Source organism: Martes martes (assembly GCF_963455335.1).
Source record: "Martes martes genome assembly, chromosome: X".
Taxonomy (NCBI): domain Eukaryota; kingdom Metazoa; phylum Chordata; class Mammalia; order Carnivora; family Mustelidae; genus Martes; species Martes martes.
Genome location: NC_137897.1, coordinates 40499050 through 40568869, shown reverse-complemented (window position 1 = coordinate 40568869; position 69820 = coordinate 40499050). Strand labels below are relative to the sequence as shown.

The following is a 69820-nucleotide window of genomic DNA, read 5'->3' as shown; positions in this document are numbered from 1 at the left end:
GCCATCTGACATTCCCCGGTCTGTTGTGGTGACCCCCTGGAGGGTCTAGAAGAAAGGCGTGGGCTTGGGATTGAGATGGGAGCAAAGGAAGGTCCTGACTCCACGCCTAAGGGACTTTTCATGGGGGAAGCTGGCAGGGCTGGGGGACTGACACTGGAAAAGCAGAAAGGGAAAGTGTGCGGGTACGTAGGCTTCTCTGATAGATTCGGATGGGCAGGTGGGGAACCAGAACTAGTGGCTTAGGCAGGGATGCCTTCCTAGCCCAGGGGTGCAGCACCTCCTGGCCTGGCCTCCCTGCTGCTTCCCCAGCCTTGACCTTGGGGGCAGAGCGTAAGGACTCAGAGATGACAGAGGGGTAGGATGGTAGTCCAGTCCTGGGGAGCGCCTGCCTGTTCACTGTCCGTGGCTACTCTTTCAGGCTAAATTCTTCCCTGGGCCTGGGCTGCAGACAGGCAAGCTATTTGGCAGTGAAGAATACTGAGGTTCAGAAAGGGCAGGTGGCTTACCCTAGGCTCCAGGGGCCGTGGAACCCTTACCTGCTTCCTAAGTGTAAGCTGCTTCTTCGAGGGACTGAAAGACAGCTCCCCCCACCTGCCAATCCTCCTTCATCCCTGGGCCCCTCCTAGGCCCGGGCACTTGGTTTCCAAGCCACCCGAGAGCCAGGAGCAGCTTCCTGACCAAACAAATAATGCCATTCCACTCCCAGGCCGTTGCCTGACTGTTTCCCGTGCTTTGACTTCTCTCTCCCTACTCCCAACCCTGAGCATCCAGGCCCTCCCCATTGCCATGGGCCCTGCTTTTCCTGCACCTTCCTACCCCACCCTCTAGGAAGCCTTATCTGAGTCTCTTTTCCCTGCTCTGAGCGGCTTCCTGGTGCTTCTCTTTCCTACCTGGTGGCTTATAAGCATTGCCCATCTTTCCCGGAGTCTGGAGTCTGGCCACCTTGTCTCTGGGTTGCCACAGAGCCCAGCATAGCGCTCGACTTGGGAGCATGGGGCGGAATGAAGGAAGGGGCATTTTCCAAGCTCCAAGTTTTTTTGTATTTGTTTTTTAAAGATTTTATTTATTTGACAGAGAGAGAGAGAGAGTGAGAGAGCGAGCGCACAAGCAGGGGGAGACACAGGCAGAGGAAGAGGGAGAAGCAGGCTCCCCACCACGTGCGCTCCATCCCAGGACCCTGGGCTCATGACCTGAGCCAAAGGCAGATGCTTAACAGACTGAGCCACCCAGGCGCCCCCAAGTGACCAGGTTTAGGAAAAGCAAAATGATGCTGAAGTTCACTCCCCTGGCTCCACCAAAACCTGGATTCTCATAGGAAGCACATTCCTTGGTTTCCCTTACAATCCCCGCCAGGTGTAGGCAGAAGTGAAGCTGCAGACCCACCCCCCCACATGGTCACGTGTGGATGCACAGACGGCATACATGGGCCCACAGATAGCGCACTCCAAGCCATAGGCACATCGGAACACGTGAGCGTACCCATACACGGGCCCCTAGGGATCCACATACACACATGCCCCCAGCCAAGCCTATGGCTGCACCTGGAACCTTGCACACAAACACACACACACACACATATGCACATTTATACAGGGTCCATGTACACAACACCCCAGGCCCAGGCCCATGGACAAATACACACCCATGCACACACGTGTTTATGGGCACCCAGGGGTACACATACACAGATGCCCAGGCCTGAGCCCATGGACACACCTGCACTCGTGCACGCACCTATTCACAGGTGCCCAGAAGCACTTGTATACAGACATCACGGTCCAGGCTCCTAGACACTTATGGTATCCTTGCACATACGTGTGCACTGATGAGCACCAAAGGATACATGAGCACAGACACCCAGACCTGGGCCAGCAAAAGTACATGCAGTGGCACCACGCACATACCGATGCACAGGCTTCCAGGGGTCTGTGTGTATCGACCTCCACTCCCATCCCGGTGTGCGCATCTGTTCACTCAACTTGCACACGCTTGGGCACCCAGGGTGTATATGTGCACAGAGCCTCGACACATAAGCCTGGGCCAGTGGGCTCTCCCGCACCTCTGTGCTCACACACAGCCATGCACAGGCACCCTGGGCTGCATGCGTACACACCCAGACAGAAACACTCAGACTTGTGACTGTGGCCACGGGGGTCTGAGCTGGAATCTCACGCATGAGCACACCCTCATGAGTCTGCACGGTTACTTTTCACAGACACCCTCGCCGGGCTGCAGGCCCCTTTGCGCCTGCTGGGCTCCCCTGCACCCGAGCATGTCCAGGAGAATGCACAATTGGACTTGTATAGCACACGTACACCTCCACATCCAACCTAGCAAAGCTGGACCACGCACACGTACCACATATGCTTGCACGTAGGAATGCATCGTAAATATGCACACGCAGGCAAAATCACAGCACATAACTTTATACACACTGAGATGCACACGCATGCACACCCATGGCCACGCAGGCATGCACACACCCAATTACCCTTTGAGCCTCTCATCCACCACCCCTGCCTGGCTGGTAATTGCTCCCAGATCCTGCATCTGGCAGAAGTTTCACACGAGATGTGGGCTGTGACCCATGAGTCACTCCAGCTTTCCCCAGCCCCTGTCATCATCTAGAGAGACACAGACATCCGTTCCTTCCCCAGAGCTGCCACCAGGCCTGGGATTACACCATTACAGCTCCTCCCCTGAAGCAAAGCATAGACGGCCTGAAAACGGCATATGTGTTCCGTGGGGGAACAGTCTGGCATGAACCAGGCGTGGGTGGGGCTTTCAAGGCAGACTTGGGGCAGTTCTGAAATCTCCCAAACAATTCTTACTCATATTGTGGTGTGGACACAGCTCCCGGAAGCTGACTGCTGGGATTGTGGTGGACTGCACCACGGGGGTGGGGGGTGGGATTCCCCGGGGCTGCACGGCCCCTCTCTGAGCTGCAGTGCACCTTCACCTGGACAAGGAGGATGCGCCAAATTTTTCTTCTTTCGCTGACCCCCTGCTGCCTTCACCTGTGGCCAAGATGAGCCTCCTGAAGTCGGATCTGAAACTGACAAGTAATGCGTTGGTTTCCTTGGGCTGCCATCACAACAGACGTTTATAACCTCACAGTCTGGAGGCTGAAAGTCCAAGATCAAGGTGCCATAGGGGTTGGTGTCTGATAAAGTTCTCTTCGTGGCTCACAGATGGGCACCTTCTTGCTTTGGGCCATCTTGGCCTTTCCCCTGTCCACGCGTGGGCAGAAAATGCGCTGGTATCTCTCCCACTTCCTTCATAGGGACACCTGTCCTATAAGATGAGGGCCTACCCTGATGACCTCATTTAATCTTTATTACCACTTTAAAGGGCTTATCTCTTTTATTTGGGTCCCAACATATGATTTTTTTTTTGATAGAGGGGACACAATTCAGGTCCTAATAGTCAACAAAACACTACCTAGTCTGACCACGGCCCCTCCTTTTCTTCAAGTGCATTCCTGACACAGGTCTGTGCAGAAACCACATGGACAGGAGGCATAACAAGAGGAACGATCACTGCCCTCCTTTTTTGAAGAAGTTTTTATTTTATTATTTTTTTTAAGATTTATTTATTTACTCGAGAGAGAGAGAGGCAGGGAGAGCGAGCAGAGGGAGATGGAGATAGTCGGGAGTCCAACACAGGGCTCAATCCCAGGACCTTAGATTATGACTGGAGCCAAAATCTAGAGTCAGACACTTAACGGACTGAGCCACCCAGGCATCCAAATAAAATCTTTTCTTTTTTTTATAAAGAAAGAAAGCTATTTGAGTTGTTTCAGTTTGGAGTGATTACAGCTAAAGCTCCTATTAATATCAGTGTACGGTCTTTTGTGTGGTCAGACGTTTTCATTTCTCTTGGATAAATGACATCTAGGAGTGGGATTGCTGGATCATGTGGCAAATGTATGTTTTGCTTTTTGAGAAACTGCCAAGCTGTTTTGCGAAGCGACTCTACCATTGAACATTCGCAGCAGCATTGTTAGAAGACTTCTGTCCTTCCCTAACACTTAATATGGTCAATCTTTTTCAGTTTAGTCAAATAAGTGTACGACGGTATCTCACTATGGTTTTATTTTTTAACTTTTTATTTTTTTAAAAAAGATTTTATTTATTTGAGAGAGAGAGAGAGAGAGAGAAGAGAGAGCACAAGCAGGGGGGAGAGGGAGAAACAGGCTCCCCACTGAGCAGGGAGCTCGATGTGGGGCTCGATCCCAGGACCCTGGGCTCATGACCTGAGCCGAAGGCAGACGCTTAACCAACTGAGCCACCTAGGTGTCCCTCATTGTGGTTTTATTTCACATTTCCCTAATGGCTAATGATGTAGGGCATCTTTTCACATGTTAATGCCATCTGTATTTCCTCTCTGGTTTCAGGGCCTGGTCAAATCTTCGGACATTTGAAAAATTGGGTTGTTGGTTTTCTTATTGAATGGTGGCAATTCCTTTTTTTATTATATATATTTTAAATTGAAGTAGAGTTGACACACAGTGAGACATTAATTTCAGGTGGACAGCGAAGTGATAGTGTTATCCCATGCTCACCACCAGTGAGCTACCGTCTATCACCGTACGCTGCTATTATAATGCCATTGTCTATATTCCCGATGCTGTTTCTCTCATCCCTGTAACTTATTCATTCTATAACTGAAAGCCTGTACCTCCCATTCCGCTTCACCCATTTTGCCCATCCTCCCACCGCTACCCTTGGGGCAACCAACCAGTTTGTTTTCTGCTTCTGCTTTCCGTTTGTTTGTTCATTTGTTTTAAGTTTCCATATGTAAGTGAAATCATGTGGTATTTGTCTTTCTCTGTCTGACTTATTTCACTTAGCACAATACCCTCTAGGTCCAGCCATATTGTTACAGATAGCAAGCTCTCATTCTTCTCTTGGCTGCCTAATAGTCCATATGTACTACATCTTCTTTATCCATTCATCTATGGAGGGACATGTGGGTTGCTTCCCTGTCTTGGCTATTGTAAATAATGCTGTGGTAAACACAGGGAGTGCATATATCTTTTCTTTTTTTTTAATTTTTTAAAAAGATTTTTATTTATTTATTTGACAGAGAGAGAGATCACAAGTAGGCAGAGAGGCAGGCAGGGTGGGGGGAGAAGCAGGCTCCCTGCTGAGCAGAGAGCCCGATGTAGGGCTCGATCCCAGGACCCTGAGATCATGACCCGAGCCGAAGGCAGAGGCTTTAACCCACTGAGCCACCCAGGCGCCCCTGCATGTATCTTTTCAAAGTTGGGTTTTTGTTTTCTTTGGGGAATTACTAGAGTGTATGGTATTTCTAGTTTTAATTTTTTTTAATATTTCATTTATTTATTTGACAGAGAGAAAGAGACAGCAAGAGAGGGAATAGAAGCAGGGGGATTGGGAGAGGGAGAAGCAGGCTTCCCGTGGAGCAGGGAGCCTAACGCAGGGCTGGGTCCCAGGATGCTGGGATCATGACCTGAGCCGAAGGCTGATGCTTAATGACTGAGCCACCCAGGTGCCCCTCTAGCTTTAATTTCTTTTTTTAAATTTTATTTATTTATTTGAGAGAGAGAGAGAGAGAGAGTGAGAGAGAGCATGAGAAGGGAGAAGGTCAGAAAGAGAAGCAGACTCCCCATGGAGCTGGGAGCGAGATGCGGGACTCGATCCTAAGACTCTGGGATCATGACCTGAGCCGGAGGCAGACACTTAACCAACTGAGCCACCCAGGCGCCCTCTAGCTTTAATTTTTTGAGGAAACTCCATACTGTTTTCCACAGTGGTTGCACTGATTTACAGAATTGTGGGAATTCTTTATACATTCTGAATACTGATCCTTTGTCAAATAATTCATTTTTAAAAAGATTTTATTTATTTATTTGACAGACAGAGATCACAGTAGGCAGAGAGGCAGACAGAGAGAAAGGAAGGGAAGCAGGCTCCCCCCGAGCAGAGAGCCCAATGCGGGGCTCTATTCCAGGACCCTGGGATCATGACCCAAACCATAGGCAGAGGCTTTAACCCACTGAGCCACCCAGGCGCCCCAAAATAATGCATTTTGAAATTCTCCCCATCTGTAGTTTATCCTTTCACCTTTTTTTTTTTGAAGATTTTATTTATTTATTTGAGAAGAGTGCATGCACAATCAGAGGGAACGGCAGAGGGAGAGGGAGTGGAGAGGGAGAAGCAGGCTCCCTGCTCAATGTGGGGCTTGATCCCAGGACTCTGGGATCATGACCTGAGCCGAAGGCAGACACCCAACCAACTGAGCTATTCAAGCACCCCTCCTTTCACTTTTTAAAAAAAAAGATTTATTTATTTATTAGAGAGAAAGAGAGAGAGAGAAAGAGAACACCATCAGGGGGAGGGGCAGAGGGAGAGAAACAGACTCTCTGTTTCAGACTCTCTGCTGAGTGCGGACCCCCAACACAGGGCTCCTCTCACAACCCTGAGATCATGACCTGAGCTGAAATCAAGAGTCAGACATGAGGTGCCTGGGTGGCTCAAGTCTGTTAAGTGTATGCCTTTGGCTTGGGTCCTGATCTCAGGGTCCTGGGATTTAGCCCAGCATTGGGCTCCTTACTTAGCAGGAGCCCTGCTTCTCCCTCTCCCTCTGCCTTCTGCTCCCCCTGCTTGTGCTGTCTCTCACTCTGTCAAATAAATAAATAAAATCTTAAAAAAAAAAAAAACAACCCACAAGAGTCAGATGCTTAACTGACTGAGCCACCCAGGCACTCCTATCCTTTCACTTTTGCATTATACTTTTATATCTATTATTTTTTTTAATTTTTTTAAAAGATTTTATTTATTTATTTGACAGACAGAGATCACAAGTAGGCAGAGAGGCAGGCAGAGAAAGAGGGGAAAGCAGGCTCCCCGCTGAGCAGAGAGCCCGATGTGGGGCTCGATCCTAGGACCGTGAGACCATGACCTGAGCCGAAGGCAGAGGCTTTAACCCACTGAGCCACCCAGGCGCCCCTATATCTATTATTTTATGTCATTTATTCTTTCATTAAATATTTACTGAGAACCTCCTATGTGCCAGGAACTGCTCTGGGTACTAAAAACACGGGAGGAAGCACAACGGACACAGACACCTGCTTCCGGGAACCTCTCACACTCAGTATTGTTCAATAGACAGTGGAAAACACTAAATTAATGTGTGGGATATTCCATGTGCCCTGCAGTCCATTCGCCCTCCTTCCCTGACCGGCTCTGTGTCCAGAAGGTTGACTGTGTGAAGGTCATCAGCTGGACTCGGCCACATCTGGCTTCTGGCCGAGCTGGCCTACAAGAAGCCCTCCGAGGCACCTGGGCAGTGTGAGGACAGAGAACGCCAGGTGTTTAGTGGCCAGGGCTGGGCTCCACCTTCCCCTGGGTTTCAGGAACCCTGTTTCCTTTCCTGCCCTTTCAAGCCTAGGAATGGGGACAGCAACCCCCCCACCCCGACGCTAGTCCTGGAGTAGCTCAGAAGTGTTCTCGGTTTACTGAACCCTCCCTGTGTCTCTGTAATGGTCCCTTCATTAAGGTCTCTCCAAAATTCCACCTGCGTGTGCCCTGTGTACCTTGCCTGCCTGGCGGCCCCGCTCAGAGCTGACTCAACAAAGAAACGTATTATTAGGAAGTGCAAAATGCTACGAGGGAAACAAGGCAGGATGCAGGGGTAGAGAGGGAGGGGTGCTGTTTTGGGTAGTCAGGGAAGGCTGCTTGAGATGATGGTTAAGCAGAGAAAAGAAGAAAGTGAAGAGGGCAGCTATGTAACCATGAACTTCATATTTATCTTGGAAAGAGTGTTCAAGCAGGGGCGGCAACAACAGATGCAAAGGTCCTGAGGTGGAATAATGCTTGGTGCATTTGAGGAACATCAAGGTGGCTGGTGTGGTTGGAGAGAATTGGCAAGTAGAGACCCTGGAAAGAGAGGCAGGGCAGGGATTATCATACTCATTGGCCAAAGGGGGAAACCTGGGACCCACGGAAAGGCAGAGTTGGCCTAAGGTCCCACACTGAGGGCATCTTCACTCAATCCCCATGGTTTCCTAACCCCACTACGTACCCCAGAGAAAGAGCACAGTCTCTTGGGGGAACCTGTCCAGTGATTATGGTATTGACCCCTGGGGCCACTGCCCCCCACAGATCAGCCTCATCTCTAATCAGATTCAAGGGCCTCGGTCTGTTCTCACAGCAGCAGCCAGAGGATTCTGTCACAATCCAAGTCAGCGCTCGGCCTTCCTCTGCTCCGATCTCTGCTGTGGTTCCATCTCTCAGAGAAAAAGCCAAAGTCCTTCTTGTGGCCTGCAAAGCCCTACCAGACCAGGCCCTTGTCACCTCTCTGACTTCACCTCCTGCCAAAGGCCCCCCTGCTCATTCTACTCCCACCACACTGGTCTCCTCACTGTCCCACCTCAGGGCCTTCTCACTGGCTTTTCCCTTTGTCTGGATCACTCTTCCTCCAGCCATAACTCCTTCTGGGGTCACACTGATTTGTATATGGATCCTCCCAGGGTCACACAGTCTGGGGTGTGGACCCTCCTGGGACCAAACAGTTGGGGGTGTAGACACTCAAGAAGTCATTAGATTTGGGTGGAAGTAATCCCGAGGATTTACTGATTGGGGGTGGGCCTTCGAGGATCCCAGAGATGAGTTTTGGACATCTCTGGGGTCACACAGTAGGATGTGGAGTTTTTAGGGCTCATGCAGACTGGGGTGTGGACATGGTTGAGGTCACATGGAAGGAGGTGTGGCCAGTCTGAAGTATCATGGACTGACATGCGTTCTTTTAGAGTCCTTTGGATGGTATGTGGACACTTCTGGTGTCACACAGGCTGGTGTATAGACAACACTGGGGTCACACAGACTGGAGTTTGGACACTTCTTGGATCACCTCGTCTGGGATATGGACACTCCTGGGGCCCCACGGACTGTGACCTGGTACCTTCTGGTTTTACACAGGCTCCACTTTGGACAGCCTCAGTCACAAATTCTGGGGTCTGGACATGCCTGGGGTCACAGACTAGGCCAAGACCATCGCTGAAGATGCACAGGGAAGTAGATGCTGGTCAAATGGCTGTGGCACGGATACTCCTGAATCATCACTGGCCCCCCCATGGACACCCGCATGGTCGAGCAGCTTGTGGTGTGGACTCTGCTGGGATCACACCAACCAGAGCAGAGATGCCTCTCGAGACACAGAGATGTGGAGGGTGGGCGGCCCCGTGTTCACCCTCCTCTGGTCACACTGAATGGGATCCCCCCAGATACTGGGGTGTGGAGGTTTCTTTGGTCACACAGACTGAGCCGTTGTCACTTGCGGACTCACGCTGACTGTGGGGACGCTCCTGGGGTCCCGTGGGCTGGGCCGTGGAGGTTTCCTGTAGTCAGACACTGGGATGTGGACGCAGCCAGGACACAGAGATGTGGAGGGTGGGCGGCCCCGTGTTCACCCTCCTCTGGTCACACTGAATGGGATCCCCCGCAGATACTGGGGTGTGGAGGTTTCTTTGGTCACACAGACTGAGCCGTTGTCACTTGTGGACTCATGCTGACTGTGGGGACGCTCCTGGGGTCCCGTGGGCTGGGCCGTGGAGGTTTCCTGTAGTCGGACACTGGGATGTGGACGCAGCCAGGACTCATCTGCGGCCTAGAGACAAGGAAGAGAATGTGTTTGTACTGGAGTGTAGACACTCCCTTGCTCACATTGTCGGGGGTGTAGACACTCCCGGAATCCTACAGACTGGAGTTTGGCTACCCCTAGGGTCACACAGACTGGGAAATGGACCCTCCCATGGCCACACAGGCAATAGAGTGAATAAACGTGAGGCCACAGAGACTGAGGTGTGGAAAGTCCTTGAGAGTTGCAGACCGGGCAGTGACTCCCCAGTGGTCAGAGCTCAGGGCATGGAGACTTCTTTGCTCATACAGCCTAGGGTGTAAAAACCCTGGGAATCACACAGCTAAGGGCATGCCACCCTGGGGACACGAAGACTGGGTGGTGGCTTCTCTTGTGGTCACACAGAAAGTTGATCATCCTGGGATTGCACAAACGGGCTATTGTGTGGAGACTTCTGGAGAAACAGGCTGGCTGTGGGCCCTCCTGGGGTTACACAGACTGGGGTGTGGACACTTCCGGCATTTCAAGGTCTGAGGAATGATCACTCCTAGGGGACACTGACTGGGGGAGGTGGAAAGCCAATGGTGACAGACTGGGGCGTGAACAATTCTGCACTAACACAGATGAGGGGTGTGCTCCTGAGGACAGACACGGGAGGTCTGGAGATTCCTGGGGTCACACAGAGTGGGGGGACACTCCTGTGGTGACAAAGGCTGACACGTGGCCATTGGTGAGGCCGCCGGAGTGTGGGCACTGCCTCAGGCTAACATACTCGGTGGTGGGCACTTCCTGTGGTCAAACAGACTAGAGTTTTCACGACTCTGTGGTGACAAGCTTAGCAGTCTAGACACTTAGAGGCTCACAGAGACTGTTTTTGAACACTCCAGGTGTCACACAGACTGGAGTGCGTATACTCCTGTGGTGACATGAACTGTGTTGTAGACACCCCCTGGGGTGACCAGGACTGAGGTGTGGTAACCCCTGAGATCACACAGACTGGTGAAGGGACACCCATTATTGTCACGCAGTCTAAGGAACTGACAAACCAGTGGTCAAATTGAAAGGGGCGTGTATGCTTTGGGGACAACACAGCCTGGGTTATGGAAAAGCCTAGGGTCACAGCCTGGAAAATAAACTGCCATCACAGACTGGTGTGGAAGTGTCAGACTAAGGTAAATGTTTGGCTGGGGACACATGGTTCGGGGTATGCATGCCTCTGTGGACACACTGACTTTGGTGTGGAAAATTCTGGGGTCATCTAGAGGGGTATGGATGCTCCTGGAGTTGCAAGACTAGGGTATCCACGCTTGGAGCCAGACAGGGTGCTCCCGACATCGGAGACTGAGCCTGGGTTAGGCTGGTCCTTCCTGGGCCACACATTTGGGGGTGTGGACATCACTGGGTCACACGGTCTGGGGATTGGGCACCTACCTGCTCCCCTCACAGGGACTTGTGTGTATGTCGGATATCATACACACCCTACTGATGAGGGTAGGCACAGTTAGGGACACGAAGCCTGAGACGTGGATTCTTGCTGGGTCCCAAAGCCTGGTGTGTTTATACTCCTGGGAAATTAGGTGGCTATTCCTAGGGCCTCAGACTATAGTGTGGACTGCTTGAATTCGCATGGTGATGGGTGTGGCTACCCTCGTGGTCACATAGGCCTTTGTGGGGATCCTCCCATCATACATTTCTGAGGTTGCACTGTTTGGGCGAGAAGACTCCTGGTTTAACATTCTGTACTGTGCAACCCCCAGCATCGGGCATCATAGACCCAGTATGGACACTTCTAGGTTCACAGGGTTAGATGCAGAAACATCTAGGGTCACCAGCTGGGATGTGGGTGGTCCTGAGGTCACTGAACGGAGGTGTAGACAGAGAATGTGTCTCTAAAGATACAGGAGGGACGCCTGGGTGGCTTAGTCGGTTAAGTGGCTGTCTGCCTTTGGCTCAGGTCATGATCCCAGGGTCCTGGGATCAAGCCCTGCATTGGGCTCCCTGCTCAGCATGGAGCCTGCTTCTCCACCTGCTGCTCCCCCTGCTTGTGCTCTCTCTCAAAGTGAATAAATAAAATCTTTAATTAAAAAAAGGTACAAATGTCGAGTTATAAATAAATTCAGGGCTGTAATGTACTGCATAGTGACTATGATGATCAATATTGTGTATTTGAAAGGTTCTAAGAGAGTAGATCTTGGGGCGCCTAGGTGGCTCAGTCAGTTGGGTGTCTGTCTTCGGCTTGGGTCATGGTCTCTGGGTCTCAGGACTGAGCCCTGCATCGGGCTCCCAGCTCAGCAGGGAGTCTGCTTCTTCCTCTGCCCCTCCCCACACCCCTAACCCCCTACTCTTGCTCTCTCAAATGGATAAAATCTTAAAAAAAGAGAGTAGATCTTAAAAGTTCCCATAACAGGGGCACCTGGGTGGCTCAGTGGGTTAAAGCCTCTGCCTTCGGCTCAGGTCATGATCTCAGGGTCCTGGGATCGAGCCCCACATCGGGCTCTGCTTGGCAGGGAGCCTGCTTCCCCCTTTTTCTCTGCCTGCCTCTCTGCCTACTTGTGATCTCTCTCTCTGTCAAATAAATAAAATCTTAAAAAAAAGTTCCCCTAACAAGAAAAAAGTTATAACTGAGGTGATATATGTTAAGTAAACTTACTATAATCATTCTGCAATAGGTATATATTGAATTAGGTCGTATACTTTAAAATTTATATAAAGTTGAAGGTCTTATGTTAGTGACAAATATTACTATATATATTAAAGTGAACCAACACTGGGATACAGTAATATATGGACTTCTTTATTAGTACATCCAATTATAAGGTCTTCCATAATTCAAAGTAGTGACAAATGTGAACAGCATTTCAAGATCGGTGGGAGGCTAATGGGCACTGCTTTTACTACTGAGGTTTGTTGCCAGCATTCGTATTGGGGGGTAATGCTAAATTTCAGTTCTACCAGTGAAACTTCAGTTCTCTTAGTGAAAATAAAGATGTAATATTTCCCTCCATCAGGTTCACAGATACCCCTGATTTCTATCCAGGTTAAGAACTCCTGTTTTGGGGGTAAACTCTGGACATAATCAGGACACCTCTGGAAAGACAGAGAGAGGAGGCAAGGCCTCGCTCAAGAATCCCCTCTCGCAGTGTAGACAGGCATTCTGTGCTGTTGCTTTCCTTGCCGTGCTCCTGGTGGTTGCTGCACCACTCGGGGCCTGGGTGTTCAGGACCCGTTGATGAGACAGCTGAAAATCAGTTCACCAATGCAGGTTCTCATTTTCCTGACAGCAAACAGCTTCTGAGATATATGACTGCCAGCTACCTAAAATCAAGGACAAGGAAGGTTTTTAATTTTTATTCTATTTTTAAAAATTTTTAAAAAGACTTTATTTGACAGACAGAGATCACAAGTAAGCAGAGGGGCAGGCAGAGAGAGACGGGGACAAGCAGGCTCCCCGCTGAGCAGAGAACCCGATGCGGGGTTCGATCCCAGGACCCTGAGATCATGACCTGAGCCAAAGGCAGAGGCTTTAACCCACTGAGCCACCCAGGCACCCCAGGAAGGTTTTTTAAAAAAACATTTTCCCACTTTCTTCTACTGTGATCACTGTTTGCTCAGGTACTGACATTTAAAAAAATATATTTTATTTATTTCAGAGAGAGAGAGAGAGCGAGCGCGCGCGAGCACAAGCAGGGGGAGTAGCAGAGGCAGAGAAAGAAGCAGGCTCCCCGGAGCCTGATGTGGGGCTCCATCCCAGGACCCCGGGATCATGACCAGAGCCAAAGGCAGGCGCTTAACCGAATGAGCCACCCACGTGCCCCAGTACTAACACTTTTGTGACTTTTCTCCCCTACTTCTATTGTGAACTGTAACATACAGAAAAACACACAACACTTACATGTTTTATTTATGTTAAGGAGTGACAAGGTGTTATTTTTTTAACAACTGTAGGATGTTCATTCTCGTTGCTGTGTAATTCTCCACTGTGAATATACCAGGATTTAATGATCCATTCTGCAGTGAACTGATGTGTGGGCTCTATCCAGTGTGGGGTACAAACAGTGCCGAGGAGGAATTCTAGTACATATTTCTTAGGAGCGGAACTGGCATGCATACAGCTTTACACAATGCCTACCGATCTCCCACAGTGGCCACACCAGTTTCTGTAGCCATCAGTGTACAGTAGGGTACCTATTGCTGTACACCCTTCCGGACACATATATTGCCCATCATCTTAGTGTCAGCCTGCATTTCCCTGAGAAGCAGCTTTTCATGTGCCTGGTAGCCATTCTCTTATTTTCTTTTCCCTATTGATTTATAGGAGCTTTTTAATATCAAGGATACTATATATAGGGACTGCAAATAATCTTTCCCCACCGTGATTCACCATTTCATTTTTTAAAGAGGTATCGTTTTTACTTCTTTTTTTTAAATGGAGGACTTGGTCTAAAAACCCTGGTAAGCCATAGTCAGAAAGGGACCACCTTCTCTGACGTGACTTCCTGAGGATGAAAAGTCCTTCAGCACAGACAGGCTGAGTCCGCTCTGCTCTAGGCAAACTGGCCCCTCACGGCCCCCTCACACACCAGGCACGGTTCTGCCTCAGGGGCTTTGCATTTGCTATTCCCTCTGCATGGAATGCTCTTCCCCTAGATGAACACACGCATGTCCTCCCTCATCTCCTTCATGTCTTTGCTCAAACATTACCTCAGTAAGCCCTTCCTTGAGAACCCTTTTGAAAACTGCAACCTGCCGCCTCTGGAATTCCTGATTCTCTTTACCCTATTTTTAAAAAAGATTTTATTATTTATTTATTTGGCAGAGAGCGAGCGAGTGAGAGAGAACAAGCAGGGGGAGCAGCAGGCAGAGGGAGAGAGAGAAGCAGGCTCCCAGCTGAGCAAGGAGCCCGATGTGGGACTCGATCCCAGGACCCTGGGATCATGACCTGAGCCGAAGGCAGCAGCTTAACCAACTGAGCCACCCAGGCGTCCCTCTCTTTACCCTATTTTATTAAAAAAATGTTCATATCCCTTATTACCTTTATATATATATACATCTATCTATCTATCTATCTATCTATATCTGTATATACACACAATGTGTTATAATCCAAGCTATGCATGGTGAAATGCAAGCTATAAATGTGTGTGTGTGTGTGTGTGTGTGTGTGGTCTATCTGTGGATGCTGTGTGTAGAAACTCCTGCATTCATAAGCTGTTTGTTTCTTACCTCTTTCTCAGCCTAGAAAGGGCCAGGATATTTGCCTGCTTTGTTCCCTGCTCTATCTCCCAACCTAGAACAATGCCCAGCACACAGCACATGCTTAATAAATGTTTACTGAGGGGCGCCTGGGTGGCTCAGTGAGTTAAAGCCTCTGCCTTCGGCTCAGGTCATGATCCTAGGGTCCTAGGATCGGGTCCCATATCAGGCTCTCTGCTCAGTGGGAAGCCTGCTTCCTCCTCTCTCTCTCTGCCTGCCTCTCTGCTTACTTGTGATCTCTCATTGTCAAATAAATAAAATCTTAAAAAAATGTTTATTACTGAGTGCCTCAATACGTAAAATGCTTCAAGCAGGTCCTGGCACATGACATCAGGTACTTAGTATTGGTTGGCTGACTGAAATCCTATCAGTTGATGTAAAAATTTCAAAGGTGGAATTTTTCTGAGCTTTTCCTTAAAGGTGCTCTTTACTCAAACTGTTAGATAAAAAGGCAATTTACCTGAACGTATTAAGGTGAACAATTCATTTCATTGTCTTCCACCTACCCAAGAAAAAGAAAAATGACTCAGATACTTGCCGAAGTTTTTCCATTCATTATACTTGGTCTTACCCATTGATTTTTATAGCTACTGGGAGGCAGAAAGGAGTGTCTGGGCCCCAGAAACCCTGTGCTTTGGGGGCAGAAAGAGGTGCACTGAGAGGGGTTCAGGTGGGCTCCGAGAGAGGGCACCATGGGCCCTGGGCCACACGTTTCCAGACCTCAGAGGCCAGCAGGGTATGGCGCTGTGGAAGAGCCAGGGGCTGGGACAACGTGTCCATTGTGCTGATGGGGCAGTCCTGGGGACGGATCTCCTTGGCCAGCCGCCCTTTCTTCTTCAAGGTGCAGGCCTCCTGGTATGGTGGCGAGATGGGGGGCTGCGTGGGTGGAGTATACTTGTACTCTGAGCCGTCCTCTAGCTGCAGGGACACATGGTGGGGTGACAGTGAAGACCTGGGAACCCAAAACAGCCCCCCCATCTACCTACTGTTGGCTGGGCACTCACGTCCAGTGGGTAACTGCGGTCTGAATCATAGGCGCTCAGGTCCCCACAGGTCACAAATGGCACAATGATGCGAGTGGGACCATCCAATTGGTTGAAATCTGGATCTGACCAGCAGGGAGAAATTAGACAGGACAGGGTGGGATGCCTGGGACCAGTCAGGACTCCTTCTACAGCAAGGGTACGGAGTCTTCCCTATGTATCTACCAGCTCCTCCACTGAAATCCTTCATTTGGTGCAGGTCATCTCCTGCGGGAGGCCCTCCATGACCATCTGTTCTAGAACATTCCACTCCCCTGCTTTTCTCACACGGTGCCTTATGCTCACCTGTCATTCTACCATATGCTGCCTGAACCCTGTCTCACTTAAGTGTGCTCACCTTAAGAGCAGGCTCTGCGCCTTTTCCCACGAAGGACAAGGCTAAAGACTCTCTCGGGGCAAAATTCCCACGTAGGGGTGGAGTATCCACCTGGGGGCATGACTGAGTCTTTCTAGGCTAGAATCTTCGGTGGAATCTCCCCAGCGGCTGGACTCAGGATTCGAGAGTAAACATTAGAGGACCTAATGGACCGGGATGAAGCTCTTCCTGGGAGGAAACATCCATTCCGGCCGGAATCTCCACCAGAGGGCAGGGCTAAGGATCATTTTGGGAAGAGAAGTGCCATAAAGGGTAAGTTTCTACCAGGGGGGGGGCGCGAGGGCCCTCTGGAGACATACATTCCAGAAGGGTGCAAAGCCTCCCAGGGGAGGGGCTCAGGGCCCTGGCTCTCACCGTAAGAGTGGTCCAGCAGGGGTTTGGTCAGGTCCGGAAGGAAGCCTTCAGGGGGGTCATAACCCTGACAGACAGCAAAGGCCTCTGTGGGGGGAAGGTGGAGTGAGGGGCGACTACTATCTCGGCCCGGCATAGGATGCGTCCGCGAGATTCGCACTCGCCAGCCTGGCCCTTCTGCCCCACTGACCTATGCTGGAGTTGCGGCTGCTCCTGGGCTTGGCACAGAGCACGCTGGAGAAGAAGACACGCAGCTGGCTATAGATCAGGGTGACATCCCGGCCCCGGAAGATCTGTAGGGCGAGGAGACAGATGAAAGCAGGTGAGCGGCCCTGGAGGACCCTTCTTTACCCCTTGCCAAGTTTTCCAAGGCTTACCTTGGCTACAAAGCAGCCTCCTGGCTTCAAGACGTGTGTAGCGATGTTGAGAGCCTGTGGGCAGGACAAATGGCTAAGGCTGAGGTGGAGACAGGCACGAGGGGTCCAAACTGAGGCAGGGTCAGCCAAGGTTACTCACGGCTAGGAGGAGCTGGGCCTGCATATACTCATCAACATCATGGAGGCCAGTTACTGCGGCAAGAGGAACAGCGTTAGGGGGGCCATCTGGGGCTGGCTATCTCCTTGTCCCAGACAGGTCGGGATGCTACAAACATTTCCTGGGCTCTCTGACTACTAAGGTTCTGCATGCAAATTACTATCCACCAGCTGGAGGCATGTTCTAGGCTCCTAATCCTCAGGCACTCAGTTTATTTAATTTTCAAAACAACCTTACACACAAGCATCGTTATCATCATTTCCTACCTCCAGCCCAGACTGCTCCTCCGAGCACCTGACTCACAGATCAGACCCTGACATCTCAGACTCAGTGTGTTCAAAGACCAGACTCCTGACCCTCCTGCTCAAACCTCTCTCCTTACACCATCTTCCCAGCCCATCTGATCCTTCCAGCTGTTCCAGCCAAAAATCTTCGTACTGTTGACACGCTCCATCCTCTCCTCACATTCACGTTCAAGCATTATTAAATCCTGTCTTTGCAAAAGATCTCCTGGATCAATCCTCTCTCCTCATCTTTGCCACTGCCACCCCAGACATCACTTGCCCGGGCTACTGCTATGGGCTCCTCTCCCTGCCCCTCATGCCTCACACAGCTCACAGCAGCCAGAGGGGTCCAGTCACAAGCTGAGTCAGGCATGGCCCTCCTCTGCTCACAGAGAGCTCAGAGAAAACCATGAGAGGACCCACACAAGGATCGGAACCCACCCCCTCCCCCCCGGCCAGCTTTCTGACCTCCCCTCTACCACTCTCCCCCTCATTCACTCTGCTCTAACCACACCAATATCCTCGCGGTTCCTCACACATGCTGAACACCCTCCCACCTCAGGCCTTTGCACTGGGCGGTCCCTTGACCTGGACTCTGTTCTCCAGATATGTCCCTGGCCTACTCCCTCACCTCTTTCAGGTCTTTATGCTAAACTCATGGGGGCCTTCCTGTCCACTTTACTTAAAATTCCAACAGGTACTCCCCGTCTCCTTCTCCTTTCCACTGATTTCCTCATCTATCATCTCTTCACATACTATGTGACTCCATCGTTTGTTTCTTTTCCCTCTGCTTCTACTAGAACGTCAGGTCTATGAGGTCAGATTAGTAGAATTTTATTCACAAGTGTTTTCCCAACATGTAGAACAGTGCCCGACACACAACAGGTGCTCAATAAATGTGCTCCGAGTGAACAGCTAACTGAAAAATATGAGCAGCACTATAGAGACGGACAGTTGCAGATGAGAGATGAGCAATGGGAAGGGCAGATAACAGCCAAAACCAAAATGGTAGGCTATGGAGATGGAGGAGACAGAGGCAGAGACCAGGAAGCGGGGGTAGAAAGAAATTGCTATATGTGGGGGGACAGCTGAGAACAGAGGGAGGCAGGGAGTAGCTGAAGTGGTGAAAGAAGCCAACAGAGGGTGCCTGGGTGGCGAAGTTGGTTCAGTGGCCGACTCTTGATTTCGGCTCAGGTCATGATCTCAGAGTCATGAGATCGGGCTCCATGTCCCTCGCTGGGCGTGGAGCCTGCTTAAGATTCTCCCTTTCCCTCTGCCCCCACCTCTCTAAAAAGAAAGAAGGAAAGAAAGATGCCAACAGATGTGGGAGCCACAGAGAAGGACACACATAGGGCTCCTGCCTGGCCTCCCAACCCCTGCTGTTTACCATCAGGAGCCCCGTCGCACACCACTAGATCCGCTGGGCAGCCCTCAAAGTGCTGGATGATCTCCTTGGCAGTGGACAACTACGGAAGAGAGGGAAGACGAGTGGTCCCGGGCCCCCCGTCTGTAGCCCTCTAACCCCACCTGCCCACGGCCCTAGCCAGCAACCCTGGGTCAGCCAAACCCTCAGGCTCTGCCGCTCTCAGACCAGGCTCCATCTCTGGGGACCCAGTCCCACCATTGCTGGCTGTCTCTGAGATGAGGACCAGCTGGCTCTGCTTCTCCACTGTTACACTCTCTCAGGTTCTCTAGGTTACTCTCTCTTTCTCCCTCTGTCTTTTCTCTTCCACTCTCTGTAGCTGCCAGCTTTGGAGGGGCTCTCGCCCAGGATACACCCCAATAACCCCAGCCATGCTCTTACCTGGGTGATGTCCCCTTGGATCTGTAACACACCTGGTAATGGAGCCATAGCCTGAAGGTCCACAGCCACCACATGGCCGGAACCCTGGCCCCTGTGGACAACATGGCCCATGTCAGCCCAGTGGTCACTCCTGGCTCATCCCTGACCTGGCCTGCCCTCCTGGCTGCCCCATGTGGGAACCCACACTCACCCGATTTTTTGGCTCAGCACCTGGCTCCAGCTGCCCGGGGCTGCACACAGGTCAACTGCCCGTGTCACGCCTGAGCACACACAGGAAGGTGTAGTGGTCAGTTGCACCCACCTCCCAACCCTGAGCCCTGCAAAGTTCACCCCTCTCCTGTCGGGGGAGCACCCACATCTATCTGTGTCTGACTCCTTTCAAGTTACCTGCCCCTTTTCCACCTGGCCCCTGCCCCACAGACCCTCCAAGTCGGCCCACCTACCACAGGAAGCTCTGCCAACATGGCCCATTTGTCTCTTCCCTTTGCCCACCCCATGCCCCAGGGACTCGCCCACCAGGTGGGGACCTTGGAAAAGGTGGAATTCCTCGTCAAGTTGCAGCAGCTTGAAGGCACTGCGGGCACGCCAGCCATTCTCCTTGGCCAGGCGGTAGTAGACATCCCGCTTGTCCTTTGATGTCCGTCCCATCTCACACGCTGTTTGCCCAGGGACCTGCCAACAGGAAGCTGATGCTGCCGTGTATCAGTAACTGGGTGAGTGGGACTACCACCTACGACCGCAGGGCGGTGAGAACCACACAAACCCCCCAGGACGCCCATGACAGCTCACTCAGCATATGGGGAAAGTAGAGCCCAGTCCCTGACCCCACTGACTTCACAAGGCTGGAGGGACTCCGTCACTGAGCTCTGAGGCTTCATTGCTCACCCCACAGATCCCCAATGCCAACACTTACAGAGGACTCATTACTGCCCCTGTGGACCTCCCACTGCTGCCACCCATAAAGTCCCATGACACTCACTTTGAATGCTTCTTCACCCACCTCACCCCCATTAACCTCTCACTGACCATCTCCCCAGCTGTCTTCACAGCCCCTAAATTCATACACCCCTATCAGCCTTGCTCTAACCCCCATTATCCTAATGCTACCTCATGGTACTCCTCATCCCCTTAATCTCTCCCCTCTCCATTCCCCATTAATAAATGATTAGGCCCCCAGTTACTCCTTTCTTACTACATCCTTACCAACCCCCATCAATGTGTAGAGGATCATGGCTTATTAGCTCCCCATTAAGCTCTCAATTACTGTGATTTATCAGCTCCCATTAACTCAGCCCTCCAACTGACTCCTTACTGATCTCACCATTAGCCCCCTGTAACCCCTTTGTTACCATGCGTTAATCCCTGATGATCACACATCAGTTCCCCATTCTCCCTCAGTGCCCACCTTGCCCCCTCAGTAATCACCTGATGATCACACCCTCGTAGCTTACATTACCCTCTCTTTGCTCACTCTGTTCCCATTAATTCCTCAATTATCATGCCATGATCCCCCAAACCCTATGACTACAACACACCTACCTCTCATTCACTCTTCTTTGATTACTTCTCCCCTTAGTTCCTTTGATTATGACTCCCACTGGCCTCGATTACTCCCTCCACAGCTTCACCATCATCCTTTCAATTACTGTTGTCCTGCTGCTCTTCGTTTACTTGTTTAATATCATACCTCAGCAGTCCCCCAAGGATCACACCCCCCCACCCGCCTCTCATTACCTTCTTCTTTCTAGTTGCCCACCCTACCACCCCTTCATTCATCAATGAACACACCCCTGGCCCCCAGGAACATGTTGACTAAAACACTCCTATTAGCCTCCATCGATTCCCCAATGCCCGGGTAATCGGGCATATCGGGCGTTCCCCGATAGAACGCCCATCAGATCTCCAGTACTTTCATGCGACCCACCCCCTGTCCCATTAACAGCCCCCTGGCCACGCTCCTGGTCTCGCATCATTACCTCAAAGCCCCTGTCCCCACTGGGACCACCAGGCCCCATTCAAGGAGGCTCCATCGATATCTGGACCCCTGCACCGCTCCCCCAACCAGTCCACCCCGCACAGCGGTTCCCTTCCACACAAACCTTGGGTCTGGAGCCCAAACTGCACCAGACGCCCAGAAAGCGAGGCTGCAGCACGGAAGGTGAACTTCCCTCCTTCCCTCGCCGGCGGGACAGCGCAAGGCGTGCCTCAACCGTCTCGGCCTAGACCCGCGTCCTCCGCGCCCCAGAGCCTACCTCAGCTTTTGGAATGGGGAGAAGGGGCACGAAGAGACCGGTCCGTGAGCAGCCCGAGACTCGGCGAGAGCGCAGACCTGCCAGAAACTGTAAGGCTTCAGTGTGTGTTCTCAGTCGGTCCGAAAGCCTGTCGCGCATGCCTACGGGCTCCCGCGGCGTGGTGAGCCTGTCATCGTGGAGCACTAAGTCTCCGGCACCGCGCGGACCCGACCTGAACGTACAACGTGAGTCGCCGTCATCTTGTGTCGACGCAGCTCGTCTCGCGGACTGCCGTTCCCAGCATGCAACGGGGCCGACCGGAGCTGCCGAAGTCGCGCCCTGTGAGGCTGAAACGTCGCGAGGCGTCAGAACCCACACTTCTTTTGTTCCAAGGCGTGGGCCGGCGTGTTCACTGGGGACTACATTTCCCAAGACGCAACGGGCACAGCCGAACCCATTCATTTTAGGCGTGCGGCGAAGTCAAATTACAGCTAGGGTCGGAAACGTGAGAGTTAGGAAAGTACGTTAATTAAGTGCGCTAGAGCACGGAAGCCGGTCTGTGGCAAGATTCATATCCACTTCAGCCAACTGATAGCGCTGCTTGAGTTGTACCCTTTCAGAACTTCAGATTCTCTCTCTGAAAAATGGGAATTAAAAGTAGTATAGCTTCACGGAGTTACTGAGAGGATTTGAATAGGTGTAGTTCGGTACAGTGTCTGTCCTTTTGTAATTCTGTGTTCTTCAAACATTTTTAACTTCGACCCACTAAATAGACTGCATCGCGACCCGGTGCACAAGTAAATACAGTAATGGAAACATTCATTAAAGCGTTTACCATGCACCAAACACCTGTTCTAAGCGCTCTAGTAAACGGCTAACAACCGGTTCTTTGAGCGGGGCGTGTGGGTAGGAAGCCCTGATTTGTCACATTTGCCAATTTTCAGTAGTTTCTATACCATCATCTTGTCAGAGTTTAAATTACCAACGTGTAGTCACGGAACACAGAGTTAGGAAGAGATTCAGTAGTGCGCCATTATGCACTATTCCTACCATACCATTCAAAGAGGGGTAAATGACCTCAGGAGCATACAGAATAGCGAAATGTAGTAAAATAATCAGGAAGTGACGAGATGTGAGTATCGCCTTTTAAATAATCTAATTTATTTAATTGTAAGTTTATATTATTTCATTTTAAATAATAGCTGTTTAACAGCTGGTTTGCAAAATTCCTGAAAATTGAACAAGCAGTCTGCAAACCTGTGTGAGGCTCCAGTGCACTGCTGGATTCTTTTCTTGAACTCATTTTAATCCTAATAACAGCCATGTGAAGTAGTTATTGCAACTATCCCCAGTTTATAGATATACAGGGAGGCTATACATTACGTTAGGTGTATAAACATGTATGCTGCTTAATATGTATGTGATTATAGAGAAATATAGTGATGTATAATATTCACTAGTGTATAGGTGATATATTAGTAAGAAATGAAATAAATATAAATATAAGAAAAAATATATTTATGCATTTTGTATAGTGTATATATACAATACGCATATCATTTTATGCACATATTTAAATGTATGTACTGATGCATATAAATATACTGATATCTATACACACTTACTTATTAAAATAACTGTACTAAATTAAACGTACCATTATATGTGTAAATATATAATGTTATGTCAGGTGGTGATAAAAGCTATTAAGACTAATAAAGTAGGGTGAAAGGGATGGAGAGTAACAGAGGGATTGAGTTGCTCTTTTACTTTTTTTTAATTTTTAAAAAAGATTTTATTTATTTATTTGAGAGATAGAGCACGCAGCACACGAGCAGGGGGAGGGGAAAGGGGAGTGGGAGAAGCAGACTCCCCCAGGGAACCCTAGGTGGGGCTCAATCCCAGGACCCCGGGATCATGACCCCAGCCGAAGGCAGACGTTTAACCGACTGAGCCACGCAGGTGCCCCTGAGTTGCTCTTTTAGACAGCATATAATCCGGGAAGACTTTTCTGAGGAGGTGGCATTTGAGCTGAGACCTAAAGGGAAACGCATCCTAGGAGTAGAGAGGAGGAAGAGCATTCCAGGCACAGGCAACACCAGGGGCAAAGACCCTGAAGTGAGAACAAGCTTGGTGAGTATTCAAAGAACCAAGGACTTATTCATCATTCCCGAGAAATACCGAGCTTCACTAGGCAGGAATTTTGTTCTGTCTTGTTCGCGGCTGCCTCCCGGCCCTAGAAGAGGGCTGGGCACACAGGTGGCATTCAGCAGACCTTTGCTGAACCTGCCCTTTTGTTGCTTGATTCCTTTATTCTTTCCTCCGTGGTGCATTCTGCATTATGCTGGGGTACTGGATGGTGTAGACAGGAAGAGAAGCACTTCCCCGAGGAGTCCCCTAGAGCTGGGAGGAAGCAAGAGCCGGTCAGCAGCGCCCCAGGGCCTTGTGGGGGCGGTGGGAACACGGCTCCCCCGTGGAGGTGAGCAAGTGTGAGAAAGCAAGGGTTCAAGCCACCTGGCCGCTGCTCCACAGTGAGGAGGGGGTGCCAGGCATTGGGGGGGCCCATGTTCACCCTGTGGGATGCTTCCCACGTCCTGTTTTCTTGCCTCTCACAAAGAGGATGTTTAATTTTTTTGCAAAGCAACTTGCTTCCTCCAGCAGAGCTGGGGGAATTGGGGGAAAGGATCCAGGCTCTGAACTCCCCAGGCTTTTCCCGAAGTAGGGTGTCGGCCTGCAGCTCCCACCCGGCACCCCACTGAGTGTAAAGGTGTCCTCCCCTCAGCCTCCTAAAGAGGTCAAGGAGCAGGGAGCTGCCAGGCCAGCTCTGTACCGCAGAGGGCATCTTACTGGGGGAGGGAAAGACGGGGGTGGTCCAGATGCAGGGGACCAGACGCAGACTCAAAAAGCCTTGCTGCCCAGGGGCTGCTTTGAGGGACGGAAGAGTCTCTCAGTGGGGAGCCTGCATGAAAGGAGAGATTAGAATCCTAAATGCAGCCCAGTGGGGGGTTGCTTTCGCAGGCGGAGAAGAATCCATCAATTCCTTTCCCAAGTCTGTTATTGAGCAATTACGGTGGGTCAGGCATTGTTCTAAGTGCTTTACCTGTATTCTTTCGTTCAGTCTTCCTAGGGGCCCTAAGAGTTCGATGTTATTCTGCCCCGGGGTGGGGCAGGGCATGGGGGAAGCGTAGACCCCGAGGTTTCAGAACTTGCTCCAGGCCACACAGCTCGGAAGTGGTAGAGCCGGGAAAGCTCACGCTGTTAACTGCTTTGCTCTGTGGCTCCCTCCCCTGAAGGCGGCTGAGCAGTGACCTGTTTTAATGAAAAGCAGGGATCTGCTTCTAAGAACCGACGGGAACCCAACCTGACTTCTAATAGACTCGATCGGAATCCCAAATGTCACACAAGGGTCTGCTTTACCGAACCCACGAAAGCCTCAAATGACCCCGCGAAAGAACCTTACTTCGATGAACTAACAAAGCATTCTTATCCCTGGCACAGACTCAAGGCCTCGGTCAAGCTTAAAGACATCTGTTCCTTCTAAAGCAAGCTGCCCTCCCTCCGCCGCCAGATTTCACTTTCCCTTTATTTTCCCTCTTACCAGCGTCTGTTGAACACTTGCCATTTGCCCTGAAACTTAGGGAAGCTATGGGGCGCAGGGCTGGATGAAGGTTCGTCCCTCCCCTGAAAGAGGTCACTTGGCAGAAATAAAAAGAAAAATGATGATAATATGACACCGGATAAGGGGCATTTATTGAGCACCTGCTGTGTGCCTGGTGGCCTGGCCCTGGGGAATGTTGCAGGGCCTAAGAAGGCCCTGGGAGGGCAGGCGGCTGAATGATCGGAGCAGGAAGCTGCTGCTGGGATGGGGTGGGTGGGGGCATCTGTTTTCTTGTCCAAGGTACACTAGATCTTTGGACAGGACGCTTTGACTTTTCTTGAAATCTAAACACCTGCTTAGCCACCTCTCCCCCTCGCCACCGCCTCCCCCACTCCCAACCCACATTCCATAGCCATGAAGGCCAAGGCCTCTGCGGACAGGTGCCTCTTTCCCTCGCTGGCCTGGGTCACAGATGTGTAATGGCTCTGGGGGAGGAGGAATATGAGAGGAGAGAGACATCAGAACAGGTCAGGATAGACAAGGGAAGTGTGTGTGCGTGTGTGTGTATGTGTGTGTGTGTGTGTGTGTGTGCACGCGTGCGCGCTTGCGCGCCCATGCCTGCACACGCCCTATGGGTGTTTCTCTTGGGGCCACTGCATGGTCCTATCATGGTTCCTTTGAGATGTATTTTCTGGATATTTTCTTTGTCACAATAGTTAAACGTCCTCTCTGCACCCCTGCTTTTCCTGTCCATGCACCTGCATTAATGGTGTGTTTAGGACATGCTCCCTACACGTTTCTTCTGACTTGATTGGCCCATGGCTCTGTGTATTTACGGCTGCGTGTGGCTGCGTGTATGGATGAGATGGCGTGTGTGTCTGTGACTGCAGCTTCTCTGGACAGTCATGTCTGCCCGTGAATGTCCCTCTTTGTGACGGGAGAGCCCTATGTGGTCACATGGGGACACAAGTTCACACATGAGTTCGCAGGAACAGAGGTACCATTATGGAGCCTGAATCTGGACATGGCCTTCAGGATTGTCTGAAGCGGGAACCATCTGTACAAGAGACCCTGCCCCCCATCCCTGCCACCCCACTCCTCCGGCGGATGTTGCCAGCTGTATGAAAGCCTATCTGTGCGCTCCGTGTGCGTGACGTGCCTGTTGGCTCCCCGGGGTAGGGCCGTTGAGTCCATGAGTCTGGAGTGGCTGGATCGGTGTGGGCCTGTCCTGCGTCTTTCCGTGTTCTCTGGCTGTGAGGCTCAGGCTGTGGGCGATGATATCTTGTCGTGGGAGGTCATTTGGTGCAGCTGTGAGTATGGGACCCATATACACCAAGGCCTGGGCCCTCCAGGTGCAGTCTCTGTCCGGCCGTATTCTCTAGTTTGTGGCTGTGGGTCTGGATGCGGGTCCGTACTTCTGCCCGTGGCGGTGAGTGGGCCTCCGGATTCTGAGCCCTGGATGGGGTTGTGGTCCCTGAGCCGGGAGGCTCTCTCTCCTGCTGTGGGGAAGTTAACGCCCCGTCCCTTACCCTCCTCCGACAGACTGCGGGTAGGGTGGGGGCATCTAGGCTAGCTTTGAAGCCCCAGCCAGCCCCTGGCCTTTCCGGGAATTCTCTGCTCCCTGTGGGGGGTGGGCAGGAGGGTGAAGAGGCCCCGACAGAGAGGCCTCTTGCCCTCCAGGACCTCCAGCAGCCTGGTTGAAGTTGGGGCTGGACCCCAAGTCCAATCTGCCTGACTTTGCAGGAGACACATGGCTTGCCTGGGACAGACATGCCTGTCACATGCTTGGATGGGAGTGAACAGACGGACCCACATATAAGGCAGACACACAGACAGTGGGGCTCCTCAGTTAGGGTGTGGACACGCCCCACCCAATGCCTGGGCTGGGGTCCAGGACTTTAGGGCGTGCCCTGTTTGCGACACACTACCCACCCAACCACAGATCCCCCCCCCCGCCGCTCTCTGGGGACCCCCCCCCAAGATCTAGGGTCCATTTTTTTGGCTAGGTTAGGCTATCTTTCCATCTGTCTGAGGTCCGTCTATAGTGGCCTGGCTGTGTCTATCCCTGTACCCGTCCCCTGCTGCTCCTGGGCCTGTCCAACCATCTGCCTGAATCAGCCTCTCTTTCTTTCTCTCTCTCTCTGCCTATTGTCCTCTGTCCCTCTAGGTGTCTCCCTGCCTCAGCCTCTTCCTCTGTCCCCTTGTCTCTCCGGGCTGGTGTGTCTGTTCCCAGCCTCTGGGGATGTGTCTGGCTGTGTCCACCTATCTGCCAGTTGTCTCTTCTGCTTACTACTGGGCCTGACTGCCTGTTGCCTTCCTCCAGATCCTTACATGGACCTACCTCCTGTCTCTGAGTCTGTTCGTACCTCTCTTTCTCCCTACGACTGCCCCTCTGCCTCTCTACTGCTCCTGCACCACATGGCTGTCTTTTCAGTCCTCCTGTCGTCTGTCTTCGTGTTGTTTCTCCTGCCCGCCTATCCCTATTTTGTGATTTTTTTCTCTTCCGATCTCCGTCTCCGCTCTCTGCATCTTTTCCCTCCATCTGTCCCTCCCCGCTGGGTGTCCGATCTCTGCGTCAGCGGCCTCTGCCTGCCTGTCCCTCTCTCTAGGTGTGGATCTATTCCCTCAGTCTTTCTGTCCACCTCTCCCCCCACTCAAGGCCGCCCCCCCACACACACCTGGGTCTCTCTCCACGTGGGTCCAGGTGAAGGAGAGAAGCGCCCGCCTCCCCCACCCCCTTTCCTCCGCCCAGAGCCAGAGGGAGGGAAACTGAATTAAAATTAAAAGTTCTTCCCAGAAAAAAAAAAAATAATCCGCGGGCCAGATGCGGCTCGGGCTGCGCTGATTAGCCACCTAGCAAGCGCGGCGGAGCTGATTGGCTGCAGGGCGGGGCGGGGGCAGGGTCCGCGGCGGGGGAGCCGCGCCGGCCGTGGGGTCCCAGAGCCCTAGTGAGTTACTGCCGCTTCAGGAGCTGAGAGGAGCAGGGAGGTGAGGAGGGGGCGCTGGCCGGGGTGGGGCTCCGGAGACCCCGAGGCACGAGGGGGGATCCCGGGAGAGGTTTCCTGGGGAAACCTCCGGGGGGAGGCGTTCCCTGGAGACCTTTTTAGCCTTAGCGGGGAATTGAATGGGAAGCGGGGGGTCTTTTTGGTGCCTTGCTCCCAGGAAGTGAATTCAGAAGTGGTTGAGAGTCTGCAGAGAGTGCTCGCGACTGAGGATGGGCTCCTTGAGAGGCGTCCCCTTCCCAGGACGGGGATTCGGGGCTTGGGGAGGAGGTTTTCCCCGGAGCAACTTTTAGCTATGATGGGGACCTTGCATGGGGGTTTCTGAGACACTGCACTCCCAGGAAGTGAGCTCTGGACTGGGGGGTTCCTCGGAAACACTCCATGCGGAAGACGGGCTCCAGGCTCGCTCGGGGACTGCGGAGCGCCCCCACCCCCAAGAAACGCATCCGACTTTGGGAGGGGGTTTTGATGAAGGTCTCAGAGACAGCACATCCTCAGAAGGGGAAATTCGGGCTCAGGGCAGGTTCCTGAGACACCCCAAGACCAGGAAGGGTCTCCAGTCTGCAAGTGTCTTTAAGTTACTTCTGCCAGGAGAAGGAGTGTTTGAGACTTGACAGGGGCCCCAGAAAAATACTTCTCTAATTCCTAAACGGGGGATTAAATGGGGGGATCCCTGGGTCACTTGTATCCCTGGAAGGAGGCTCCGTTTGGGGAATTGTCTTTGGCTTCTAGTGAGGATATTTAGAGTTGTGACAGAGAGCAGTTTGCAGCCTGGGGAGGAGGCGGCTAGGGTCTCCAAGCCCGCTCCCCGCCCCCCTCCAGCTCCTTCAACAGGTTGCATCAGCTCCAGGCTCAGGCTGGGGGCCCAGGCTGGGAGGAGGGGGGTAGGGGGCATTAGGAGGGGTGGAGCAGCCAGCCGACACGTGTCCCTGTAAGGAGTGAGAGGCTTGGCCAAGCGGTGAGGGTGGAGGGAGTGTGGGGGTGCGGGGGGGGGGGCAGCAAGGAAAGAGGCAACAAGAGAGACTGAGTGAGTGTGGGGTCTGGGAGGAGAGGCTATCCCAGCTTCAGATGGCCATCTCGTCTGCTGTGGGGTCTCTCTCTCTCTCTCTTTCTCAATCTCTCTCCCCCCTTCCCCTCTATTTGTCTCTAGCTGTCCTCTTTTTCTGCTTGTCTGAGTAACTGTTGGCATCTCTCCCCCTCCGATTCCCTTCTCTGCCTCCCATCTCTTCCTCTGTCGCTCTCACTGTTGTCTTCGCGTCTCTCCATTTACCTCCCTGTCTCTCATCCCTCTGCTCCCGTTCCCCGTGCTTCATCTCCATTTCTCTGGTTCTCTATCTGTCTCTCTCTGATCCTCTACCCTCTTCATCCAGCTCTCCCCACTTTGTAGCCGCCCCCCCTCCATCTCTGATCCCCCGCACCCCTTTCTCTGCCCACAGCATGGAACTGCAGGATCCCAAGATGAACGGAGCCCTCCCTGCAGATGCTCTGGGGTGAGTCCGGGGCCCAAGAGAGACGAGGACAGGGGTCAGGATTACCCTCTCACCAGCCCCGATTTCTCTGCCCTGTCCAGCTACAGGCAGGAACGGGAAGGCTTCCTGCCCAGCCATCCTCCTGCTCCTGGGAGGAAGCCAGTCGAGTTCATGGATGTGAGTGACCTCACACAATCTGCCCCAGCTTCACCTTGCCCAACTCATCTCTTTTCCCTACTGTTCCCTTTTCCTTGGGCTTCCCTGCCTAGCAGTTTCCTGCCCCAGCCGCTCCCCCCCCCCCCCCCCCCCCCCCCCCCGTCCCTAGCTGCTCCCCTCCCTAGCTGTTTTGCCTCTGATGGCTGCTCCGCCCTCCCCTGTTCCTCTCCACTTCCAGCTGCTCCCCTCCGAAGTTTCTCCCAGCTCTTCCTTCCCAGCTCTTGCTTTTCCAGCTTCTCCTTGGCTTCAACTCCTTTTCCTTCCTAGCCTCTGTCCTGTGGTCCTTCCTGGGCTTCTCCCCACCCCAGTCGCTTCTCCCCTGGTCTTTCCTGGGCCTCAGTCCTGGTCTCCTTACCTGGTCTCCCTCCCCACGTGTTCCCCCGGGCCTTGCCCCCTCCCCCACAGTTTGAGGGGAAGACGTCGTTTGGAATGTCAGTGTTCAATCTCAGCAACGCCATCATGGGCAGTGGCATCCTGGGGCTGGCCTATGCCATGGCCCACACCGGGGTCCTCTTCTTCTTGTGAGTCCTGGACAGCCTGTGGGGGTCGGGGCAGGGGTGCTGTGTGGGGCAAGCCGGAGGCCTGGGGGCCAAGTCTGAGCTGTGCGATCTGTCATAGAGCCCTGCTGTTATGCATCGCACTTCTGTCTTCATACTCCATCCATCTCCTGCTGACCTGTGCTGGTGTTGTAGGTAAGGCCTGGAGCTCGACCCGCGGCTTGGACCCCAGACTCTGGACCTACCCCTCTGACCTGAGGCCCTAGACCTCAACCTGAGCCCTAGATTTTGAACATGCCCCCCTGAGCATACTATACCCCTGATCTTGGGCCCAGAACCTCAGACCCCTTCCTCAACTCCCTGGACTCCAGCTCTCAGACAGCACATCGGCCCTCAGAACTTAGCTGGGCTCCCAGATCTCCCCCCTCCCAATCCTTACCCCTCAGTCTGGCACCAGACCTCATTTCTCAGACTCTCCCCACAACCAGATTACTACACTTTGCTTCTAAGCCCCACTCCCCAGTCTCCAGCTCCCCCTAACTGTGGAAGCCAGCCCCACGACCCCAAGATACCCACTACCTACTATCTGTCTCCAGCCCCCAACCTTCTCCCTGGTCACAGAGCCCACCTCCGAGGCTCTACCTCAAGCCCACCCCAAACTGTTTACCCCTTACCTCCAGCTTCCCTCAGTCAGACCCAATTACCCCCAGCACCAATTCCTCAGCTCCCTGAGCCTCGGGCCACCCCCCTCCACACCTCCTCACCCTGGCCTGACCTCCTGGACCCACAACCCATTCCCTCCTGTCTCCCTCCCTACCCCAGGCATCCGAGCCTATGAGCAGCTGGGACAGAGGGCGCTGGGGCCTGCGGGGAAGGTAGTGGTAGCGGCGGTCATCTGTCTGCACAATGTTGGGGGTGAGGACTCTGGGAGGTAGGGGATCAGCTCGGGGGAAGAGGGTGGGGTGGGGTGGGCTTCCTCAGGTTGGGCTGGGGGGATGAGGGGAATCCTTCTGCTTATACCTCCCCCCACCTGCACCAGCCATGTCCAGTTACCTGTTCATCATCAAATCCGAACTCCCCCTGGTTATCGGCACCTTCTTGGACATGGACCCTGAGGGGTGAGTGAGCAACACCCCTTGGCCGGCAGGCCATTGACCCTACCTGTGTGGTCTGGCTGCTGTCTTCACCTCTGTGCCCAGCTGACTCCCAGGGCTTCTGACTCCCAGGGCAGGCCGGTGTGATTCTTCCGTTTTGTGAGGCCAACAGCACGTGTGACCATTGCTCTGACCATCCAGCAGACCACGGGGCGGGGGTGCGGATTTCGGTGACTGTTGATCTGGCTGATTCTGTCTGGTAGCCGACTCCATATGTCTAGTCACCTCCGAGGCTGACCGTGTGACTATCCATATCAAGCAGACCAAAGCTCTGTGGGTTTGGTTCTGAACTGTTGTACTAGCAGATTCTCTACAGCTGTGTCCTGTGTGCTGTGATTCCAACCATGGGTGTCTGACATTCACTTACTCTGACTTTTCCCCTGTCCAGTGGGTTCTGTTGGATTCCGGGTCCCTCAGGCTGGCGAAATCTGTCTGGCTGGAAGTGTGAGCGTGCGGTGTACTGTGGGGCCAAGTCTGTCTATGTGATTGACTCCAACTGTATGCACCAGTAGGCTCCCATCTCTGTTTAATTTAGCAGTCATTTTTTTTTCTGGCAAGTTCCCTCTGGCTCTGTGTGTGTGTGTGTGTGTGTGTGTATGTGTGTCCTCTGGACTATGGTTCCAACCATGTGTTTTTGACCACTGTTCTGAGTACTCATCTAGTTGACGGTATGTTTGATTTTCGATCAATCTGCTGGCTGACTCTGTTGAGCTGTTTGTATATGACGGCTGACTCTGTATCCTCTTAGATCTTCGGTTTCACTCTGAAACTGTTTAGGTAGCTGACAATCTGTGTGACTAGGTGTTTCTGATTATTATAATTAGCTCCCAGGAGCTATATGGCCAAAGGTGCTTTGTTGGTTCATTTCTGTGTCACTGTGTATATGAGATGGTGTGTGAATGCCTGGAACATAGTAGGCAATTCGTACAATTCTTTGTGAACAAATGAGTGGTTTTTCAGCCAGTTCTGTATTAACTGTCTTGCCTAGGCACCCCCCTCCAATATCTGTACAGATCCTACTTTTTCTTTTTCTTTTTTCTTAAGATTTTATTTATGTATTTGACAAAGACACAGTGAGAGAGGGAATACACGCAGGGAGAGTGGAGAGAGGGAGAAGCAGGCTCCCCTGTAGAGCAGGGAGCCCGATGTGGGGCTTGATCGCAGGACTCTTGAGATCATGACCTGAGCTGAAGGCAGACGCTTAACGACTGAGCCACCCAGGTGCCACCCCCACAACTTTTTCTTTGAGCTTGGTTCCAACAAGAGCTGGCTGATTTTGCCTCTGTTTCAGTCTTTGGCTGGGTGGTCAAGTTGGCCCAGCAACTCTTATGGCTCAACACACCTTGAGCTGTTCAAACAACCACCTGTGTGTTTTCCTGACCTTTTGTCTGACTTTGCACCATTGCCGGATCGTCAGACTGTTGTTCGACCCATCAGACGCACCAGGGTCAAGGCTCACTCTGTGTGTGGTGCCGTGTGTTGGACTGCGGGAGTCTCGCTGGTTTAGGGTACCATCTGCCCATCTGGTTCTATGTCCACTCGACGGCACAGTTTTGTCTGGCTGTGTGTGTGTGCGTGTGTGTTCTTAGCTGTGTCCCTTTGACAGGTTTCGACTAAGAGTCTGATTATCTGTCTGGCTGTTTCTGTGGATCCCGTTGTGCTATTTGTCACTGTGACGGCCTGAATGACTTCTCATGGCTGAGGTGTCAGCTCAGCTCCCCTGACTGTGGGCAGAAATCCGTCTGTTCGGCTATCTTCTATGAGTGTCTGCCTTACAGTTTCTTTGGCAGGCAACTAGTCACTGTGTTCACCTGTCTCCCTAGGGGCTGGTTCTTGAAGGGAAACCTCCTCATCATCATTGTCAGTGTGTTAATCATCTTGCCACTGGCCCTCATGAGACACTTGGGTAAGAGGCTTCCTGTGTTGGTCATTGGATAGTGGAGTTAGAGAAGGGGAGTCAGATGGAGAAAAATCCCCATTTTCCAGGGCTGTGAAATACCAGGGGAGAGCTTATGGGAGGTGGGCTTTAACAGATGAATAGGAGTTTGCTATGGAGGGCAGGCTGGTCCAGGTAGAAGTAAAAGCTTGTGTAAAAGGGTGGCCTAATTAGGAGGAATTAGGCCTAATTAGTCTGAAAGGCCAAGCTAGGGCTTGATATTTGCTATGGGGGGGTCCCTTGATTTCTAAGGCTCTGTTTGTTACCCTTTGCAGGCTACCTGGGGTATACCAGTGGTCTCTCTTTGACCTGTATGCTGTTTTTCCTCATTTCGGTGAGTCCAAGGGAGAAGGACATGCAAAAAGTGAAGAAGGAGTTTGGAACGTTGCAACACAGCCTTCCCCATGACCTCGCTTCCCCACCCTCCCCCAGGTCATCTACAAGAAGTTCCAGCTTGGCTGTGCTGTAGGTCTCAATGAAACGGCAGTGGAGAGCAAGAGCCCCCCAGGCCTTCCCATCCAGGGTCTCAACAGGAGCTGTGAGGCCCAGATGTTCACTGTTGACTCCCAGGTGGGGGCGCAGGCCTGTGTATGGAGCTTCTGCCACACCGAGACGCTCTGGTCCTGCCCTCCAGTGCACTCAGCTCAGAATGGGGCCAGGCATTGGCCATCCAGGGCTTCCACGTGTCTGATACAGAGGGCAACGATTGGGCCAGGGGGGTGGGGGGGGGAGAGACCCCTGGAGGTTCTAATCGCTGGTGTGGGCCATTCCCCTAGATGTTCTACACAGTGCCCATCATGGCTTTTGCCTTCGTCTGCCATCCCGAGGTGCTCCCCATCTACACAGAGCTCTGCCGGTGAGTGGGCTGGCAAGTGGGCAGAGGTGGTGCGGTAGTCCTCACGTCCCACAGTCCCTAGGGTAGTCCTGGTGTTGTAGCTTGATCGGGCTAGATCGTGCAGGGGGAAGGGTTTGAGGTAGCCTTGGGGATGGGGTACAGGGCAGTGACTTTCTACTGATGAGGGCTTAAAGATTCTACTTTTAACATCCTGTACAAGCATGAAAGGGCAGAGTGGGGAGGCAGAAATGATCTGATGAAGGGGGTAGCAGGCATGGTTGGTGAAGGGTACATGGGGATCGTCAGAGAGAGTAGGGTATGGGTGGACAAAATGAGGGGCAGGGAGGATATGATGGAGGGACGTGTGGATGATCATTTGGGGGAGCACGGCATGGAGGTCAGATGCGAAGGAGAAACAGAGATGGTCAGAGGGGATAGACAAAGGTGGTTGCATGGGGTGAGATGGATGGACAGAGGGAGGCTTGGCTAGCCACACAGGCGAGGTAGGGACAGGCCTCCCAGTGTGTACCAGCCGAACATCTGCTCTGGAAGAAGGGGACTCTGGAGGGTGTGGGTTTCTTCTGAGGGGCACCAAGTCCAGGGGTCTGGGCATGACCCTTCCATAACCTCTATGACTCAGGCCCTCCAAGCACAGAATGCAGGCGGTGGCCAATGTGTCCATTGGGGCCATGTTCTGCATGTATGGGCTCACGGCGACCTTCGGATACCTCACCTTCTACAGTGAGTGGGGCTGCTACAGGGTGGGGTGAGCTGGAGCAGGGACTGGGTAGACCACTGGGGCAGGAGCCCTGGTGGTTTGCCTCCATGCCCTGGACCCATCAGTTTCCAAAGAGAGGGTGCGTGTCACACATTGTAGATTTCGTTGCCGTACATGTGCGTATGGGGATGTGTGTGCGTGTGGGAGTGTGTGTGTTTCTGGGACGCTGGTCCTGGTGCTCCCACCACATTCTGCATCCCGTGCCCCATGTCCATGGCCCAGATAGCGTGGAGGCGGAGATGCTGCACATGTACAGCCAGCAAGACCTGCTCATCCTCTGTGTGCGCCTGGCGGTACTGCTTGCGGTGACTCTCACTGTGCCGGTCGTGCTGTTCCCTGTACGTGGGGTCAAGGGGCAGGGGTGCATGGAGCGGAGCTATGTGTGTGGATGGGGTGGAGGATGGAGGCATGGATGTTTGGCTGGGGGGCGGAGATGGGAGTGGATGGATGGATGGAGGAGACAGGGGTGGCCAGATAGGGAAGGCAGAGTTGTCGGATGGACAGAGGAGGCAAAAATACATGGTCGGACAGAAAGGGGACATTGGTGGCAGGACAGAGAGAACCAAGGGGGGGAGGAGGGGTAGTCTGTCAGAGGGAGGAGGCACCAGATGTCTGGCTAGACAGAAGAGGGAAGCTGGAATAGTCAGACAGGGTAGAGGCAGACAGAGATGGACAGTCAGTAGAGAGACAGGGATGGATGGCATCCTTAGGAATGGTAGTGGCAGAAATAGCGAGGTGTGAGAACAACCAGGCTCTCAGATGGGAAGGTGGGGTGACTAGACAGAGGAAGGAGGTAGAGGTGGTCAGAGGGAGAGAGAGGCAGGAATCTCAGGCGGAGTGGAAGGACAGGAGGGTGGTCAGAGGGAGGCAGAGATTCCAGAGAGCGGGGACAGACATCGAGGGGTGATTGGACCGAAGGGAGAGGCATGGATTGTCAGAAGGGTGGCGGGATGCTCAGACCAGGTGGACATGGAGATAGTCAGACCGAGGGGGGATCAAGGACCTCACATGGGGTGGAGGCACAGACAGATGCTCAGAGGGTAGAGTTCTATCCAGATGACCCCACGGAGGGGGGCAGCAGAACTTGAGCCCTGACTGGTGTCCCACCCCACTCTGACCACAGATCCGCCGGGCCCTGCAGCAGCTGCTCTTCCCAAGCAGGGACTTCAGCTGGCCACGACATGTGGCCATAGCCCTGATCCTGCTTGTCTTGGTCAATGTTCTTGTCATTTGCGTGCCGACCATCCGGGATATCTTTGGGGTTATTGGTCAGTACCCGCAACCCCAGTCCCAGACCCCACCTCATATGGGCCTTATACTCCAAACTTCCGTTGACTTCTGCTCCTCTTGCTTGGCCTCCAGGGTCCACCTCGGCCCCCAGCCTCATCTTCATCCTGCCCAGCATCTTCTACCTCCGCATCGTGCCATCTGAGGTGGAGCCCCTCTGCTCCTGGCCCAAGATCCAGGTGAGCATTCTAGGGGAGGGTGGGGGGGGCAAGAGGGAGCACTCTGAGGAGGGAGCTGCCCAGGATGGCCAGAGAGCAAAGGAACATTTTCAGGAGGGGGCTGGGGGAGAGGAGGGCAGATGGTCTGGAAGAAGGAACGAGGTTGTCTTGGGAAGGGGCTGAGCGGACCGAGCACCAGCAGGGTCTGCCGAGACAGAGGAGGCATTCCACAGACGGATGGAAGGAGGGCCATTAGAAGAGGGTTGGGAGCACTTTCAGGGAGGATGAAGGAGAATGCTCTCTGAAGTGTTCTGGAAAGATGGAGAATTCTTTGGAAGGGGCTGGTGTTAAGGAAGGGAAGGGAGCAGGAGGGTCAGGGATGAATGGGGTACTCTGGAGGGGATGGAGGGCTTGAGGAATATTTCCAGGAGGAGCTCTGGTGTGGAGGGCCAAGCAGCCCAATCTTCTCTCCCTCTCGTTCACAGGCTCTGTGTTTTGGCCTCCTGGGGGTCCTCTTCATGGCAATCAGTCTAGGCTTTATGTTTGCCAACTGGGCCACGGGCCAGAGCCATGTGTCTGGACACTGACCTTGCCCTGCTCCACCCTGGGCCCCTGTGCGCATGCTCCCATGTATGTGGACGACAATGGGGCCGCTCTCCAGGGTCCCTCAAGTCTGGCTCATGGAGGTGGCTGGTTCCCACTAACAAGGCTCTTGGAGGTGGTGGGGGCCACGGAGGTTGCAGAGTGGTCCGCTTCCTTCCTCCCCAGGGATGCTGAGCTCGGATCATGGCCCTAAGCCCAACCCAACCCCAGGGGGAGGAGGAGACTGGGTCCTTGGGGGGAATCCCTGCTCCGCCCTGCCCAGTCCTTTCTGCCTCTCCTGGCAGAAGCTGTTTGTCAGGATCACCCTCAAGCTAAAGGGGAAGAATAAAGATGCTGAATTGCAACTCCCGCCTCCGCCTTCTGATCTCTTTCTAAGTCTTCCTGGGGACGCCTGGCTCCCTGGCTTGGTTCAGACAAGCCCTGAGGGTAAACAAGCCCTGAGCGTAGGATTGAACGGGCTCTCGAATATTCACTCACTTGTCCACTCCTTTGGTAACTTGCTACCCAACTTGTACTTTTGTTCATTTTCTCACTCCAGAAACCTCTACCGAGAGCCTCCCGGGTGCCAGGCATTGTTTTGGGTTCTGGGGTTTCGATAGTGCATCAAGTGGACCATAATCCCTGTAGTTGGTGTTCTAGCACCAAAGTAGGAAAACCATGACTCCCAGGCCAAATGCAGCAGCCTCTTTGTAGGGCCACTGAGCCAAGAATAGCTTGCATACTTCTAAATGATTAGGGAAAAAAAATTCAAAGAAGAATAATTTGTGACACTTGAAAATGACGAAATTTAAATTGCAGTGTTTGGAGATCTTTTATGGGAATTCAGTAATGCCTGTTCACTTACATATACATATTGTTTACCGTTCTTCCGTGCTAGAACAGCAGGGCTGAGGAATTGCAATAGAGACCATGTGGTCCACCAAGCCTCAGCTCTTTATGATCTGGCCCTTCTCAGAAAAAAAAAAAATTGCTGATCTCTGATGTAGCAGAAAAGAGGAAAAGAGATCAATCATTTCTGATAGAGATGAGCACTGTGAGGGGCTCCTGGCTGGCTCAGTTGGAGCTGGAGCACAGGACTCTTGATCCGGGGGTTGTGAGCTTGAGCTTCTTGGGTATAGAGATGACTTAAAAGTAAAATCTTTTTGGGAACCTGGGTGGCTCAGTGGGTTAAGGCCTCTGCTTTCGGCTCAGGTCATGATCCCAGGGTCCTGGGATGGAGCCCCACATCAGGCTCTCTGCTCAGCAGGGAGCCTGCTTCCTCCTCTCTCTCTGCCTGCCTCTCTGCCTACTTGTGATCTCTGTCTGTCAAATGAATAAATAAAATCTTAAAAAAAAAAGTAAAATCTTTTTTAAAAAAAATATTTTATTTATTTATTTGACAGAGAGAGAGAGAGAGAGAGATCACAAGCAGGCAGAGAGGCAGGCAGAGAGAGAGGGGGAAGCACGCTCTTCGCTGAGCAGAGAGCCCTATGTGGGGCTCGATCCCAGAACCCTGAGATCACGACCTGAGCCGAAGGCAGAGGCTTAACGCACTGAGCCACCCAGGTGCCCCTTAAAAGTAAAATCTTTAAAAAAATGATATGCACAGTTGGGAAAAGAAGTAATGTTGAGTGTGGTGTTGGGGAGGTGGGGAACCACTGAGAGGGTTGTCAGGGAGGACTCATTGACAAAAAGACTAAGAGCCCCGTGGTTATTTAGATAAAGTGTTGCAGGCAGAGGCAGCAGCAAGTGCAAAGGCCCTGAGTAGGAGCCAGCATGGTCGTTTTGCTGTCCCACTGGCAATGTATATGAGTGCCGATTTCATAGCAGCCTGAGTCATGAGACATGGATTCTTGCCAACCTACTAGGTGAAAATAGTATTGCTGTTAAAATTCACGTGTGTTTCTTTATGAAAGACGTTTCTGGGTGTTTGAGAGACTTTTATTTATCTTCCCAGATAATTTTTAATGCACATTCAGGCCACTACAGATAATCTTTCTTCTCTCCACATTTAGACACAGGACAGCTGGCTGTGGTTGATTCATACTGTAGGCTCCTTATTTCACGCTTCTTCATGCCTTACTGCCTGTAACTCAGCTCAATGCTCAATTTAAGCTCAATAAGCCTGCTTTTAAAGAACATGGCTAACTTGTAATTCCAGTACCTGGACTTATTAATGCAAGTGTACGTATTTAACACCCACAAGAAGACATCATCCTCTCAACGAGGCTTCTTTTTTTTTAAATATAAAAAATTTTTTTTATTAACATATAATGTATTATTAGCCCCAGGGGTACAGGTCTGTGAATCACCAGGTTTACACACTTCACATCAACGAGGTTTCTGGCAGAGCAAAGTCTAATTTCATCTTTAAAAAAATGGGTTATTTTAAAGAATTGTTTACCATGCCCAAGTTTAAAAATTTTACATATTTGGGACTCCTGGGTGGCTCATTCAGTTAAGGTTAAGCGTCTGCCTTCAGCTCCAGTCATCATCCCAGGGTCCTGGGATTGAGCCCCACGTCAGGCTCCTTGCTTGGTGGAGTCTGCTTCTCCTTCTGCCTGCTGCTCCCCCTCTAATTTTTGTATAAGGTATGAAGTTTAGGGGGATGCTTTCTTTTTTTTTTTTCTTTGCTTATAGGTATTCAGTCACTCCAGCACCATTTCTGAAGACAGTTCTTCCTCTACTGAATTGCTGTTGTATTATTTTCTTTTTCTTTTTTTAAGTAAGCTCTATACCCAACATGGGGCCCCAACTCAGGACCCCAAGATTAAGAGTTGCATTTTCTGGGGCTCCTGGGTGGCTCAGTGGGATAAAGCCTCTGCCTTCAGCTCAGGTCATGATCCCGGAGTCCTGGGATCAAGCCCCATATCGGGCTCTCTGCTCGGCGGGAAGCCTGCTTCCCCCTTTCTCTTTGCCTGCCTCTCTGCCTACTTGTGATCTCTGTCTGTCAAATGAATAAATAAAAAAAATCTTAAAAAAAAAGAGTTGCATTTTCTGCCAGCTGAGCTAGCCAGGCGCTCCTTCCTTTTGTATTCTGTAAAAATTCAATGTGAAACTATTTCTGGGTTTTCTATTTGTTCCATTGATCTATGTGTTTTATTATTTCCCCAATATCAATATCCCCAATATTGATTCCTGTAGCTATATAAGTATTGTAATTCAGTAGGTAATTCCTCCCATTTTATTTATTTTTCATAATTGTTTTAGCTATTCTAGTTTGTTTGCCCTTCCATATGAATTTTAGAATAATCTTATTTACAATATTGTTGGGTTTGGGGACACCTGGCTGGCTCAGGTGGTAGAGCAGATGACTTTTTTTTTTTTAATTGATGTATAATTGACATATAACATCAGTTTTGAATGTACAACATAATGATTCAATATTTGTATATATTGTGAAATTATCACCACAATAAGTCTAGTCAAACATCTGTCATCAAACACAGTTACAAAAATTTTTTCTTACGATGACAACTTTTTAAAAAAAAGATTTCATTTACTTATTTGACACAGAGAGAGACAGTGAGAGAGGTAACACAAGCAGGAGGAATGGAGAAAGGGAAAAGCAGGCTTCCCGCCGAGCAGGGAGCCTGATGCTGGACTGGATCCCAGGACTCTGGGATTGTGACCAGAGCTGAAGGCAGACGCTTAACTGACTGAGCCACCCTGGTGTCCCAATAGTAGCGTGTTTTGCTGTAACGAATACTGAAATGTACTTTAAAATCATGGTAAGTGGGCCGGAAGAGTGTGGTAGGCAGAATAAGTGCCCCGCACCGACGATGTTCTCAATCCTGATCTCTGGAACCAGTGAATATGTTGTTACATAGGGAGGGAATGGAAGTTGCAGGGGGGGGCGGTTAAGTTGCTAGACCTTAAAATAGCTTCTGGATTATCTGGGTAGGTCCAATGTAATCACAACCCCTTATAAGTGGAAAAGGGCCTGAGAAAGAGATGTGAGGATGGGAGCAGGGTCAGAGAGATGTTTTGTGTTTGCTTTGAGGATGGAAGAAAGGGGGCCCTAACCAAGGAATGTGGGCGGCTTCTAGAGACCAGCAGGCGAGGAAATTGTTTTCTCTTGAGCCTCCAGGAAAGAACACAGCTTGCAAACACCTTGATTTTAATCCAGTGAGACTCGTTTTGGATTTCTGACCTACAGAACTGTAAGATAATAAATTTGTAGGTTTTAAAAAAAATTTGGGTAATTTATTTAAGTAATGTCTGTACCGAACGTGGGGCTTGAACTCATGACCCCAAGATCAAGAGTACTGTGTTCTTCCAACAGAGCCAGTCAGGTGCCCCCAAATCTGTGTTGTTTTAAGCCACCAAGAATGTGGTAATTTGTCATAAGAGTGATAGAAAACGAATATACCCAGAAACAGATTAGTAAAACAAAATAGAAGGATGAGAAACATACCTATCTATACACATTCATTTACAGTGGGCGAAAGATGGATTATCTACCAAATGATGGTTTGACAAGTGTCTATCCACTTGGAAAAAATAACGATTAAATTCTTACCTTATACTATGTAAGATAATAAAGTGAAGAAAAATTAGAGGTTTAAATGTAAAAACGTAAATTCATAAAGCACTAGAAGACACTTTAGGAAATATGATGAATCTTGAGGGGGCAGAGGCATTTCTTTGCAATCCACCAAGACTGTGAGCAATAAATCTGCTATATTTAAAGATATAAAACTGAAAAACTCCTCTGAGTCAAAAACCATCATAAACAACAATCTGAAAGGGTAAGTTTGAGGGAAAATGTTGAAACACTGTAAGGGAGAAAAAAATATTTTCCGTCTACCCTTCTGGGGTTTTGGTTGGGGCTTTGTAACAAAAGACAGATTAATAAGAGAAAAACAAATAGAAGGCTATTAACACGTGTCTCTGAATCGATGGTAGAAACTCAGGGATGAGTAACTCAAAGAGATGGCTAGAGCTTTGGGTTTATATAGCAATTTGGACTCTAACAGAAGAAAGGGAGTTTGGGCTTCTGGGTTTGGGAGGCAAGTTACGGGGAAGTGACCTGGGAGGTGTGGTAAACAAGGATAAGGTTTGTTATGCAGATTTAAGTCTTTGCTTTCTCTATTGATCAGTGTTTCTTGTGATTTAGACTCCTCCACGGGGGTGGGGGGGGAGACACCCTTACAAATGGAAATTTCCTTTATAAATGTAAATTTCCCTTAGATATGGTAGATATGATAACATCTACTGGTTCTAGAGCTTCTGTCTGCCATTTCTCAAAATAATCAGCTCAAAGTCATGGTTATGCCAAAGAGGCATATTTTGGGGTGGCATATTCTGGACCCCTACAATATGCAATAAATTAAAAGTAACTATCGCTAATATATAACGAAGCTTTTGTAGATCAATAAGAGAAACTGGAGTAACTCAATGAAAAAAGTCAGGCAATGGCGTTACTTCGCATTATGTTACGAAGGATTAAGAAGTAGGTAGTATGAAAGAAATTAAGGAAATGGAGGATGGATCCCAGAAGTTTCAACATTCATCTAGTAGGAGTTCCAAACAGAGAGGAGCGCGTGGGTGGCTCAGTCAGTTAAGCATCTGCCTTCTGCTCAGGTCATGCATTCCAGGGTCTTGGGATCAAGCCCCACGTAGATGGGCTCCCCGCTCTGTGGGAAGCCTGTTTCTCCCTCTCCCACTGCCCCTGCTTCTGTTCCCTCTCTCCCTATGTCCCTCTCTGTTAAATAAATAAATGAATGAATAAATAGTGGAGAGAAGACAATATGAAAAAATAATGTTCTAGAATCTTCTGAGTTGGAAAAAAGACATGAATCTTCAAACTGAAAAGAGCCACTAAATTCTAAGCATGAATAACACACTCACACACACACATACACACAGTGCCCCGCACCCCGCCACAACCTAAAAATAAAATTTCTAGGTTAAAGATAAAATCCTTAAGGATAAAAAGAAAATCCTGAAAGGTCTCAGAAGAAAAGAGAGAAGAGAGAATATAGTAGAGAAGTTCTTCAAAAAGCTGATGAGAAACAACTTTGAACCTCTATTTGTATATCGAGTCAAGATAATCCAGATGAAAGGAAAAATATTTCAGAAAATTCATCACACACTTACCCCTTCTGAAAAGATTATTAGGGTATATGATCCAGCAGAAGAAAAAAAAATGGATTAAGGAGCAACAAGTGGGTTCCAGTAAGCAATGGCGAGGGGAAAAATCGTAACATTCATCGAAAAGCCTAAATAAGTTTTGATTGTAAATTTTAAAAATCACAATCTTTTTTTTGGTAAGATTATTTATTTATTTATTTGACAGACAGAGATCACAAGTAGGCAGAGAGGCAGGCAGAGAGCCTGATGCGGGGCTCGATACCAGGACCCTGAGATCATGACCTGAGCTGAAGGCAGAGGCTTTAACCCACTGAGCCACACAGATGCCCCTGAAAATCACAATCTTGAACTAAAATTCCAGGTAATATAAACATGGGAGGTGAGGTGAGAGGCAAGAAAGAAAAGAGAGGTTCTTCTGTTGTTTAAGGGATGAATATAGATGCTAATTAATGACCGAACTCTAGAAGAGCTGAGAGTACTCGCCTTTCAGAGTGCAAACTCTGGAGCCCTTACTGCGTGGGTTCAAATTCCGACTCCTCAATTTACTAGTTGTGTGAGCTTGTGTAAGTCACATGATCTTTCTGTGCCTCAGTCTACTTAAGAGTAAACTGAGGATAGTTATTGAACTCATTGGGTGGCTGTGATGATCAAATGAATTAATATATGTGAAGCACTTAGAAGAGCACCTGGCATGTGGTAAGTGTTATTGTTGTTGCTGCTGTAAGTAATGACTTAAATTGTCTGTTAAAATGTAAAGGCAGGGCCTCCTGGGTGGCTCAGTCTGTTAAGCGTCTGCCTTCGGCTCGGGTCGTGATCTCAGGGTCCTGGGATCAAGGCCCCTGTCAGGCCCTCTGCTCAGCAGGGAGTCTGCTTCTCCCTCTCCCTCTGCCCGTTCTCCTGCTAGTGCTCTCTCTCTCTCTTTCAAATAAATAAATAAATAAATAAAATCTTAAGAAAAAAGAATGGGAAAAGCTAGATTCTACTTGCAACACGTAAAGGAGAACACCTGAGATATTTCCCAAAGCAGTCTCCCTAAACAACAATACCACGTAGGTTTTAAGCTAAGAGTGCGGGATGCCTGGGTGGCTTAGTCGTTTAGCGGCTGCCTTTGGCTCAGATCATTGATCCCAGAGCCCTTGGATTGAACCCCGCATCAGGCTCCTTGCTCCACCGGAAGCCTGCTTCTCCCTCTCCCACTCCCCCTGCTTATGATCCCTCTCTCGCTGTGTTGCTCTCTGTCAAACAAATAAATAAAATCTTAAAAACAAAAATAAGCTAAGAGTGCATACATATTTATGAAGGGGCTTGCACAACGGGGAATACAGCACAGAACTGGGGCAAAAGTCAACTTAAGGTGACTGAGCCCAGGTCAAAGTCATGGGGACCCACAAGGGCTAGCATCATTGCTTCTCTGGCTCCAGCTGGTCCAGTATCTGAGTGCTTAAAGGGGTTTAGATCCTGCAAAGATACTTCAGTGTGCGTCAGGTTGATACAGAGAACAAAAGCAAAAGAAATCTAGAAAAAAGACTTCTTTACAACTTATAGCCCATTGACAAGTACTTGGACAGGCAGAGTGAACTTCCTCAAGGAGCTCAGCTGCTTCAATGTTAATAGTTGGCTAGAGGCAAAAGGCACCCTTAGCTCCACTTTAGCCAGACCCCCGGGATCCTGTAAGTCTTCTTTAACATATAGACATCCCTTTGGGACACCTGGGTGGCTCAGTGGGTTAGTCTCTGCCTTTGGCTCAGGTCATGATCCTGGGGTCCTGGGATCGAGCCCTCCTTGGGGCTCTCTGCTCAGTGGGGAGCCTGCTCCCCCCCACGCCCCCCTTCTGCCTCTCTGCCTACTTGTGATCTCTGTCCATCAGATAAATAAATAAAATCTTTTAAACATCCCTTTGGAAACTTCCTTGATCTCTACCCTTCTTGGGCCCTTCCTGCCCAAGATACATGTGAGCTGTCATCCTCCAAGCATAGGTTCGCTGATATCCATCTGAAGGGTCTCATGACCAAGGTTGAACTAGACTGTAGTAAATGACCTTATCGTCAACAGTGGCCCCTCAAGGTCCTGGAAACCTTGCTTCCAAATTCCTCAGTGACTTCCGCTGTGGCTAACTCCCTCCCAACTTGAAAGTATATAATTTGTCACTCCTCACAACCCCAGTGCAGCTTTTTTTTGCCCATGGATCCTGTCCCTGTGCTCTGATAAAACCACTTTTTTTTTTTTTTTGCACCAAAGGCATCTCAAGAATTCTTTCTTGATCATTCACTCATTTGCTCCGGGATCCCAACATTTCACATCAAGGTCAGTCTTCACTTTTGAGTATGATTAGGTTATCTCCTAGCCTGATAGTGATTGTTTGTTCTTACATTCTTTTTTTTTTTTTTAAAGATTTTATTTATTTATTTGTCAGAGAGAGAGAGAGAGAGCGAGCACAGGCAGGCAGAGTGGCAGACAAAGGAAGAGGGAGAAGCAGGCTCCCTGCCGTGCAAAGATCCAGATATGGGACTCTATCCCGGGACGCCAGGATCATGACTGAGCCAAAGGCAGATGCTTACCAACTGAGCCACCCAGGCGTCCCTGTTCTTACATTCTTTTACAAAATGGCTGGGGGCCTAAAATAGGTTTTCCTATGTCAAGAAAGCTATGTCTGTCTTTCTTTTACTGGGGACCCCAGCTCTTTCTGCTTACAGAGCTGTTGGCAATACTGGATATTGATTGTTCAGATAAATAATTCTCTGGGATAGGTTGGATATTAAAACAGATGCATTCGAGGGGCACCTGGGTGGCCCAGTCAGTTAAGCCACTGCCTTCAGCTCAGGTCATGATCCCAGGGTTCTGGGATCGAGTCCCACATCGGGCTCCTTGCTCAGTGGGGAACCTGCTTCTCTCTCTGCCTCTGCCTGCCACTCTGCCTACTTGTGCTCTCTCTCTCTCTCTTTGACAAATAAATAAATAAAGTCTTAAAAACAAACAAACAAACAAAAAAAACAAAAACAAAAAAACTCCAGATGCATTCGAAAAGGCAAGAAAAGTGATCAGGAATGGATAAATGGATAGAGATGGAGTAAGTGAAAGACAAGCTAATGAATAGGGAGGATAGAAATATAAATGTCAAAGCCCATCTATCAGCAAGCAGCCTGGTAAAGAGGGAGGGAATGCTTAAAAAAATGATGAACGAGAAGATCTCAGATTTAGACAACTTCAGATTTTAAGGGATCACAGTGTGCGGAACAGAGTAGATAAGACACGCACATAGATACACTCCCCTAGACACAGTGAAATGTCAGATTATGAAAGACGACAAGGGAGCCTGATGCCGGGCTTGATCGCAGGACCCTGGGATCATGACCTGAGCAGAAGGCTGACGCTTAACCGACTGAACCACCCAGGCGTCCCTATTTTATTTTCTTTTAAAGATTATTCTTTGTAAGGAATCTCTACACCCAACGTGGGGTTCGAACTTACAGCCCCAAGATCGAGCGTTCCACGTTCCACCGACTGACCCAGCCAGGCACCCCCGAAAAATTGTTTTTAAAACACCTAGAGAGAAATAGCAGTTTCCTTACAAAGGAAAATAATTTAACTGACACCAGATTTCTCAAATACCACACCGGAGGCAAGCCGACAAGGGTGTAATAATTCCAAAGCGTTGAAAGAAAGGAATTTTATATCAGGTGGAATAAAAACAATTTCAGGCATACAGGGTCTCAGAAGGTCTAAGACAGAGAGAAAGCATGAGCAGGAAAGGCAACAAGACAGCAGGGAAATTAATGTGTGGGGAAGGAGAATTTTTGCACACTGCTCAGCAGGAAGTAAGACATAAAGGCTTTTCTTCCACTACCAAAGGTGAGTATTCTCTTGAACTTTTGGATTCATTCTATTGTAATTCTGATGACTGCTTTCCTTTGCATCTTACTGTGGATTTACAGAATATTTAGGCAGCGACAAACTCCCAGAGAAAGGCAGAAATGGCAGTGGAGAGAATGTTTTTTAATTATTTTTACTAACATATAATGTATTATTTGCCCCAGGGGTACAATACCGTGAATCATCAGGCTTACACATTTCACATCATTCATAGCACATACCCTCCCCAATGGAGATCATTTTTTAAAAAGATTTTTATTTATTTATTTGACAGAGAGATCACAAGTAGGCGGGGGGGGGGGGGGAGGGGGGGAGGCAGACTCCCTGCTGAGCAGAGAGCCCGCTGCGGGACTCGATTCCAGGACCCCAGGACTCTGGGATCATGACCTGAGCCGAAGGCAGAGACTTTAACCCACGGAGCCACCCAGGTGCCCCTGGAGATCATTTTTTAAAAAGATGTAGCTATTTTAGAGAGAGCACGCGCGTGCCCACAAATGGGTGGGGGGAGGGGCAGAGGGAGATACTTTTCAATCGGACTCCCCTCCCTGCTGAGTGCGGAGCCTGACTTGGGGCTCCATCCCACAACCCAGGAGACCTTGACCTGAGCCAACAACCAAGAGCCGGTGGCTCAACTAACTGAGGCACTCAGGTGTCCCGGCAGTGGAGATCATTAAAAAATGGTAGTTTCACTATAAAAGAATAACCAAAGAAGAACGCTGTTAGGGTAAATAAACACAAAAGTGAATTTTCCCCTTTGCCCCAAAAGGAAAGAGACTTCCCCTCCTGCAGTTTTCTTCAAGCATTTCCCTCCTGCAGTTTTCTTCAAGCATTTCCTTGAGAAACCTAGGATTTGTGCATATGATGTGGGGCTCGATCCCAGGACCCTGGGATCACAACCTGAGCCAAAGGCAGACACTCAAGGACTGAGCCACCCAGGCGCCCCTAGGTCCAGCTTTTTAAGACCTAAAGAAGCCTGTTGCCAGCCTATAACCCAGGAATGCCTTTCTTAAGAGTGTTGTAGTCATCTCTTTGAAATGTGGATCTCAAGGAAGATAAGCGCAGGGTTTCCCTGTCACCTGGGAGTTTAGCCTAGGCACCTGGCTCCAAGGTAAAAGCACCCGCTTATCATGGAGATAGGAGTTTAATCTTTCCTCCGGATAAAGGCAATTAGCCAGCACAGATGGCTGTTACAACTGGTGAACTTAGGACTTGCCTGGGAGTGCTCAGCTCTGACCCTTGGATGCCGCTGGAAAGCCCGGCAAGTGAGCGGCGTTCCTGGCCTTTTTGGCTCTTCCCATCACTTCTGGAAACTGCATCTGAGAGTGTGTAATCTGGCTTCCTAAACAGCTGGCGAAGGGGTCAAGGGATGCAATCAAGAAATGTGGGGAGTTAATGCCTGTGGGGTACATTTTGACCAATAAAAAAAAACAACAACCAACCTGGGAGTGAGCCAGACAAGTCAATTCTCTCCTCCCTCCCTCTCCTCATGCACTGTTCTGAGCTGAATTTCTCTGTATAATCTGTCTGGAGACGTCCTATATGCCCCACAGTCTGTTTCTTTGGGGATCTGGTCTTGAACAGCGGTCATTCGAACTCGTGAAGCCAATTTTAAGTGTTGATTCTGGAGAACCCAAGTCAGAGTGGAGTAAAACTGTCCCAAGGGGGGAGAAAAGGGCAAATAATAGGACTGGGAATAGATAGAAGTGATGCAGGCTGGCTGGGTCCACGGACCTAGAGGGTGGGTCCCCCGGGAGCAGCCAGGAGGGTCCTTGACTTCACACAGGAATAGAAATGAAGAACTAAAGAGGAAACAAGGGCAGAATTTATTGAACAGTGTAAGTGATGGAGTACAGCAGGCGAAGTGTCTGGGAAACTGGAAAGGAAAGGAGAGAGGGACTTCGTCTTTGCTTGGGGTCTGAAGTTTTTCTTTTTCTTTTTCTTTTTCTTTTTTTAAAGTAAATTCTACCCCCGGTGTGGGGCTCAAACTCACGATCTTGAGACCAAGACTTGTAAGCCACACCAACTGAGCCAGCCAGGCTCCCTTGGGGTCTGAGGTTTTTATTGAGGATGTGGTCTGGTATTCATGTCCTCACCGGCACCCAAGATCTGGTCAAAACAAGGACGAATGCTCCCGTGTCCGCTGTAAGTCACTTAGGCCCTGGAGCCAGGGGTCTTAACATCAAGGTGTCTGGAGTCAGGGGTCTGGAAGACGTACGTGATAACTCGCCCAGTCACTTCTACGATGTTATCTACTGTGCCGGAAGACTCCAAAGAAATCATTAACTCCATGACCTTTACAAGGAGGACACACACTATCTGTTCTATGAGGCGTGTGTAAGGTGGGGGCGTAGGTCCTAGCAAGAATAGAGACCGCAGGGATGCCTGGGTGGCTCAGTCAGTTGGGCTCAGCCTCCCTTCTGCTCAGATCATGATCCCAGAGTCCTGGGATTGAGTCCCGCATCCGGCTCCCTGCTCCTCGGGGAGCCTGCTTCTCCCTCAGCCTGTTGCTTCCCCTGCTTGTGCTCGCTCTCCGTCAAATAAAGAAAATCTTAAAAAAAAAAAAAAAAAGAACAGAGACTGCAATAAAGCAGTCCTTCCTGGGGGTCCCTTCAGTTTCTCTGTCTTAGAAGGAACAGAAGAACTGAAAGAGGACTTCAGCTGCGTCTACTTTGACCTCAAACTTTCCAGTTTTCGTTCTTTCTTTCCAGTTTGTCTCTTGGCTCAGGTGGGAGACTTGAGGGCTAAGCATCCCCAGACACGCACCCTGTCAAGCAAGAAGGACTGCCCTGAGCCAGCAAGACCCTCACGCATGACTGACCTCAAGATGATGATCCGTTTGACTCTAACTGCCTACCTGTGCTTACCCACCCAACTTTACCCCACATTTTCCTTATATAAACCCGGAAGTGTTCCCAGGCACTTTGGAGGCAGTCGTTTGAGACACTAGTCCATGGTCTTCCTGGTGCAATAAATTCCTTTATTTCACCACCACTCAGTTGTCTGCCTTTGGATTTTGTCAGTGGCGAGTGGCCAAACCCGGTCTGTTTGGGGACCCCCCCCCAGAGCCAGGTGCTCTTGCTCCCCTCCACCCTGGCTACAGAACCAGTAGTCAAATGCCTTAAGGGTGATATTTTTGGGGGGAAGAGGTGATTTAGGTGATCTTTACAATGAACGGCTTAGCTCTGTAAGATACAAACCTCCTTCACCTCCAACCAGTCTTCTCTCTGACATCTGCAATACACTGCCCCTTTATAACATTGGGAAAGGAATTTTCTTTTTGAAGAATAAAGCAGATTGAGTCCTGCTCTAGTGTTGGTGCGAGAAGCCTACAGAGAGAGCCTGGGGCAGGAGTGGGTCTCAGATGGCCCCAGCCTGTCATGGGAAGAAGAAGCCCAGGCTGGCCTGTTTGAGGGTTAGACCACGGGAAGCAAAGATGCATGCTAGCGAACGCCCCTCCCAGCTGGCTAGCCGACTGCCACTGATCACGGGCAAGACCAGCAAAAGATCCGCCTGGTCCAACCCCAAGAGCTGACCTGTAAAATCAGGAGCAAATAAAATGTTTGTTGTTATAAGCCAAAAAAACCAAACCAAACCCCCAAAAAATTGCACTCCCAAAGGGGCCTGCACGTAGCCAGGTTACAGAATACAATATGCAATGATTTATTTCTCATTTTTTTTTAGTAGGCTCCTTGCCCAGCATGGGGCTTGAACTCACGACCCTGATATTGAGAGTTGTGTGCTCTACCCACTGAGCCAGACAGGTGCCCCTTATATACAATAGCTGACGGGTTTCCATATACCAAGAAGAACCATTTAGAGAATAAATTGAAGGAAAATCACATTCATGTAGTGATAAAAATACATAAAATATCTAAAAACAGATGACTGGAGGAGGATGGCAGATAGAGCCTGAATGTCTATCTCCCATCCCACCCAACTTTCTAGTGATTTGGGAAGAAAAGTGTTTTTAAGGATAAATTCTTTTTAAAAAATTTTTAAATTATTTTTATTAGATTTTAATCTTTTAAAAAATATTTTATTTACTTATTTGTCAGAGAGAGAGAGACAGCACGAGCAGGGGGGAGCAGCAGGCTCCCTGTTGAGCAGGGGGTCAGATTTGGGACTCCATCCCCAGACTCTGGGATTGTGACCTGAGCCGAAGGCAGACGCTTGACCCACTGAGCCACACAGGTACCCCTGTTTTGTTTTTTTAGATTCCATGTATGAGTGAAATCATATGCTATTTGTGTTTCTCTTACTTCACTTAGCATTATACCCTCAAGGCTATCCAAGTTGTCCTCTACTCTGAGACTTGAAACAGAACCTGAAGCATATTCAAGTTCACCCTCCAGTACACACCTGTCCTCCTTAATGTCTCTGAAGTCGCAGTGAGTTCCAAACCCATTCCTTCCCACACATGCAAGCTGCAGGAACTCTGGCAGTAAGTCTGACATCTGTCTGTGTCTCTGTTTCATCTATAATCTCTCTCTCTCTCTCTATCTAATCTATCATCATCTATAACATCTATAAAACACAAGATGAATATTAATTGCACTTTTGGGGGTTATTACAGAAGGTGGACTGTGAACACCCCATAAACCAGACCTCCCTCATTCCTGTCGATGGTGTTCCTGGACTGGGGTGCAGAGTCTTAGAATTGGGACCTGTCCCATCCAGAGGCGGGACCTCAAGCGACAACATATAATATTCTCAGAGAAGCAGGTAAATAAGGATCCTCTTGCTACACATTCCCCAGGAGCTGACTCTGCTGTAGAAGGCTGTGCCGTGGGGTACATGCTGGTCAGAGAGAGTTCATGTGTGTGTCCACATCTGTCTACACCCCTGGCCGTGCCTTATTCCTCATCATGGCCCACGCCAACTCCCAGATCTAGAGCTCCAAACAACGGTGATTCTTTGCAGCCTTTCTCAGTCTCCCAGGGCAAAGCTCTCTGGGTCCACCAACCCCCAGGGCTTTAGGAGACCCGGTCCCAGGGCTGATGTGAGGAGAGCAAGCCTGCAACCCTGCAGCTGTCACGGGGTGCCCATGGAAGAGGGCAGACTCAGTTCTGACCCAGGAGATGTGGCCTCAGCCTGGAGTCATGATGACCCATCAGAGCCCGAGGAGAGCCTCGATTCCTGTCCTTCTCCTCCATGACCCAGTCATCTGTGGGTTTATGGTTTCTCCCTGCCTTTGATCCGAATCTACTGGGACAAGGGGGTGGGTCTGGAAGTGGAACAGAGGCAGAGGTAGGGGAGATGGAGGCTTCAACAGGAGAGTGGAGACCTGCCAAGCCTGGGTGGTTGCTGGGAGGCTGAGGTGATGGGCGGCATCAACCCTGTTTCCAGCTGGGGCTGGTATTTGATAGTCCTGTGCAAGCCACCTTGGTGACCTTTGTTGACAGCCTTACTGTCTCCCAGCACACACAATGGTTTGTTCCCAAACAGACTCCCCTCTTTCCTTTCCAAGAGTTGACGCTGTGGTCTGCAATGGTGTGAACAGAAGACTATCCCATTCGTGACTCTTCATCCCCACCCCAGCCCCCAAACCTTTCTTTGGTCATGAGACCCTTGAGGGAAAGTTTCATACCTCTGTCCAGTGGATTTTTCCATCTGCTGCTTTCCTGCCTCATGACTAGTGGACACTTCCATTCCTGCCCACCATATGGTCCCCAGTGGGCCACTCCTTCTGTATCCTTCCACATTCCCTAGCAGACGGTTTTAGCTCTGTCTTCTTTCACAGACTTCTATATTTTTAAAGATTTTATTTATTTATTTGACAAGGAGAGAAAGCAGGAGAGCACAAGCAGGGAGAACAGCAGAGGGAGAGGGAGAAGCAGGCTCCCCACTGAGCAGGGAGCCCCTTACAAGACTCAATCTCAGGACCCTGGGCTCATGACCTGAGCCGAAGGCAGATACTTAACCCACTGAGACACCCAGGCGCCCCATCTCACAGACTTCCAAATGGACCATCCCAGCCCCCGACCCTGGAGATCTCACAGACATCAAAGGCCATGGTGTCCAACCAGCACCCGCCCTGGGTCTGGGGTGTACGGTGTCCATCAAAATGAAAACTGAAAAATCCCCCATTAGAATACCAGCTCCACATGGGCTGGGACATTTGCCTGTCTTGTTCCCTGATGTTTTTCCAGCACCTAGAACAGTGCTCGGTACACAGGACGTGCTCAGTAGGTGTTTGTTGAATGAATGAACCCGCTGACACGACAGTTCTGCTTCTGAGACCGTGTGCTAAAGAAACACTCACGCATATGTACAGGGCTCTGTGCCCAAGAACAAGACGAGCAAACAACTGAGTGAAACTTGTAAATTTTTATTAATTATCAACAACTGAGGCAACGCAAATGAAGAAAGGGGGTTTTGCAGCATGGGGCACCTGCTGGACAGCAACAAAATGAGGGGTGCTTGTCCAGGAAGTGCTGGCAGAGGGAAAAAGCAGGTGGGAGATACTTAGAGTGCCACCGCACGTGTGTGTAAATGCAGAGAAAAACACGTGGAACCAAACACCCAGAGCTGCCCTCCAGCAATCACATCGGGGGAGGAGGGTTGTGCTGTTCTGGGCAGAGAATACCCCACGATGCTTTGTTTTCTAAAGTAAGTGCATGGATACACAGAAAGAAATATGCATTGAGTAGATGTCTTATTATTAACAGAGCTCTATTATCTAACAATATCTGGCACATAGTAAGAAAAATCGTGCTTAACTTTTCACTATTGTGAACTCTTTTACTTGCTCTACACCTGATGGCTAGGAGTTCACAGCCGTGCCCATGTTCGTGAAAGGCCACCAGGTTCTGCTCCTTATCATGGGCACTTGTCACATCCCTGAGGTTGAGGCAAGGAAAGAGAAGGAACGTGAGTGGCAGTGAGCTCTGATCGCCTGATAAATCCACACCAAACCCCTCCTCCAGGCCTGCAGGACCCCGAGCACTCAGATTCTGTCCTGTCTCATGGTCTACAAGCACCTCCCACTGCTTCTCCAACAGAACCTTGTGTTCAGGCCACAGTGACTCCTTTACCTGTCCTCGGAGTTTCTAGGCTAGAGGAAGGCATGGCCTACACATCATGGGTTTGGGAGCCCATAGCATTCTAGGTAGGGAGGATCCCTAGATACACAGAGCAGGGAGCACAGAGAGCCTGGGGGAACCTCATCACTTAGCCTCAAAGCGGCAGCTCAAGGGACTAGAAGAAAGGAATGTTCTGGGGAACAGGTGACAAGACGGGGTGCCAATAATGTTAACTAGAAAGTACATTTTGCAGAGGGGTGCGGGTGTGGACTGAAGGGTCACTTACAGACTTAGTCATCTTCCTCGGGATCACTGATCTCTTCATACACTATCAGGGTCTTTCTTTCCCGCAGTCTACAGGCCCAAACACTATTCATCACCTTCCTGGGTCCTAGGGTGGAGAAGAGTTGGTAAATGGGGGGCCGGATGGGCTGGGGAGTGTTAGTCTCTGTTTTCCCAGATAAGGAGATGCCTGCTCCTTCCCGAGGGCACACAGGCATTCGACATAGCCTGTTTTCCCCATGTTCTGGCTCAGAGAGACTGAGATGTTAGACCCGCGCTGATACACACCAAATGCCAGTTGGAATTTTCGCTTCCGGCTCCTCCCATTGTCAGGTGTGGATTGCCACCCTCTTTACTTACCAGAACATTCATTCAGACCTTCTTTCATTCAGCCTATGTTTGTTAAGGGCATATTGTGCGTCAGGCATTGAGCTGAGGGCTGGGGATACAACTGTGAGTGAAATATGTTCCCGGGTTATTACAGATGGAATGACTTGACCGCCTTTCGTGTTGTCAGGCTTTCTAGGTTTAATGCCTTGAACAGTTTGTGAACCACGATTCTTTATTTCCATTTTACAGACAAGGAATCTGGAGTTCAGAGAATTTGGAAGACTTGCCTAGAATCACCCGCTGTTATATCAATGAAAATTCAAACCTGTGACTCTGAAAGTCATGTTCTAACATCTCGGCTGGAGCTGGGTGAGCTCCTCCATCAGGTCTGGCCCCAGGCCCGTCCAGGATCCATCCCCCATGCCTAGACCACATACTTGAACATAGCCAGGAAAGGCAGAGGGGTTGCTCCCACATGGCTACCTCTTACCTGGTATCTTCTTCTTCTTCTTCTTCTTTTTTTAATTGTATTTATTTGTCAGAGAGAGAGAAAGCGAGAGAGCACATGCGCAAGTAGCGGGGGGATCGGCAGGCAGAGGGAGAAGCAGGCTCCCCACTGAGCAAGAAGCCCGATGCAGGACTCAATCCCAGGACTCTGGGATCAGGACCTGAGCGGAAGGCAGATGCTTAACTGACGGAGCCACCGAGGCATCCCTTACCTGGTATGTCCTCACTCTGTTGACCAGAGGTACTCGCTTTTTCTGGGGGGCACAGCTCTTTCTGAGCCTGCTCAGGGCCAGGTGTTATTGGTATTGGTTCCGAATCGCTTTCTTCCTTTATTGGTTTCTTGAGCATCACCTTTTTAACGTGAAGGTCACATACAAAGAGTGTCAATGGCATTTCTCTAGTGGTTTAGAGCTTACGAAGTGTCTTCACATCCATACCTTGATTAATATCCTCAACAACTCTGGGAGATCATTATATAACCTGTACCTAAATTATGAGGAAGGTTAGAACAAAAAGGAATGGCCTAAATGAAGGGTGTTTCCAGGACTAGAACATTCATCTACACCCCCTTGTCAGATATTCTTGCAAACAGCAAAAATGCTCCATGTAAGCGGTATGTGGTAGACAGAAGATTCGGGGAAGAGTAGCATTCTAAGATTCCACGTGGTCTCTGGAAGAAAGGAGGGCCTTCTATAAAATATAAGGGAATCACGCATAAGCTGATAGAGTACTGCTGGGAGAGTAAAGGTAAAAATTCAGAGGGCACGGAACACTGCTGGAAAACGGTAGAAGGGAGAGGAGCACAGGGGCGAGGAAAGGAATGGTGCACAGCAATTAATATAGACAGCGAAGAAAGCCGCACCAAATGCCACCTTCTGTCCTGCCCTGGCAAGAACGGTTAATGGGGAAGTAAGCAAGATGGCTGCTGTACCAGTTCTGTTTGCGTCAGCGTGTGCGTCACTGACCAACAATCTTAAGCTACCTTTCCTTCAGCTCCCTCATTTCTGAAACAGGGAAGAAGAAAAGTAGAAGAAGCGAAGGGAAAGTCCCTTCCAAGCTTGCAAACACTTTTCAATGTGGTGATAATGAAAATGAATACTTTCTCTTCTGATCCTTCTTTGCATTGTCTCCAAGGTCTCTACACTGGCAATCCAACTTTCAGGGGCCTTTTCCCTCTAAAGTAGAGTTTAATCTAAAACTGCGGAATCACGTACTCAAGAAACAGTTTGGGGCACCTCAGAGGGACCCCCTCCCCAGCCCCGGGGCCCTGACGGAGGCTTCAGAGATGCCTCAGATGCAGACAAGTTCCCATAGGAGCTCACAGTAGGGAGGGGCTGACAGCCAAGGTCATTCTCAAGCCAGGAGAGACTGGCCCTACCGCAGAGCAGAGACTGGTATTTCCTCTTTCGAGAGTGGGTGTCTAAACCGAAGCCTTAGCAGCTTCTGTGGGGTAGAACCCTTGGTGTTTGTGTGTGGGGGGGAACCCCTGAACTTAGACACATGAAAGGGCTCATGAGCTGGGATATCATTTGGGGCTTAATTGTCCTGTGATTCGTTAACAGTGTTCAGCAAGAACAATATTGTTCAGCAAGAACAATAAGGGCTTTTAAAAAAAGAAATGTTTCAAATGTACAGATCACTATCATTGCCACGTGGTCTCGGAAAAATTACTTAGAATCTCTATGCTACAATAGCCTCAACTTTATGATTAGTTATTATTGTTAATAATATCTTCGTTATTAGCTGGGAATAATGCTAAGAAAATGTCATCGAGGTTTTTCTGAAGGATTAAAGAAATGAAAGCTGGTGAATTATCTGACATCACTGTGAAAATAAAAGAAGTATTGACTATCACAATCCCTCATTATTAAGCAACTGATGCATCAGGAATTGTCAGGAGAGATCAGGAAAGGGAGGCAGTGACAGTCCGGCTATATTCAGTATCCTCCCACTCTTACCGATGTTCTCATCTGTGGAGGGAGAGAATCTCTGATTCTTTAGGTTTGGGAGATACTCACCTTCATTTTTTCTCTCCCTTGAGCATCAGAAACTTCCTGAGAAGATTCATCTAAAAGAAAGTGATAAATAGGAATTTTTCTTTGGTGGCAAATATTCCCAAACTCCTGAGACTCCTGTGGCATCAGGGGGTTCTGCAGGAACGGGTTATGAGTCCACTTATTGTCAAGGAGTTATTTTGAGACTGGTTTTTGAACCGTCTTTAAATCATGGTTTATACATTTATTTGTGGCACCAATTCATAATTTTCCTTCCGATGATTTCTTTTTTTTAAGATTTTATTTATTTGTCAGAGAAAGAGAGAGAGCATGCAAGCAGGCAGAGGCGGAGAGAAGCAGGCTCCCTGCCGAGCAAGGAGCCTGATACGGGACTCGATCCCAGGACCCTGGGATCGTGACCCGAGTCTAAGGCAGCGGCCTAACTGACTGAGCCACCCAGGTGTCCCCTTCTGATGATTTCTAAACCTTGAACCAAACCCCATCACTGCCTCATCCTGTGCTACTACATATTTCTTACCTTTCCCCCACCCAAAGAATTAAACTGATTGAATTAATTAAATTGATTGCATTGACTTAAAAGGATGTGTGTGGCAGCTAAAATCACTGTCCACTCAGACCAGGTGAATTTTATAGTATGCCAATTATATTTCAACAAAGCTGTTAGGTGTATGAGGAATCGTGGGTGATTTGGCCCAGTGGTTCTGGAATATTTCCAGTATAAAGATACTCCTTCAGGTACACCTGGGTGGCTCAGTCGGTTAAGCGTCATCCTTTGCTCAGGTCATGATCCTGGAGTTCTGGGATCGAGTCCCGCATCAGGCTCCCTGGTCAGCGGGGAGCCTGCTTCTCCCTCTCCTACTCCCCCGTTTGTGTTCCTTTTCTTGCTGTGTGTCTCTCTCTGTCAAATAAATAAAATCTTTAAAAAAAAAGTACTTCTGGGGCACCTGGGTGGCTCAGTGGTTTAAGCCGCTGCCTTCGGCTCAGGTCATGATCTCAGGGTCCTGGGATCGAGTCCCACGTTGGGCTCTCTGCTCGGGAGGGAGCCTGCTTCACTCTCACTCTCTCTGCCTGCCTCTCTGCCTACTTGTGATCTCTCTCTGTCAAATAAATAAATAAAATCTTTAAAAAAAAGAAAAAAGTACTTCTGTAGTGTCAAAAACTGTAGACTCTCAAGCACTGGATTTTCAGCCCTCTCAGCAATTTTGGGTGCTTGCAGAATCTGGCCTGTTTTCCCAGAGAGTCATAGGTCTGTTGGAGACAGTTTGAAAATTCTGACTCTGTCTGCTTACAGCTGTGCTGTCAGAGCAGAAAAGCAAGTGAATACATTTCATTCCCTTTATGGTGAGTACACACACTGATCAAATACACAAAGATTTCTAGAATCTGCTACCCTTTCCACCATATGTTACCTCTGCTCACTGATAAGGAGAAAAGCTAATGTGTGAAGGATCACTTTCTCAAACATCTCCCAAGCTCAACACATAGAATCAGGTTTGATGGGGAACAAGAAGACTATTTGGTTTAGGTAAAACTTGGGGATATAGCTGTATGTCATTTCCTAATGCATTCATCACTCTCTCTTAAGATATTTATCTGATACTTATGCCCTATTATGACATTGACTCTGGAAGTTTTTTGTGGATTTACACTTTTTTAAATTTAAATTTTATTTTAAAAAATATTTTATTTATTTGAGAGCGAGACAGCGCACACGAGTGCACAAGCAACCCCAAGCTGGGGGAGGGAAAGAGATAAGCAGACTCTGAGCTGAGCGTGGAACCCAATGTGGGGCTCTATCCCACGACCTGAGAATTGACCCGAGCTGAAATCAAGAGCTGGATACCCAAGTGACTGAGACACCCAGGCGTCCCTGCACTTTAAAAAAAGCAATCTCTATGCCCAACATGGGGCTTGAACTCATGACTCCAAGATCAAGGGTCTTATGCTCTACCAACAGCTGGCCAGATGCTCCACATGGATCTACACTATAATTAAATTTTTCTTAATTGTCCTGTGATTCATTAACAGTGTTTAACAAGAACCATAACTCCTTTTTAAAAAATGAAATGTTTTGGGGCACCTGGGTGGCTCAGTGGGTTAAAGCCTCTGCCTTTGACTCGGGCCATGATTCCAGAGTTCTGGGATCCAGCCCCACATCAGGCTCTCTGCTCAGCAGGGAGCCTGCTTCCTCCTCTCTCTCTCTCTCTCTCTCTCTCTGCCTACTTGTGATCTGTATCTGTCAAATAAATAAATTAAAAAAATCTTAAAAAAATGAAATGTTTCAAATATAGAGAAACTTAGGGAGAATAATTTTGGAAACATATGCACATCTACCACTGAGTCTTGTCAGAACTTCCCATTATCCCACAACTGCTTCAGACTGTTCTGAGATCTTTATTCAAAATATAACAAAACACTATAAACAAGTCACAGCTGAAGCCATCTGTGCAGTCCTCCCTGATCCCTGACATCCCTCCCTTTGCACTCCTGAATTTGATGGGTTTTATTCTCATTCAGGTTTTATGCACTTACCATTTACTTATTATCCATAAAAATACACACTCTTGCTTTGCATGTTTTAAGATTTTATATGAATGGCCTCTGACTCTGCTCAACCTTCTACATCCAATTTTTCTCACTCAGCCATGATGCTTTTGAGGAAACAAACTCCCGAGAATCCTTCCTAAGCAGCTGGACCCCAAAGCAACTGGGCTACAGGATGCTCTCTCCAAACCTCTCCTTTGACTCACCCTGATTCTTGTCCTGATCATCATCAGAATCATGCTCGTTGGATTTCATGGCTCGTTTTTTAGGACACATGAAGGCTGGGAGAGTGGCCCTGAGACCTAGAAAGAAGCAAAATATTTGTTCCTTAAGAGACAACCTGAGAGGAGGAATGCGGGGTAGAATCCTGGGAGGCAGCAGGGACGGTCAAGCTCATCAGCTGGGGATTCCAAACAAGGGAAGAGAAATGGGCAAGACCTAGGTCTGAGCCTCTTTGTGGCCACTCCAGGTCTTCAGCCCTGCACAGAATATTAAAAAGAGGAGAGTGCCTCAAAGCTGCCCTGGGATTTCTCCCTGCACAAAAGGAAGATCTGGGACACTTAAGCAGCCTAGGAAGAAGGCATGGCATGTAAAGGGACTGAGGGATGGTCATGTGTTCCCAGGTTTTTCTGCATCCAGAGCTTTCTGTTACCTAGACCAGTCATGGTGTCATAGTTTCTCTTCATGTACACGTAGGTGATTTTATCTGAGTATCCAAGCTTTGCCCAGTCTTCCTTAGAGAAGTATTTGGAAATATCCTTGAAGGCCTAGGAAAGAAAAATAAGCACGTCAGAGCAGCAACTCAGCTAAACATGTCTGATCTTCAGCGGGGGTCTCTTCCTCTGCCACAGGACTTCCATTTTGGGATCTGTGAACTAGGGAGAATAATCCCTCCTGGTTAATGTCAAGGCTAACCGAGAGAACATGGGTAACATTCCCTACCCTCTTCCCCAGCTTGTGGTAGATGCGTAATGCTGATGGCATGTTCTTTCACCTTCCAGAATGGCCTGAGAGTCACCAAATGCAGTGCAAGGTCACAGACTGGTTGTCTCCAGAGATGCTAGGTGAGGACAGAGTGAAGGTGGGAAGCTCCAGAGGCTTTGGATCTCCCCCCGGCACTCTGCTCCTTTCCCCTAGTGCCTCTGAACTCACCTCCTCAAAATCTAGTCCCTCTACAGTATCCCCTGGGCCATTCCTCGACCCACTCCAGAACACTTCACCTTGCATTTCTTCTCTGATTTCTGGGTATCCTCCTTGGAGTTCTTTGCAAAGGAGCTGCCTTTATTCATGGCGCCAGGAATAATGTGATCTCCGAAGGATGTAGCCTAATCTCTCCAGCCACAAAGCCAAAGGTCCTGAGGAAGAGAGACAGCATTGAGGGTAGGTTATATTCAGTTAATCACCTGGAATCAAGGTTCTACCTTTCTCCATCCTGGGCTTATCTGTCCCTGAGAAAGGACAAGGAGGGGGTGTCAAACAAACACGGGTCAGGATGCCTGGGTGGCTCAGTCGGTTAAGCGTCTGCTTTTGGCTTGGGTCATGATCCTAGGGTACTGGGATTGAATCCCACATTGGGCTCCTTGTTCGGGAGGGAATCTACTTCTCCCTCTGCCTGCCATTCCCCAGGCTTGCACGCGCGCGTGCTCTCTCTCTCTGACAAATAAATAAATAAAATCTTAAAAAAAAAAAAAAAAAGAAACAGGGAAGCTGGGTAGCTCAGCCGGTTAAGCATCTGCCTTCCTCATGATCCTAGGGTCCTGGGCTCCCTGTTCAGTAGGGAGCCTGCTTCTCCCTCTCCCTCTGCCCCTCCCCCCACTTGGACACTCTCTATCTCTCTTTCTGACAAATAAATAAAATCTTTATTAAAAAAAGAAAATATTTAAATAAAATCTTTAAGAAAAAAAAGGAGTGCCTGGGTGGCTCAGTGGGTTAAGCCTCTGCCTTCAGCTCAGGTCATGATATCAGGGTCCTGAGATAGAGCTTGCATGGGGCTCTCTGCTCTGCAGGGAGCCTGCTTCCCCCTTCTCTCTGCCTGCCTCTCTGCCTACTTGTGATCTCTCTCTCTGTTAAATAAATAAATAAAATCTTAAAAAAAAAGAGAAAATATTTAGTGCTAAGAGAAGTGGAATCTCCAGGACTACAGTGTTAACCTTCACTTAGGCTGAGAATATGGAGAGCTTTATTTTTCTATTTTTTAAAAGATTTTATTTATTTTTGTGAGAGAGACAGAGACAGAGAATGAATGAGCACGAGCGGGGGAAGGGGCAGAGGGAGAAACAGACTCCTCACGGAGCAGGTAGCCCAATGCGGGGCTCTATCCCCGGACCTTGGAATCCCGACCCGAGCCAAAGGCTGATGCTTAACGGGCTGAGCCACCCAGGCGCCCCAGAATGTGGAGAGTTTTAATGTAGTAATCTGGTGTTCCCCAACTGATGGCACTTGGAAACTCTTAGGGAGAGGAAATTTAGGGATCTCTGAGGCCAAGAAAGTTTCTGCTTAATCCTGGAGGAGGCAATAAAGAAGTCACTTAGGCAGTGGCTTTTATCTCCAGTTAAAGAAATCTAGCGGCATCTAGCTGATTTGGGGGTTTCTCGGGCTAAGGGGAGTTTTTTTTCCTTCAGGAAGAACAATTAGAAAGTCTCACAGACCAAAAATAGTTCTGGTTTTATCTTTGCCTGACCGGGATTGCCCCGAAAAGCTTTAAGTCATTTTTCAGTCCTAAGGATCTTGAGGCTATTGCAAGGTACATCAAGAACTAAACTATTTGAGTGATCTACAGAGGTTCCTCACTTTTTTACTAGCCTATCTTCAACCTGTCCAAGATAGTCCAAAGAGAGCGCTTACCTCAGAGTTGAAGCGGTGGCGGCTAAGAATCGCTCCACAAGATGAAGTCCCAGAATTCCACTGCCCAAGAGTAGTCAACCAATCAGAACAGTTAATGAACTTGAACTGGCCAATCAAGGCCTAGGAGAGTAGGCGGGGCAAATGAGTCAGGAACGGGGTCTAAAAAAGTCCAGCTCCAGGGATAGGACCGTCTTTTCGAAGTGGGTTGATTTTCCCGCTTGAAGCGGGATTGCGCTCTGCCAGAATTGGCCACTCCAGCTTCCATAAGCTCACTCCTTGCGCATGCTCAGATGTTCCTTTTTCCTTCAGCGTACATCTCGCTACTCTCTGCTCGGCCTTTATTGTTTCATTTTAATAAATAGTAAGTACGAGGCCACCACCTTGAATCCTTGCTATCAGTTTGCAACTTCCTCAGTTGCAAGTTCCTCAGGGGTTCTTTTCTAGGACCTCTCTAGTGACTTAAGAATTTTAAACTTCTTTTTTAGATTGAATTAGTTTTGTTGATACACACATCGAGTTACTGAGACAATGACTTCATATAGTTGTCCCATTAAAGATAGCACTTGCAGGTATAAAGTTACAGAGATGTCCACAGTCTTCATATGTTCACTTGACAAGATTCAATAGCAGTCATCTGATATTGGGTTTTCTGCTCTAGATGAAGATTAACAAATCATCTGTAATCAAACTGATGTCTTTGATTAGATGACTAACAAAATTTCTAATAATTTAGCTAGAAACTCCATAGCGAAGAGACACACAAATAGGACACATCACAGGAATTATCTGAGATAGGAACTATCTGGTCATTGTTACAGTGATTTCATAAATGCTGTCAGGTAAAATTTGATCCTTGATGAAAGGGGCACTTTAAAGTGGGATGCCCAGAGAAACCTGTATTTTCTTGACAAGTTTCTGTGTTCTCAGAGGTGAGTGTTTCACTCCTATTACTGTTTCCTACTGAATCTTGAGAGATTTGAAAGTTTGGAATGGGAGAGGAAACACCATGTTCATCTTGATATTTCTTATTTTTTTAAAAATGTATTCATTCTTTTGACAAGGAGAGAGAGATCACAAGCAAGAGGAACAACACGCAGAGGGAAAGGGAGAAGCAGGCTTCCTGCTGGGCAGGGAGCCCAAGGTGGGATTTGATTCCAGGACCTTGGGATCACAACATGATCCAAAGGGAGACCCTTAACTAACTGAGCCACCCAGGCGTCCCTTTTTTAAAATTAAAAAAAAAATTTAAAAGATTTTATTCATTCATTTGACAGAGAGAGAGAGAGACTGAGAGAGTGAGCACAAGCACGGGGAGCAGCAGGCAGAGGGAGAGGGTGCAGCTGCCTCCCTGCTGAGCAAGGACATCTTGATACTTCTTAACAAAATTTGTAATGATGTCTCAAATAATAGAATTTAATTTGTTTTTCACAGCATCTGCAGTTATCAGCAAACCTCATGATAGTTCCAAGGTCTTAGGCTTGTTTAGGACAGTCTCTATCTCTTTCAGTCACATTTCCGTAACAGAGGGGATAACGTATTCTGCTTTTTCTTGTTGTAGTCGGAAAACATTTTCTACAGAAGACGTGCTGATAGACCATGGCCTCATGGCAGTTTTTAGCACCTGTAACAGATGGGACAGTAGAAATCATCTTTGGTGTAGGATGAGGCTGCAGAGAGCTCCTCAGCCGTGGTGAGATGGATGGAGGATCAAAGCAATGGTGGTGATGGATGGAGGATCAAAGCAATGGTGGTGGCAGCAGCAGTTTAGCAGCCAAGGTCGCAGTGGCGGCTTGCCTGACTCCCCATGCAAACCCATTGGGGGAGGGGAATCATCTTAAACTTCATTTTTTTCCTCCATTTTTGATACGTGCTTCTAAAAAAAGATTTATTTATTTATTTGACAGAGAGAAACACAGCGAGAGGGAACACATGCAGGGGGCAGTGGGAGAGGGAGAAGCAGGTTTCCTGCCGAGCAGGGAGCCCAATGCGGGGCTCAATCCCAGGACCCTGGGACCATGACCTGAGCTGAAGGCAGACGCTTAACAACTGAGCCACCCAGGTGCCCCTTGATAGGTGCTTTTAAAAAATGCGCTTTTCTTAGAATACTCAATAGCTAGGAACAAGTTTTACCCCTTAAGAGTAATACTTACAATAGTATTAAAAAGTATCCATGTAATTACGGTTTGCTGTGTCCCTCAGGGGATTCAGAAGTTACTTTCTCTAGGCATTCTTTTCTCCCCCTCCCCACCACCAGTGTCTCCAATGGGTCCCCAATATCCCCTGTGCTTTCTAAAAAAAAAAAAAATATATATATATATATATATATATTTTAAGATTTTATTTATTTATTTGACAGAGATAGGCAGAGAGGGAGGCGGGGGGGTGGTGGGCAGGAAAGCAGGATCCCCACTGAGCAGAGAGCCTAATGCAGGGCTTGATCCAAGGACCCTGGGATCATGACCTGAACTGAAGGCAGAGGCTTTAACCCACTGAGCCACCCAGGTGCCCCTCCCCTGTGCTTTCTATCCACAGCCTTGATCTCTCTAAGTTTTTCCTCCCAGAATGACAGAGCTCTCTGAGAACAGGGACGGCAGTGACCCTTGCTGCCAGCACAAAGCCCTTCATGCACATCATCCCATGTAATTTTCAGAATCTCACCTTGAGTTAAGTACTGTTATTATCCTTATTGTGCAGATGTTGAGACTGAGGCTCAGAGAGTTAAGCACCCTGATCGAGGTCACACAATCAGTGGGTAGCAGAGGTAGAATTCACTCCCAAGTTGAACCGAATCCATAGTCTGTGGTTTTAATTACTCTTTCATATTGCCTCAAATATTTGTTGGTTGCTGAATGAATGAATGCATTTTAACACTACAAAGAACCTTCAACAAAATCTACATAAGCTCTTGTAATCACTCAAATTTCCTTTGGCTGCTGTAACAAATTAATTTTTTGCAGCATAAAACAACAGACATTTGGGGTCCCTGGGTGGCTCAGTCGTTAAGCATCTGCCTTCGGTTTACTCATGATCCCAGGATCCTGGGATGGAGCCTTGCATTGGGCTCCCTGCTCAGCAGGAAACCTGCTTCTCCCTCTCCCACTTCCCTTGCATGTGTTCCCTCTCTTGCTGTGTCTCTCTCTGTCAAATAAACAAATAAAAATCTTTTAAAAAACCCAGAAATTTATTTTATCACAGTTCTGGAAACTAGCAGTCTAAAATTAGTTTCTCTGTGCTGGAATCAGGGTGTCAGCAGGGCTGTACTCCTTTCAGAGGCTCTAGGAGAGAATATGCTCCTTGCTCTTCCAGCTTCTGGTAGCTACCAGCATTTCTTGGCGGTGGCCGCATCATTCTAATCTCTGCTTCCATGGTCACACCTCCCTCTTTTCTTCTCTTGGTGTCAAATTTCCCTCTGCTTCCCTCTGATAAGGACGCTCGTGATACATTTAGGATCCACCCAAATAATCCAGGATAAGATCTTTATCTCAAGATATTTAACTTAATCCCATCAGCAAAGTCCTTTTTTTGTTATTATTGTAAGGTAACATACATAAATTCCAGGAAATAGAATATCTTTGGGGGGAGGGATTATTCACCTGTAATCAGGCTCCTGGTCCCCAAGGGTTCATGTCCATCCCACATGAAAAAAACACATGTAGTATGTCACCAAATCCCCAAATTTCTCAATACATTGCACTATGAACTCAAGTCCCAAATCTCATTTAATATTATCAGCTCAAAAATACCAAATCTCGGGCGGCTGGGTGGCTCAGTGGGTTAAGTCTCTGCCTTTGGCTCAGGTCATGATCCCAGGGTCCTGGGATGGAGCCCTGCATCCGGCTCTCTGCTCAGTGGAGAGTCTGCTTGCCCCCTCTTCTCTGCCTTCCTCTCTGCCTACTTGTGATCTCTCTTTCTCTCTGTCAAATAAAAAAAAAATCTCAACACCTAAAATAGGTATGGATTAAACTCTAGGTATGATCCATCCTGGTCAAAATTTCTCTTTGGACATGGACACTAGAAATCAGGTTATCACTCTTAGAGGGAAAGATGGCAGAGTAGAAATATCCTAAGCTCACCTCCTCCTCCCAGAGACACATCAAGGCTGTAACTATCTGGAGCAACTCTTTCTGAGCATAACTTAGAGACAAGCAGAAAGCCCGTCCACACCCAAAGATATGAAGAAAAAGTTACATCAAGAAGGGTAGGAGGGCACCTGGGTGGCTCAGTCATTAAGCATCTGCCTTCGGCTCAGGTCATGATCCTGGAGTCCTGGGATTGAGTCCTGTGTCGGGCTCCCTGTTCGGTGGGAAAACTTCTTCTCCCTCTCCCACTCCCCTTGCTTGTGTTCCCTCTCTCGCGGCATCTCTCTCTGTCAAATAAATAAATAAAATCTTTTAAAAAAAGAGAAAAGAAAGGGCAAGAAATAGGACACCTGGGTAGCTCGGTTGGTTAAGGGTCTGCCTTCAGCTCAGGGTCCTGGGATCAAGTCCCAAATCACTCCTTGCTCAGTCGGGATCCTGCTTCTCCCTCTGCTTGTACTCTCTCTCTTTCTGACAAATAAATAAATAAAGTCTTAAAAAAAAAAAAGAAAGGTAGGAATGGCAGAGATGCACCCTGGTTGAGAAGCAAACCCTGGTGTAACAACTCATAAGTGTAAGGAATATCACAGGCATGGAGGTCCTCTGTGAGGAGCAAGGAGTTCAAGCCTCACATTAGAGACCACCAGCCCTGAGGATCTGCCCCAGGAAGATGAGGCTCCATAAAATTTGGTTTTGAAAATCAGTGGAGCTTAATTCTGGGAGAGCTGGTGGGCTATAGGAAACCAAGGCTCTACACAATTTCACTTGCTCTGACACCCAGCACAGAGATAGCAGATTAAAAAATACCTGGGCCACATGTGAAAATTATTGACTAATTTTAGGATATGTTCTGGAGGGATAGAGATCTGTAGGAAATTTTACCTGGAACAGAAGTGCTAGCAGTTACCATTTTTCTTGCCTTCCTTCAGCCTCGCTTGGCCAGTGCTGGCAGGTATCAGTTCAGACACTCTCCATCTACCTTGCTAGCACCACTTGCCCCACCTGATTCCCTTGCAGCCCCACCCTGCACAATAGGCCTGTCTCAGCAGACACCCTTCCAAAGTAACTTCTGCCCCACCACACCCTGTGGGCAGCCTCATTTGGGACCAGTGCCCCTCCAAAGTGATTCCTATGACAGGGAGAGGCAGCCACATCCACCAGCATGCCTGCAAGAGTCATGGGCAGGCCTCACAGCCAGCAACACAAGGAGATAATTCCACCCACCAACACACCCACAGCAGCTTCAGCTGGGGCTCTCAGGCAGTCATGCTGGGGGCCAGCACCACCCACCAGCAGTCACAATAGGCTGCACAGGCAGCCTACACAGGGAACACCTCTGGAGTGCCTGGTTCTGGTGCCCAGAGGGGATTGTGCTTTTGGGGCCCATAAGATGCCTTCTACTAAGGCCACTATCTGAAAGACCAGGAAATGTAGTGAACCTACCTAATACATAGAAACAAACACAGAGAGTCAGACAAAATAAGGAGACAGAGGATGGACATAAGTCGTCTACCTGATAAAGAGTTCAAAGTAATGATCATAAAGATGCTCAGAGAATTTGGGAAAAGAGTTAATGAACTCATTGAAAATGTCAACAAAGAGAAAATATTAAAAAAAAAATTCAGAGCTGAGGAATAAAATAACCAAAACAAAAACACACTAATGGAAATCAGTAAAAGATTGGAGGATGTGGAAGAACAGATCAGTGATCTGGGAAGACAGGGTAGTGGAAATCATCCAAAAGATGATTTAAAAAATGAGGATACATTAAGGGACCTCTGGAACAACATCAAACATATTAACATTCTTTATGTTAATATCCATATTATAGGGGTCCCAGAAGGAGAAGAGAGAGAGAAAGGGGCAGAAAACATATTTGAAGAAATGATAGCTGAAAACGTCCCTAGCCTGGGGGAAAGACAGACATCTAGGTCCAGGAATCAGAGAGATTCCCAAATAAATGAACCCAAAGGGCATAAGACACATAATAATTAAAAGATCAAAAATTAAAGCTAAAGAGAGAATCTTAAAAGCAGCAGTTTTCAGCAGAAACCATGCAGGCCAGAAGAAAGTGGCATGATATATTTAAAGCTGATGGACAAAAACCCCACAAAATCCATACAGCCAAAAATACTTCATTCATCCAGCAAGATTATCACTCAGAATTTAAGGAGAGATAGAGTTTCCCAGACAAACAACAGTTAAAGAAGTTAACAGTTAATCCAGCAAGATTATCACTCAGAATTTAAGGAGAGATAGAGTTTCCCAGACAAACAACAGTTAAAGAAGCTTATCACCACTAAATCAGGGTTACAAGATATGTTAAAGTGACTTCTTTACATGGAAAAGAAGAGGTCATTACTAGGTGTAAGGAAACTATGACAGAAAAAATTTCCTCGGTAAAAGCAAGCATATAGTAAAGGTAGTTGATCAATAACCTATAAAGCTAGTATGAAGATTAAAAGACAGGGTGCCTGGGTGGCTCAGTGGGTTAAAGCCTCTGCCTTCGGCTCAGGTCATGATCCCAGGGTCCTGGGATCGAGCCCTGCGTCGGGCTTTCTGCTCAGCAGGGAGCTTGCTTACTCCTCTCTCTCTGACTGCCTCTCTGCCTACTTGTGATCTCTGCCAAATAAAAAAAAAAGACAAAGATAGTACAATCAAATATATCTACAATAAGTGGTTAAGGGATACACAAAATAAAACGTGCAAATTGTGACATCAAATACACAAAACATTCAGGAGGGAGGGAGTAAAAATGTAGTGCTTCTAGAATGTGTTTGAACTTAAGCAACCAGCAATTTAAATAAGACACCTATAGACATAGGGTGTTACAGTCGAACCTCATGGTAACCGCAACCCAAAAATTTATAATAGATACACATAAAGAAAAATAAAGAGAAGAGAACCTAAACATAACACTAAAGAAAATCATCAAGTTGCAATGGAAGAGAGCAAGAGAAGAAGAAAGGAACAGAAAAGAACTATAAAGATAACTGGAAAACAATGAACAAAATGGCAGTAAGTACTTAGCTATCAACAGTTACTTTAAATGTAAATGGAATGAATTCTCCATCAAAAGACATAGGGTCACCAAAGGGACGAAAAAACAAGACTCATTTTTATGCTGCCTCCAAGATACTCACTTCAGACCTAAAGGCACAAACAGACTGAAAGTGAATAGATGGAAAAAGATAGTCCATACAAATGAAAATAAGAAAAAAGCTGGGGTAGCAGTACTTACAT

General features: G+C 49.0%; 3 protein-coding genes and 1 pseudogene across 14 annotated transcripts; 1 reads left to right on the top strand and 3 right to left on the bottom strand.

Annotated features, from left to right (window-relative positions):
• Nucleotides 1-12372: 12372 nt before the first annotated feature.
• On the bottom strand, nt 12373-21778 carry FTSJ1 (FtsJ RNA 2'-O-methyltransferase 1). Of its 10 annotated transcripts, none has more exons than XM_080795060.1 (13): nt 21348-21778; nt 19776-19934; nt 19439-19508; nt 19249-19339; nt 18832-18910; nt 17143-17195; nt 17004-17057; nt 16817-16919; nt 16630-16713; nt 15861-15958; nt 15577-15774; nt 15317-15358; nt 12373-12918 (listed from the first exon to the last, which is right to left on the bottom strand). In XM_080795060.1, the coding sequence occupies exons 2-12, from the start codon at nt 19894-19896 to the stop codon at nt 15326-15328; spliced, it is 984 nt and encodes a 327-aa protein (XP_080651186.1). In that variant the 5' UTR covers nt 19897-19934; nt 21348-21778; the 3' UTR covers nt 12373-12918; nt 15317-15325. The 10 variants fall into 10 exon arrangements, with proteins under 10 accessions (XP_080651186.1, XP_080651185.1, XP_080651179.1 ...); XM_080795059.1 differs by having other exon boundaries at nt 21501-21762; XM_080795053.1 differs by having other exon boundaries at nt 19776-19920; nt 21501-21756.
• A 4589-nt stretch (nt 21779-26367) lies between these two features.
• SLC38A5 (solute carrier family 38 member 5) lies at nt 26368-37361 on the top strand. 2 transcript variants are annotated; one of them, XM_080795856.1, is made up of 16 exons: nt 26368-26387; nt 29516-29569; nt 29650-29725; nt 30170-30285; nt 30383-30456; nt 31084-31176; nt 31301-31379; nt 33239-33321; nt 33627-33685; nt 33784-33921; nt 34128-34207; nt 34827-34927; nt 35187-35302; nt 36088-36232; nt 36327-36430; nt 36895-37361. In XM_080795856.1, exons 2-16 carry the CDS (start codon nt 29517-29519, stop codon nt 36994-36996), a joined length of 1419 nt encoding a protein of 472 aa, XP_080651982.1. In that variant the 5' UTR covers nt 26368-26387; nt 29516; the 3' UTR covers nt 36997-37361. The 2 variants fall into 2 exon arrangements, with proteins under 2 accessions (XP_080651982.1, XP_080651981.1); XM_080795855.1 differs by lacking the exon at nt 26368-26387 and adding an exon at nt 27983-28065.
• Nucleotides 37362-54269: 16908 nt separating this feature from the next.
• LOC308337351 (putative protein SSX6) lies at nt 54270-60946 on the bottom strand (the record flags this gene model as incomplete). The annotated part of the gene is made up of 6 exons (XM_080795497.1): nt 54270-54370; nt 55311-55495; nt 56081-56102; nt 59864-59959; nt 60310-60424; nt 60878-60946. The coding sequence occupies 6 exons, from the start codon at nt 60944-60946 to the stop codon at nt 54270-54272; spliced, it is 588 nt and encodes a 195-aa protein (XP_080651623.1).
• Nucleotides 60947-63099: 2153 nt separating this feature from the next.
• Nucleotides 63100-66595, bottom strand: LOC308337350 (E3 ubiquitin-protein ligase RNF138-like; annotated as a pseudogene). The gene is made up of 3 exons: nt 66575-66595; nt 63875-64181; nt 63100-63525 (listed from the first exon to the last, which is right to left on the bottom strand). The product of its transcript is annotated as an E3 ubiquitin-protein ligase RNF138-like (transcript).
• Nucleotides 66596-69820: the final 3225 nt, after the last annotated feature.

Bases quoted from the DNA above. Each gene is read 5' to 3' on its own strand.
- FTSJ1 (XM_080795051.1), bottom strand. From the start codon at position 21,638: ATGCGCGACAGGCTTTCGGACCGACTGAGAACACACACTGAAGCCTTA. The intron at 19,340-19,438 runs GTGAGTGTGGGT...TGTTGTCCACAG, and splicing joins GTGCTGAGCCAAAAAATCGG to GGGCCAGGGTTCCGGCCATG. The intron at 16,714-16,816 runs GTCAGTGGGGCA...TTCCCCCCACAG, and splicing joins CAGCCGCAACTCCAGCATAG to AGGCCTTTGCTGTCTGTCAG.
- SLC38A5 (XM_080795856.1), top strand. From the start codon at position 29,517: ATGGAACTGCAGGATCCCAAGATGAACGGAGCCCTCCCTGCAGATGCT. The intron at 34,208-34,826 runs GTGAGTGGGCTG...TCTATGACTCAG, and splicing joins ATCTACACAGAGCTCTGCCG to GCCCTCCAAGCACAGAATGC. The intron at 36,431-36,894 runs GTGAGCATTCTA...TCTCGTTCACAG, and splicing joins GCTCCTGGCCCAAGATCCAG to GCTCTGTGTTTTGGCCTCCT.